Source organism: Cajanus cajan, chromosome 1, assembly GCF_000230855.2.
Source record: "Cajanus cajan strain Asha chromosome 1, NIPB_CcT2T_4, whole genome shotgun sequence".
Taxonomy (NCBI): Eukaryota; Viridiplantae; Streptophyta; class Magnoliopsida; order Fabales; family Fabaceae; genus Cajanus; species Cajanus cajan.
Window position 1 is genome coordinate 32879793 of NC_138517.1, and position 72089 is coordinate 32951881.

At 34.2% G+C, this 72089-nt stretch overlaps 4 protein-coding genes and 1 pseudogene across 10 annotated transcripts; 2 read left to right on the forward strand and 3 right to left on the reverse strand.

Annotated features, from left to right (window-relative positions):
- Positions 1-11836: 11836 nt before the first annotated feature.
- On the reverse strand, positions 11837-13294 carry LOC145949405 (uncharacterized). The gene is made up of 3 exons (XM_083059354.1): positions 12982-13294; positions 12647-12909; positions 11837-12573 (listed from the first exon to the last, which is right to left on the reverse strand). Exons 1-3 carry the CDS (start codon positions 13003-13005, stop codon positions 12393-12395), a joined length of 468 nt encoding a protein of 155 aa, XP_082915480.1. The 5' UTR covers positions 13006-13294; the 3' UTR covers positions 11837-12392.
- Positions 13292-14687, reverse strand: LOC145949404 (uncharacterized). Its single transcript, XM_083059350.1, has 3 exons — positions 14025-14687; positions 13706-13942; positions 13292-13623 (listed from the first exon to the last, which is right to left on the reverse strand). The coding sequence occupies exons 1-3, from the start codon at positions 14196-14198 to the stop codon at positions 13300-13302; spliced, it is 735 nt and encodes a 244-aa protein (XP_082915476.1). The 5' UTR covers positions 14199-14687; the 3' UTR covers positions 13292-13299.
- A 12141-nt stretch (positions 14688-26828) lies between these two features.
- Positions 26829-29701, reverse strand: LOC145954260 (protein FAR1-RELATED SEQUENCE 5-like). Its single transcript, XM_083068170.1, has 6 exons — positions 28378-29701; positions 28035-28279; positions 27896-27940; positions 27707-27782; positions 27396-27547; positions 26829-26900 (listed from the first exon to the last, which is right to left on the reverse strand). Exons 1-6 carry the CDS (start codon positions 29699-29701, stop codon positions 26829-26831), a joined length of 1914 nt encoding a protein of 637 aa, XP_082924296.1.
- Positions 29702-30823: 1122 nt separating this feature from the next.
- On the forward strand, positions 30824-31608 carry LOC109799259 (peroxidase 52 pseudogene; annotated as a pseudogene).
- A 5478-nt stretch (positions 31609-37086) lies between these two features.
- On the forward strand, positions 37087-51399 carry LOC109798446 (calcium-transporting ATPase 8, plasma membrane-type). 7 transcript variants are annotated; one of them, XM_083059358.1, is made up of 30 exons: positions 37087-37219; positions 37443-37530; positions 38189-38402; positions 38488-38619; positions 38735-38824; positions 40062-40131; positions 40354-40424; positions 40528-40611; positions 40704-40781; positions 40859-40930; positions 41978-42061; positions 42140-42222; positions 42313-42421; positions 42546-42601; positions 42999-43041; positions 43125-43208; positions 43521-43655; positions 43739-43807; positions 43903-44001; positions 44148-44258; positions 44823-44993; positions 45358-45522; positions 45643-45759; positions 46017-46115; positions 46318-46455; positions 46539-46639; positions 48085-48241; positions 48428-48562; positions 50216-50278; positions 51138-51399. In XM_083059358.1, exons 3-30 carry the CDS (start codon positions 38256-38258, stop codon positions 51228-51230), a joined length of 2856 nt encoding a protein of 951 aa, XP_082915484.1. In that variant the 5' UTR covers positions 37087-37219; positions 37443-37530; positions 38189-38255; the 3' UTR covers positions 51231-51399. The 7 variants fall into 7 exon arrangements, 3 of the variants coding, with proteins under 3 accessions (XP_082915484.1, XP_082915486.1, XP_020214335.2); XR_014427626.1 differs by lacking the exon at positions 50216-50278 and having other exon boundaries at positions 48418-48562; XR_002239785.3 differs by lacking the exons at positions 50216-50278; positions 51138-51399 and adding an exon at positions 49294-49634 and having other exon boundaries at positions 48418-48562.
- The last annotated feature ends 20690 nt before the right edge of the window (positions 51400-72089 follow it).

Here is a 72089-nt window from a genome sequence, read left to right on the forward strand (position 1 = left end):
TTTTAAATTTTTGTATAAATTCTTAAAATGATTGTTACTCTGTTCAATAACTCATGTTCTATATCAAATTTTAATGATCCAACCATTCAATTTAAAGTTATTAATACATAAATCAAGTCAACAAATGTTTTAAAAAACTTGAAAATCATTTGATATTTCATTTTATTATTTCAAATCAATGTATAAAATAATATTGATTATCCATCAATTTGAATTGATGCAATGAAGTATCAAATGATTTTCAAATTTTAAAATATTTATAGACTTGATGTATACATTAAGAACTTTAAATTGAATATTTGAATTATTAAAATTTGATATAAAACATGAGTTATTGAACAAACTAAGTCTAAAATAAACTTATTCCTCTCTCTATATATATAAGGAATCAAATGACTCCAAGAGTAACTCTTGCTTAAGTTACTCCACCTAATAATATTGTGTATATTTAACTTCAAAGATCCAATCGGTAAATTAAAAATTCTTAATATATAAAAAATTTACAAAATTTTGAAAATTATATAATATTTCGTTATATACATTCAAATTAACGTATCAAATACTTTTATGATTATTCATCCATTTGAATTAACGAAATAAAATATTAAATAATTTTAAAAATTTGTGACATTAAACATATATTATAGAGTAATTTAAAAAAGAGTTACTTTTACATTCATTTAATTTCTCTCCATATATAAATAAGTATAAATATTTTATATTATTATTCTAAATTACTATCATATTTTATTACATTATTTATGTAATAAATTTTTTTATTAAATTTAACGCGTAAAGGCGGCACCATGATCCACATAAATTTTATTTAGTCAATGGTCAATACTCTAAAATTTACGGAGCAAAAAAGTCTTCAAAACCACCGAAAGAACATTGGGAGCAAATTTTGTCAAACCAAATTACTATGAATTCAGTTAACCCAAATTCAGAAGCAATTAAAAGATAACACATGACATTGGTCAATCTCCACTTTTTCAATTAAAATATAAATGAGACAAGTTCACACTAATTCTCAAGTTAAAGTGTTGTCATACTTTCGTATTTTTTTTCTTCTTCTTTTTCTAAATGCTTTCCCATTATATCCTCTACTAGTATAAGATGAAATTATATTATATAGATTCACTTATAATTTTAATCTATTAAATTTAGAGTAATTATATTTTTGTCATTCAAATTTAAAATTTAGATTTTTTGTCTATGTATTTTTTTAAAAAAATATTTTTTAGTTCTTATATATATTTTTATGATCTCAAACTTAAAACATATATTTTTAGTCTTCAAAATAAAAAAATTATGATTTTAGTCTCTTAAATTTAAAATTTGTCATTTTAGTCCATATAATTTTAAAAATATTATTTTAGTCTCTCATGGTCACTAGTAACACAATTTATAGCGACAAATTAATATAATTTTGTAGTATTAGTAATAACATAATTAACAGAAATAGAATAAGACAATTTTGTAGTATTAATTGGTCTAATGTGATGATCTCATTACCAATGACACTAGTAAAAGAATTATCTATGATATATTAACTAATGACATTTGAGGAGAAGGACAAAAATAATATATTTTGGGGGTTAGAAACACATATTTTAAATTTGATGACTAAAAAGATATATGCAGGTGTAACACTTATCATATTTGACGCCTCAACAGCTCCACTTCATACACTTCACATAGTGACACTTAACACAACTCCTTATTAATTAGAACTTTTCACTAGTCAGAACCCTCTATGAGTAGTCTTTTTTGAGATGTTCTACTTTTAGGATCAACATCTAACCCCCACAAATCAATACAAGACTTTTTAACGTGTTCCACTCCATGACTATTCACACAATAACACTTCATATTACTCCTCTTTGATCAAAATCCTTCATTGGTTTGAACCCTTTGTGTGTAACACCCCAAATTTTTCTACTAATACTACGAATAATTATTATTTATTTTTGTATTTATGAAGATTATTTCCTTATAATTATTTTGATTAATTAAATGGGTTTGATTGAATTTTTAAAGGTTTTTAATGATAATCATTTATGAAAATTATTTTATAATATTATTAATTATGATATTTTGTTATAATTATTATTTGAAGAAAATCATGTTTTAAATTGTATTGATATTTTATTTTAATTTGATATTTTATTTTAATTTGATATATATATATATGCTATTTATTTATTTATTATTTTGTAATTCAGGATTTTTATAGCCCCGGAACGGGCTGTTCCACTTTGGGAACGGACCGTTCCAACTCGAGCATCCATGGGTAAAACTTCAACTCAGAACGGGCTGTTCCACTTTGGGAACCGGCCATTCCGGATGTGATTTTAAAGAACAAATTATTGACCCAGAATGACTGTTCTGGTTTTGGAACGGGCCGTTCTGGGAGAGGCTTTTCTACATGTTTTTGTGCCCAGAACGGGCCGTTCCATATTCGGAACGGGCCGTTCTAGCCAAATTCTGATGCCTATAGATGCGTTCCGGCACTCCAGAAAAACGCATTTTTTCACTTTTGACCCTTTTTCTTCTATACTTTTTGGAGACCAAGGGGAACCCGGAGGAGGAGATCCTGCTTCAGTTTCAACCCCTGTTTATCGAGGTAAGGGGGGAGTGAGAAACCTCGCTCTAGGTGTGGGATTGTATGCTGGATAGTGGGATTGGCCCCCAATCCTGTGTTTGTTGCATGTCATATTTTTCTTGTATGTTCCAATTACTTAATTAATATGCGTGTATGAATAGAAACTTCTTTTAGGCTATGATTGTGGAATTTGGTGCTCCTATGGGTTCCTACGGGAAACCCTAAGGGAGTGCATTGGTGCTTGTATGAGTAAATTAATTGCGATAATAATTATATACGTGAATTATCTTATTTTAAATGTTTATTGCATAAATTAGAACGCTCTATGAGTTTTTGAGAGAAACCTATGAGCAGCAGGCAAAATAGGAATATTTCTGTTTTGCCTTCTGTCTATTCTGTTATATTCCCTATTAAAAGAGATGTGTGAATATGTGTTTAATTTTGAAAATAAACAAGTTTTGATATGAATTATAATGCTTTGTGAATTCCTGTGGGAACCCTATGAGAAACAGTCATATTTCTAATATTTTTTGTTTTACCTTCTGATTGCTCTATTGTATTCCTTGTTGTACGAGATGTATGAATATATGTTTACTTTTGCAAATAGATGATTTCTGATATGAATAAAAGTGCTCTGTGAAAATTGTGAATACGATGTGATAATGCGAATGTGATGATGAAATGTAACGAGGAGATGTGATGATGAGATGTGTTGAGACATGATAATGTGATATGGGAATGAGACATGAGAATGTGATATGAGAATGCATAGAGTCTTGATTGACATGCATCATTTGCATAAATGTTTTAAGGGTACAATATGGAATACACCGCTAGAGAAGGCCCCCTAGTGTAAAAGCTTTGGGGATTAGTCCTTGGGGATAGCTCAGTTTGGAAGTCCCAGTCTCGCCCATTGTGTGCATGGGATGTATCTTGCGCGGCTTAGCTATCCCGACGAGACTCTGGTAGTATATCCTTCTAGTGAGAGTGCGCAGAAGGTGTGACCCGGCATGTACTCCTAGACTACTCTTCTTGTATTGCTAGCGGCAATATGCCATGTGATGTTTTACTGGTGCCACATGCATGATAATAATAGTCTGTGTCCATGCATGTGCATTCTTATTATTAAATGATGATAAATTACTATTTGTATGACTTGGATGATTGGATAAGCTATTGCTGTTGATTGATCTATGAGGTAATTGTATTGTTTGTGTTTGGCTATCCGGTGTGCGTTCCTACACCGTGAGCCAGAGTGAGATGTTTCTCACTCCCTTCTTTTGTGTTGTTTCTCTTCTTTGATATACAGGAGACCATTAGCAGCATGAGGCTGAGGATGTGGACGATGGAGCTTAGGCTTCTATGTGGGATTTTGCTCTGATAGGACATGTGACATCGGGACATAGATAGAATTAGAATATGACATTGTTTATGATTTATTCAAGTATATATTTTGGAAAATTCAATTTTTATTCTTTGTAATTTTATTTGCTATTTGGATTAAGGACATGAATGTGAATTATCTACTCACATGATTATTGGAATTGTCATTTCATTTTTAAATATTTTTTTTATCCAATAAGATATTTCTTTTTATTATTATATATATATGTTGGGGTAGAGGTTGTCACATTAAGTGGTATGAGAGCAGGTCGATCCAATCGACCGTGTGTGTTTTCTGCTTATCACGACTCTGTTGTGTACTATGACTGTTCTTGTTTGTTGTGTAGTATGATGATGTTTTGCTTTGATGATGATGATGTTCTTCTTGTGTTGATATTATTGAGTTTGATATTGTTATTTTGTAATTAGAGTAATGATAGTCATGATAGTGTTAGCTAATACTATTATGACCGTTCTTCTTTATTCTTATGATTGCTTATTTGTTTGATACTTCTTGCTTACGTAAGAAGTAGTGGTTGAGTGATATCGCTTGTTATGTGCGAGTAGTGGTAGACGAGATATTGTGCTAATATTATAGGAACTATTGAGGCCTTAGCTTTGGGTAAGACATCGATTTTTTTTTAGTGTATTAAGAGTTTACGATTGGTGGAATTTTTGAAAGCTATAGTTGTAGCGATTGAATCCAAGGATGATGTATGTTGAGAATTGGAGTTTTGGTATTCTTAAGGAGAGATTGAAGTGTTGATGATTTCTAGAGTTTGATGGTTGTATGTTGACCTTTTATGGTTTAGGTAGCATGTGAATTTTATTTTCTAAGCCTTTTGTACTGAATATGTGAGTTGTTTTGGTTTAGGATTGTAGTGGAAAGCTTGAATATGAAGTTCAGGTGTGAGTTTGGAAGGGTTGAGGTATTTTTGTGGGCTTAAATATATTGATATTCTATTGCTGTTTGGTGTAGAGGATATTTTCGATGCAGTTTTGTTGTGCCAGTATGAGTACCATATTGACAGATTTAGATTTTATGGTCTTCACAAAAGTTGTAGCCTTGGACGTTATCTTTTCAATGGAACTGAAATCAGGTAAAACGGAGGTCTATAACTCTAGTTATAGCTACTTTGGTGATCAAAGGTCTAGCTGCAAGAGCTGAATATATCGGCTGCGGTTTTTGAAATTCTTAGCTAAGAAGATGATCTTTTTAGAATCTTATGTCTTCATAGGAGTTGTAGCTTATTCTCTTAGATTTCTTTTGGGATAGGATTGAGATCATTTGGATGAGTATAAATCTCTAAGTATCATTTTCTTTTATCGTTGTTGAAGGGATATGTATGGTGTCATGATATTTTTGAATCATTAGGCAATGCAAGGATAAGAATTGATTTTGTTAAGATGTTTTGGGGTGTTTTCATATGGATTGAGAGGTTGTTTAAGGTTGTATGATGCTATGTGGTAAAGGTTGTTCATGTACTTGCTTATGGATGGTATATATGAAGGTTTAAAGTAGATATTCTAATATGATTTAATATGCATGTATGTTGATATGTGGATAGATGACCTTAGGGATCAATTGGTGAATGTCGTGTGGTTAGTGAGACTGATCTTAGGGTGTGATATGATCATATTGTAGTTGAGGGTGGAGATATATCCAAGACGGTTGTATGTTAAGTTATCTAAGTATTGATAGCAAACTTAGGAGAAGTGAAAGAGATTCTTCTCCACGGATTTGCTTAGGCCGGATCTTCTTCAAAGGAGACTTGATTCTTCACTTATGAACACTTTGCCAGCTACGAACTCAAGATGAACTCAACCTAAACTAGGAAGGAAGCATCCAAGCTCAAGCATCAATGGAGAGCACACTTCAAAGAGGAGGATTCTAAGGTGGAATCCTAAGGTTTTGAAGATGAACTCTAGGGGACTTTTGAGAGAGGAAACTCGACCAAAGGCTCACAAATTTCTATTATGATCAAAAGTAGTACAAAATAGGAGAGGAGGAAGTATATATACATCCGGAATTGGCTTGCACTTGGCGCCAATGTGCTAGTCCTAGTGGCGCCAAGTTTTTGAATTCAAATTTGAATTTGAATTCAAAAACTTAACTCACACTTCTAATGACCGGTCACATGGTGTTAAGTGCACATTTGGGTTGAATTTAATTAGCATTTAGGGTTGAATTTGTGTCACACTTGTTCAGCCAAAGTGGCGCAAACAATGTGACTTCAAATTCAACTTAAATGCAAGTTAAATTTAACCTAATGTTGCCTAATTCTCAATCTTAATAATTCCTCCTTAAAACCTAATCTAATGACCAAAATACAATGGTCTAATGAATACAATGAAAAGGAAAAATTACAAGAATGAAAATGAGCCCAATATTGGGTACCAAAAGCCCAAAGGCCCATGAAGCCCAAAACTAAGCCCAACAAGCCTAAACCTAAACTATGGTCAAAATACAAGACCAATTTCAAGTAAGTCCCTATACTAATAAAAGACAATAAAAACATGGTGTTCATTCATTCAAAGCCCAAGTGAGAAGCACCCTAGGCCCACCAAGCCCATTGGGCCCACTAAGCTCTAAAGTAGTCAAATCTTCAAGTAACCTCCTGGCCATAGCTCTAGTGGTTGGGCCTTTAGCCCATGCTCTTCCATTATTCCCTCCCTCTTGAGAAGGATTCGACCTCGAATCTGAAAACTCCTCTTCATCATCACTAGCACCTACAAATGGTTTAAGATCACTGACATTAAAAGTGGTGCTGACCCCATAATCAGAGGGTAAATCAAGTCTATAAGCGTTATCATTGATACGCTGTAAGACCTGAAAGGGACCATCTCCTCTAGGACTGAGTTTGGACTTCCTTTGATTTGGAAAACATTCTTTTCTTAAATGAAGCCAAACCCAATCACCTTCCTCGAAGATCATAGACTTCTTGCCTCTATTCCCTTGTTTTGCATATTTCTCATTTTGATTTTGAATATGAGTTTTAATCCTTTCATGAAGTTTCTTAACAAAATCAGCCTTTGAAGCCCCTTCCTTATGAATGAAATGTTCAACATTAGGAAGAGGTATCAAATCTAAAGGGGTTAAAGGATTAAACCCATACACAGCCTCAAAAGGAGAAATATTGGTAGTTTTGTGAACTACCCTATTGTAGGCAAATTCAATGTGGGGTAAAAACTCATCCCAAGATTTGTGATTACCCTTTAGGACTGCTCTAAGCATAGTAGACAGAGATCGATTCACTACTTCAGTTTGGCCATCTGTTTGAGGATGACAAGTAGTTGAAAAGAGAAGTTTGGTTCCTAGCCTTGACCACAAGACACGCCAAAAGTGGCTTAGGAACTTTGTATCTCTATCTGAAACTATAGTCTTAGGAAGCCCATGAAGTTTAACCACATCTCTAAAGAAGAGTTTTGCAATGTTGCTTGCATCATCTACTTTGTGGCATGGAATAAAATGAGCCATTTTACTAAAACGGTCCACTACCACAAAAATAGAATCCATTCCCCTTTGGATTCTAGGCAACCCTAGCACAAAATCCATGCTAATATCAACCCAAGGAGAAGAAGCAACAGGCAAAGGTGTGTATGTACCATGAGGCATTACTTTAGACTTAGCTTGTAAACAAGCTAAACATCTAAAACAATGCCTTTGGACATCTTTTCGCATATGGGGCCAATAAAATTTTTCTTTTAACAAACTAAGGGTTTTATCAACACCAAAGTGCCCCATAAGCCCACCTTCATGACTTTCTTTAATTAATAGTTTCCTAATGGATCCTTGGGGTATACATAACCTTCCTTCTTTGTACAAATACCCCTCAACCATATAGAAACCATCAAAAGCTTTTTGTTGACATTTTTTATAATTATCACCAAACTCAAGATCTTCCTCATACAATTCCTTAATATTATCAAATCCAAGAATTTGAGTACCTAGAGACACAAGCAAAGTATGTCTTCTAGATAAAGCATCGGCTACAACATTTGATTTGCCTTTCTTGAATTTAATGATATATGGAAATTGTTCAAGGAACTCTAACCATTTGGCATGCCTCTTATTTAATTTACCTTGACCTCTTAAATACTTAAGTAACTCATGGTCACTATGAATGACAAACTCTTTGGACACAAGATAGTGTTCCCAAGTTTGTAAAGCTCTAACCAATGCATACAACTCCTTGTCATAGGTTGGATAATTGAGGGAGGCACCTTTTAGTTTTTCACTAAAATAGGCAATGGGGTGTCCTCCTTGCAATAACACAGCTCCTATGCCAACTCCTGATGCATCACATTCTAGCTCAAAAGTCTTTTCAAAATTTAGAAGAGCTAAAATAGGTGCATTAGTAAGTTGATCTTTAAGTAATTGAAATGCTTGGTCATGCTTTGAAGTCCAATTAAATAAAGTATCTTTTTTGACTAGCTCATTCAAGGGTGAAGCAATGCTAGAGAAGTTAGGCACAAATCTTCTATAAAAACTTGCTAATCCATGAAAACTCCTAACTTCACTAACATTTTTTGGCTTGGGCCACTCTTGAATGGCTTTGATTTTCTCGGGATCCACTTGAACCCCATTTTTGCTTACAATGAACCCTAGAAAAACCACATGATCCACACAAAAAGTACATTTTTCAAGATTTGCAAATAATTGGTTTTCCCTAAGGATCATCATAACTTTTCTAAGATGTCCTAAGTGATCATCTTGAGAACTACTATAGATTAATATATCATCAAAATAAACAACAACAAATTTTCCTATACACTCTCTTAAAACATGATTCATAAGCCTCATGAATGTACTTGGTGCATTAGTTAAATCAAAAGGCATAACTATCCATTCATACAATCCAAATTTGGTCTTAAAAGCAGTTTTCCACTCATCACCCTTTTTAATTCTTATTTGGTGATAACCACTTTTAAGATCAATTTTAGAAAATATAGAAGCACCATGAAATTCATCAAGCATATCATCAAGTCTAGGGATTGGGTGCCTGTACTTGATTGTGATATTGTTAATAGCCATACTATCACAACACATTCTCCATTTTCCATCTTTTTTGGGCACTAACAATACAGGCACAGCACAGGGACTCAAACTCTTTTGCACCCACCCTTTATCCAATAGTTCTTGAACTTGGTTTTCTATCTCCTTAGTTTCTTGGGGATTTGTCCTATAAGCTGGTCTATTGGGTAGACTAGCCCCAGGCACAAAATCAATTTGATGTTTTATACCCCTAAAAGGAGGAAGACCTTTTGGACCTTCACTAGGGAATATATCATCAAATTCTTTTAATAAATGAGAAACTTGAGGAGGTAGAAAACTAAGTTCAATGCTTAAATTATGACACTGAAGCATACTTCTACAAAGAAGAAGATAAGAAGGCTTTTCAACAATTAAGGTTTGTTTTAAAGTTTCTTGTTGAATTCCTTCTAAAGATTTCTCTTCCTTCTTCTTTGAAGACTCATGCTTCTTTTCCTTTTTGTTTTTTTTTAAATCAAGTTTTTTTTTTCTTCTTCTCTTTTTAATTTCATTTGTACTTGATCCTCTATCACTTGTGAAGGAGACAAAGGATGAAGTACAAATTTCTTTTCTTTGTGAGTGAAAGTGATTTCATTGGTAAGGCCATTATGCATGGTTTTCTTGTCAAATTGCCATAGCCTTCCCAACAAAATATGACAAGCCTTCATAGGAACTATGTCACAAACCACTTGATCTTCATAGTTACCAATAGAGAACTTGACTTTCACTTGATTATTAACATTAATGTCCCTATCTTCACTAATCCAATGAAGTTGATATGGTTTTGGATGAGGAATAATAGTAAGACCAAGCTTCTCCACCAACCTTGTACTACAACAATTACAACAAGACCCACTATCCACAATGAGAGAACAAACATTATCAAGAACTTTACACCTTGTGTGAAAAATGTTCTCTCTTTGTGAAAGATGAGACTCATGGGGTTGATTTCCTAGAAGCCTTCTAATCATGAGAAGTTGACCATCACAAGGATATGCACTTTCAATGGAATGGTCTCCCTCACTTGATTCACTGTCACTTGAAGTATTGGAACTAGATTCATCAACACTACTATAAATGTCTTGCCCCTTTAAAATCATCACCTTTTTAGTTGGGCATTGAGAGGCTATGTGTCCTCTCCCAAGACACTTAAAGCATTTGATGTCACTAGTTTTGCTACTAGAAGTAACAATATTTTTATTTTTCTCTTTTTCTTTTTCTTTGCCAAATTTCTTAGAGGTATCAAATTGACCCTCCCTCTTGTAGTCTTTCTTAACATAAGAGCTAGATTGAGTTTTATCTTTAAAAGAAGATTTTCTCAAATTTTGTTGTTCCACCCTTATACAAAGTTGGACCAAATCGTCAAGGTCCCTATAAGAGAGTAACTCAACTCTATCTCTTATGTCAAAATTAAGACCACTTAGAAATCTAGCAATGGTCAATCTTTCTTCTTCCCTTATCCCAGCCCTCATGAGATATAACTCCATTTTTTGCCTATACTCCTCAACACTCATACCCTTTTGTTGGAGTCTTTGGAGCTTATCCATAAGCTCCCTACTATAATAAGAAGGTATGTGCCTTCTTCTCATAGCACTCCTCAACTCATTCCAATAAGTGATGGGAGGATCATTGTGAAGTCTTCTCTCTCTTTCCAAGGATGTCCACCAATACATGGCTTGTCCTTGAAAAGCTAGGGTGGCTAAAGGAACTTTTCTTTCCTCACCTACTTGATGACAAGTGAAGATTTGCTCCACTTTCATCTCCCAATCTAAGTAGGTGTCCACATTATCTTTACCATGAAAGTAAGGGAGATCAACCCTTGATTCCCTCACTTTGTGTTCTTTGATGACTCTCCTAGGTGGGGGTTGATAGTAAGCATCCATTTGAATACTACCATCATTATTTTGACTTTGAGAATCATTGGAGCTCTTGGTTGAGCTCCTAGAAGAACCTTTTGGACTTTTATTTTTATTTAATCTTTTCAAAAAAATTTCTTCTCGTTGCTTAATCTTTTGAATCTCTTGTTCTAAAGCCATGATTTGTACTTCCTTTTCAAGTTTTTCTTTTTGTTTTTGAAGTATTTCATCATGCTTCCAAAGTTTTAGTACCTCAACCTCCTTGACAATTCTTTTAAAACTTTTAGGAGATTCAAAGTCACTACTACTTTGAGAATGTCACTAGTACACAAAGGGTGTTTTACGTCGTGTATTTTGACCATTTTACGTCGGAAAAGAGTCCGACGTTAATACGGGAGTCGTAAATTTACGTCGCCACTGGAAGACGACGTAAATTTACGTCGGGCAACTTTTCAGACCGACGTAAAAAGGGTCAAAATCGTGCCACAAATTTACGTCGGACGTGGCCTTGTCCGACGTAAATTTACGTCGGTCTTTGCCAGGCCCGACGTAAATTTACGTCGGACAACGCCATGTCCGACGTAAATTGTGGCAGTTTTTTTTTTAAAAACGTTTGTAAATTGATATACCCAACACCTGCATATAAATATAATCCAGAATACCAAATCTAAACCAGGCAGTCCAGAATAGAAATTCAAATTGTATTTCAAAATTGAATGACAAAAAGAAAATAATATATAAATCTTAAAAAACATAAATTATGACAATGTAAATCCTATTATCCTAAAAAAGCTATAAAACATGTTTGTCAATGCTATCTAAATAACTAACTATCAAACTATAAACATAATATCTAACTAACTAAACTTAGAAAAAAAGTTGCCCATTGTTCTCTTATCTTGAGCATCTCATCTTCGGGCAATAGAGATGGATCTTGAAAGACCTGAAAGGGTAATTTAAGTGTCATTAATATGCAATGTTAATTATTCTAAAGGTAAATATAGTTAAATAAATTTTGATATGAATTACCTGCGCCCAAGAATCAATAATACCCGCAGAAACTATGGCTTTCATCCAATACATGATGTAATAGCCACATTCAAACGAGTCTTGTTGCTTATTACACTAAAATGAGAAACAAATAACTATTAATTCCAAAGTCAATAAATTTAAATATTATTGACTGTATGAATTAATTTGCTAACCTTAGGGTATATGAAATGCAATGACTTTGATGATCTGGCTCTTCCACTTAATATATTAGCTCCAGACACGATTCTAATTAATTGAAATAAAAATAAATGTTAGCCAATATATATAATTACAGTGTTAAAACATAATGAAAAAATTTAGTTACCCATGTAATTGGCTTTTAATTTCCTGGCTTGGTTTTCGATGAAGTGAACAAAACCACACCACGGTATATTCCTTAGGAATGATTACCATTAACTGCCAATGAGACCTACATTGTATGACAAACAAATCAGTTAAAAAATTACCATGATTAAAAAATCAATTAAAAAACTAACCCGTCAATGTATGGAGCCATGTATATATGTCTTCTTGAGTCACTCATCCATGTTTGCATATATTGTTGGATCTGGACCTGAGTGTTTCCTGATTTTTGGATGGATTGAGGCTCAATAAATCCATATACTTCTGCTTGTGCTTGCTCCACACTCAATTTGTCCATGTACCTAACACAAATAATTATTATAAGTTAAATGTAATTATTGTAAATTTAGACTCATAAAAGAAAATATGACTTACATGGCCCACAACTGTATGATAGATATATTTAACATGGAGGTTCCCCCAACAATCTCTAATGCATCAGGCAGAGATATGTATAGTGGAACATCAGAGCTATCAACTCCAAAAACTCTAATGTCCCACTGCAATTGAATTGGTTGCTTCTTTAATCGTGGTAATTTGATTAGAAGCTTAGATATGGGATCATCCTCAGCTTCTGCGATATTAGCATCATGAACATGAGGTTCTCTCATGACCTCCTTACCACGATCGATAAAATCCTAAAGAAATAATGAAAATTAGTTAAACAATAATAGAATTATAAGAATCTAAAGGAGCAATAATATAATTACCTTTGCCCGTGCTGAAAGCGGCATGACCAAACATTTTGGCCAAGCTAAGAATGTGCCGGTTGCCTGCCCCACTAGTTGAACCTCTGTATTGGGCAAAGGCACTGGAGCAGCAGCATCTTGAACTTGGTCAACCACAACCCGTGTCCAGTCTGGCTGTAGAGGGACACCATGGATGGTTGAGCCACCCTCAAATACTCGGCCAATAGCCACTAACCGTGGGGGGTCATCCTCAACATATAACTCGCACTGGTTTGGTACATCAGTGTGAGCATGTTCCCCTGAGAAATTTGGAGCAGCACAACTCCCTTTAGTGCTGACTCAAACACCATCATGAGCAACTGCAGTCTGTTGCTGAGAACGAGCCAAAAGTTCAAACTTCTCTTCAAACTGTTTTTCAATATTCTTCAGTTTCTCTTCAAACTGCATCTCCAATCTCTGCTCCAATTTCTGTATAACCTCTTGACTGCAAGAGTCGACAGTGGTCCTCGATGATCGGCCACCAAAGAAATCTCGGTGGCTCCAAGAACCACCAACACCACGCACACGACCTCCGTGCTCTGGCTTTCCTATGGCCGTTGTGAGGATATCATTCCGACCATCGGAAACAAATGAGCCTTGGGTGCTCTGCTCAACTAAATCCTCCTGCAACAATAAGGAAGATTAAAAAATCTTATGAATTAAATGAGTTGAAATGAAGAGTCTTAATTTGTATATTTTTACTTACTATTTTATTAGCAACGACCCTTGCAGACTCAGAAGTCATTTGCCCATCTGGTTTTGTCCGGGCTGCTATCCACATCTCATGGCGGGGAGGTGACTCCACACGGTCAGCATCCTCAACCCCTGCTGCCTGTGCCCTAGCCTTCTTCATTTGCTTTTTTTTTCTTTCATATCCCCCTCTTGACAATAGATGGGGTGCATCATTCTTGGCTTGTCGTTCTTGGGCAGCTATTCTTTTAGCCTGCAATAATACAAAAAAAAATGAGATAAATTAAAATATACCTTAAGTATTTGTGTCAATGTAAAAGTTATCGATAACTAACCTGCCACGAAGGGTCCAATCGAGTGGCACAAAATTGCATCCACTCCTCATCAGTGATCTGGTACTTTAGACAGGGAGTCTCATTTTGGCGCTCTCCAAATACATACTCCCGTGTCAAGAAAGTCTTGAAGTCTCTCCACCTACTGGCAAGGGCAGATAACATCTTCCTCCTCATGCCCTCAGTGTTGGGAATGTCAAAATTTTGCTATGAAAATAACAACAAATAATAAATAATGTATTTAAGTTATATAATATTGAAAGGATGTGAAAGTATATACCTGAATATCCTGCCACATGAGGTTCTTGTCAACCTCCTGAACGTCATCCCATGATGGAATGATAATAGAAACATGTCGTCGAGCTAGGACTCCCAAATAGCTCTTAAACTTGGCAGCATTTGGGCCTGATGCCTTGCCAGAACGAGGATCCACCTCAACCGATGTCCTCTCCTTGGCAATGCGCCCAGCTGTCAACCCAGACAATCGAGTGACAGATCTACCTTCCCTCCTTCCACTGCCAGACCCAGAATCCTCCATAATCCTGAAAAAATTAAACTGTCATTATTAAAACAATGAATTAATTGAATAGACAAATAAAGTAAAAAAGATAATAACAATATAGCAACAAAATAACTAATAAAAAAACAAATAATACATAAACAGAAACCTATTAGGTCGGAATGTTTTCCCATATTCCTTCAGCATGATCACTTCGAATAGCATGTATTTCGTCCACTTCATTGTCCGCAATAGGACCAAATGATCTGCTTGAAAAAGACGGTGTCTCATGCATATCTAGAGACTCATCTTCGTGAGTTCCATGCATGGTTCTTCCTTCGAGGACCACTGACCATTTCTCATTACATGGATCATTTACATAAAAAATTTGTCTTGCTTGATATGCCATAATAAAAGGTTCATCCTTATAGCCGACCTTATTCAAATCAACCAAAGTAAACCCTAAATCATCTGTCCGCACACCTGTATTGCCATCAACCCATTTACACTTGAACACAGGCACTCTAAACGTAACATAATCAATTTCCCATATGTCTTCTATGACTCCGAAATAACTCATGGATGCTGTAATGGGATTTTTATCTTTTGAACTAGCAAAGTGCACAGCCTCAGCCTGAATTGTAACCCCACTATTTTGTACTCTACTTTTGTCATCTTCTGTTTTTGTATAGAAACAATATTTGTTAATGTCATACCCACCAAATGTAATGACATCATTGTTAGGCCCACGCGCGAGTCTCAAAAGTGTATCAGAAGCATTAACCTCACCATAAACCTTTTTCTTAAACCAAGCTAAAAAACTCTTGTTATGTTCATTCAATACCCATTTCTCAGTCATCCGAGGGTGTGCTATCTTGATTTCATCTATGTGTTCTGATATGTAAGGAATTACTTCATCAGTGTTGTTCAATATGTACAAATGTGCTTGGTCAACTTCTGTTCGACTCACAGTTCTAATCTTTAAACTTCGACTACCCTTACCAAATTGTTTCCCATCATGTCGAGTCTTGGGAATTCCTATTGGTTCTGATTTCGACATGTACCCAGAACAAAACTCAATGGCTTCTTCTGCAATGTACCTCTCCACAATAGAGGCTTCTGGGCGGTATTGATTCTTGACATATCCTTTTAAGATCTTCATATATCTCTCAACAGGGTACATCCATCTAAGATAAACCGGGCCACACAATCGAATCTCCCTAACCAAATGAACTATCAAATGCACCATGATATCAAAAAATGAAGGTGGAAAATACATTTCCAATTGACACAAGATTGTGATTGCTTCATTTTCTAACTCATCTAACTTTATAGGGTCAATTACTTTGTTGCAAATGGCATTGAAGAATAAACACAATCGAGTAATAGCAACTCTAACAGAAGATGGTAAAATGTTACGAATAGCCACAGGCAAAAGTTGTTGCATTAACACATGACAATCGTGAGACTTTAAACCAATTAACTTCAAATCTTGCATCGACACCAGACTCTTAACATTTGAGGAGTACCCTTGTGGAACTTTCACACTGCTTAAGCACTCACAAAAGCTTTTTTTTTCTTTCTTTGATAGAGTATGACAAGCTGGAGGCAAGTAAGTGCGTCTTCCAATAGACTGAGGATGCAACTCATAACGTATACCCATGTCCACCAAATCTTGTCGTGCTTTCACTCCATCTTTAGTCTTTCCTTTGATGTTTAGCAATGTCCCAATTACACTATCACAAACATTTTTCTCCACATGCATCACATCTATGCAGTGTCTAACATCTAACTTGCACCAGTAAGGAAGATTAAAGAATATTGATCGTTTCTTCCAGATATTTCTCTCAGTTGACTTCTTTTGCGTCTTTCCGAACACAATGTTAATGTTCTTCACCCGTTGATATACTTCTTCACCATTGCGCGGTGTCGAGGCAATTTCATCCTCTTGACTTCCATTGAATGCTTTCTTCAATCTACGGTATGGATGACTACGAACAAGAAACTTACGATGCCTAGTGTACGCAGTCTTTTGCCCATGTTTCAATTGGGTATAACTTGTGTTTTCTTCACATATAGGACATGCATAATGACCCTTCACACTATACCCACTCAGGTTACCATATGCTGGAAAATCATTTATTGTGCAAAATAACATTGCACGCATGGTAAATTTTTCTTCACGATATGCATCAAACACCTCCACTCCTGTGTCCCATAACATTTTCAAGTCATCAATCAATGGACTAAGATACACATCTATGTCATTTCCTGGTTGTCGGGGACCTGATATCATCATAGACAACATAATATATTTTCTCTTCATGCATAGCCAAGGAGGCAAATTATAAATGACCAACAAAACTGGCCATGAACTGTGTTTACTACTTAAGTTCCCATAAGGATTCATGCCATCTGTAGCTAAACCAATTCTCAAGTTTCTTGACTCTGCACCAAATTCTGGAAATGTTTCATCAATCCTCTTCCATTGCGGAGAATCAGCTGGATGTCGAAGAAAGTTGTCACATTTTCTACCATTTTCATGCCATGTTAGGTTTTTTGCATCTTCTTTAATGGCAAACAATCTTTTAAACCTAGGTATTATTGGCAAATACCATAAGACCTTAGCAGGGGGACCCTCTATTTCTTCCTCACCATTACTTCCATCAGTTTTCTTTTTGAACCGCGACAATCCACATGTGGGACACACTTTCAGTGTAGCAAAATCATTTGTATATAATATGCAATCATTAGGGCACGCGTGTATCTTCTTATACTCCAAACCCATTGGACATAGTATCTTTTTTGCCTCATAGTTGCGATTAGGTAACGTGTTATCTTCTGGAAGCATCTCCTTCAATAACTCCAACAATTCTGTGAAACTTTTATCAGTCCAACCATTTCTTGCTTTTAAACTAAACAATTTTAAAGTTGCTGATAATCTTGTAAACATACTGCATCCTGGGTATAATGGTTGCTCAAAATCAGACTTTAAGGTATCATACACATGTGCTCTTTCAAAATTTTCTTCACCAACATCACGTATCATCTCTTCTAAGTTATCGTTCATCCCTTCAAAATTTTCAGTTGTTGACATTGTTGGAATGTCTAATATTTCTCCGTGCCATGTCCATACTGTATAACTCTTCACAATACCATATATAAACAGGTGATCACGTATTTCTCCAACTTCTTGACGTATCTGATTCAAACATCGAACACATGGACAATAATATGCCCCTTTGATGGGTTTCCCATTTTCTCTTGCAAATTGTAAGAACTCTTCAACTCCATTTCTGTACTCTTGACTAATGCGACTTGCATTCATCCAACTTCGATTCATTATCTATATATTAACACAAATTAACTATTGACTCAGTTATTCATAATTTTTTTAACCTAAACTACAACCCTAAAAAATCGATGGTAAACTAAAGGTCAATGCCTAAAAAAGTCTCTTCTTTAATGCATCTGGAACGGCCGTACTGAAACTAGAACGGGACGTTCCAGATCATCAAATTACAACAAAAAAAATTCCAGCAGAACGGGCCGTTCTCCATGCGGTACGACCCGTACTGCTTGCAGAACGGCCCGTTCTGCAAGGAGAACGGCCCGTTCTGCAAGGAGAACGGCCCGTTCTCCTTGCAGAACGGCCCGTTCCAGAGGAACAAATAGCAAAAAAAAACAAATAAATTACGGGGACAACAAACTAACCTCAAACGACCAACGTGCTAACACTTACAAACTTGGATACGTTGAATGTAGCCGTAAACGCAGAGGGAGACTCAAGTAATTCAGAGGATTTCGTATAAACTGTGAGCGCGGGAATGAAAATGGGACTTTGGGGGCAATATAGGAGAACTATTACGTCGGATAAGGCGTCGCCGACGTAAATTTACGTCGCCCTTGTTGAACTCCGACGTAAATTTACGTCGGATTTCGGTGGGACCGACGTAAATTTACGTCGGACTACAGGGAACCGACGTAAATTTACGTCGGAATAGTGGTACCCGACGTAAATTTACGTCGGATTGGAGGTACCCGACGTAAATTACCTAATTTACGTCGGTCTAACAGAGGTCCGACGTAAATTAGTCTCCACTTATTTACGAAACTGCCACCGCGTTTTTACAACGTCGGTGTTTGTGGTTTGCGACGTAAATTGGGTGACGTAAATACCCTTTTTTGCACTAGTGTGTTGACTCATGATTAAGCAATGAGATTTTATATGCTATGCAAAAAGTTATAAAATGTTTTTGAGATTTTCTAGGAATGAAAATAGCACTTGGAAATCTAAGTGTACAAGTTGCACTATCAAGGGAGGTGAGCTACAAAGAGCCACTTAATAACCAAGCCTTTTCAAGTGGAAATCACTAAACTCCTTTGTGGTACTTCCAATTCCCAAAACTTTTCACAAAAATTTTGAATGCTTTTTCACAATTTGTTTGTTTTTGAGACTAATCTAAACGTGAGCAAGTAAATCTACACAAGTATAGACGAATTTAAGCAACTAAGTAAACACAATTATAAGCAAGAAACTTAAAAGAAGCAAGATTAAGTAGCTAGTCGTATAACCCTAAGTGGAAGCTTGAAACATATGAAATTTCCAAGCCACTTCCACTAGTACTACACGTGAGAGGCTATCAAAGGATTTAGATATACCTGACCAGCTTCTTAATACTCCCTCCAAGCTTTACAAATTGGTTTAAAATACAAGAGATTTTGCAAAAATTTAAACTAGCCTAGAAAGCAAGTAAATGGTAGCTTTAGTGACCAAACTAGTGACGGATTGTTGTGAAAATTTTCCAACACTTAAACAAGTGTGTAATCCGCCACTAATCCTTCAATATGATGCTACTGGACCTGTAAAAGAAACACAACAAAGAGGTTAATGGTGGCTGCCTCACAAGGTGAAAGGAAAGGTCACTCAAGTGAAGGAAGTTTAGGAGAAGTTTTGGTCACTAAATTAGGTCAAATTTCTAGGTTTTAGTGTCCAAACTTTTCCTACTCTTTGTTGAGCAATGCTTGATCCTTGAGCAAGGATTTAAGGCCACTTCCAGCACAGGAAATTATTGAAATAAAACTAGACAAGCAACAAAGCACAATTTGGAAAGCTTAAACCAAAATTAAGAGTAATAGGTGTTTATGACAAGACTCAAAGAAGTTCAACAAGTAAAACTGGAAAATAAGACTCCAAAACGAAGCTAGCACTCAGTTAGAATGAATCCTAGATAGGTACTAGAGTAGATGAACAAAACAAAAAAAAATTGAAAGCAATTGGACAAGCATAGAACAAGTTATAGTCAAAACAATAACAAGGAATCAAGTGATTTTTCAGCTGGTACACCTCTCGGCTTTTTCCTTTTAAATTGTCTTCTCTATATTTTTTTTTATTCTTTCTTTTTCCAGTATCAAGTTAAGAGTCCAGAGAGTATATTTGCCTTTTGTTTCAAATTTTTATATGATTCCAAGCTGTAGAAAATGAGAATACAAATCAGCCAAAAATTAGGTCAAATTTCAAGTGAAAATGAGAAACTAGTGCACTAGTTTTAGGTTTTGGTTTGGATTCTTTTTGAACTATTTTTCTTTTCAACTTTTTAGGTCTTTAAGGCTCTGTTTTAAACTCTGTTTTCCAGCCTCTTAATCATCATTTTTTTTTAAATTGAATCCATAAGAAGAGTGCACTAGAAGTAGGATTACACTTGAAATTTTGAGTCACAAAATGTTTAGAAGATTTTCAATGGAATGTGATTTGAAAACTTAATAACACAATGGAAACCTAACTCTAAAGAAACTCACTAGAACTAATAGCAAGTTATGAACACAATAAGGTAAAAGAAAAAGCACATATAGGAGGCAAGAACAATGAGCAAACCGAGAGCAACAAATTGATGCACAAGACACAAAGAAAATTAGGTCAACATGCTATTCAAGGAATTTGAAGACATGTAAGGACTACACAAACACACTAAGACAAAACATGGATTAAAAACCAAAATCTAGATGCAATGCATGCAGTCCAATCACGGACACATATTAGGAATGAAGAGACTCAAAATTAAAATAAAAAAAAACAAGCACAAGCTAATAGGTCCTAACAAGTTGATTGAAGGAGAAATTCAAAAACAATCAACCAATAGATCTATGGAATAAAATGTGAATTAAAACATATAGATCCGAAGAGAAACTCAATCAAGACAATGAGATATACAAGAACACAAGCACGGACACAAAACAAGATGAAGAACTTATCTCCTTGAAGACCTTGCTCTTGATACCAAAATTGATAGCAAACTTAGGAGAAGTGAAAGAGATTCTTCTCCACGGATTTGCTTAGGCCAGATCTTCTTCGAAGGAGACTTGATTCTTCACTTATGAACACTTTGCCAGCTACGAACTCAAGATGAACTCAACCTAAACTAGGAAGGAAGCATCCAAGCTCAAGCATCAATGGAGAGCACACTTCAAAGAGGAGGATTCTAAGGTGGAATCCTAAGGTTTTGAAGATGAACTCTAGGGGACTTTTGAGAGAGGAAACTCGGCCAAAGGCTCACAAATTTCTATTATGATCAAAAGTAGTACAAAATAGGAGAGGAGGAAGTATATATACATCCGGAATTGGCTTGCACTTGGCACCAATGTGCTAGTCCTAGTGGCGCCAAGTTTTTGAATTCAAATTTGAATTTGAATTCAAAAACTTAACTCACACTTCTAATGACCGGTCACATGGTGTTAAGTGCACATTTGGGTTGAATTTAATTAGCATTTAGGGTTGAATTTGTGTCACACTTGTTCAGCCAAAGTGGCGCAAACAATGTGACTTCAAATTCAACTTAAATGCAAGTTAAATTTAACCTAATGTTGCCTAATTCTCAATCTTAATAATTCCTCCTTAAAACCTAATCTAATGACCAAAATACAATGGTCTAATGAATACAATAAAAAGGAAAAATTACAAGAATGAAAATGAGCCCAATATTGGGTACCAAAAGCCCAAAGGCCCATGAAGCCCAAAACTAGGCCCAACAAGCCTAAACCTAAACTATGGTCAAAATACAAGACCAATTTCAAGTAAGTCCCTATACTAATAAAAGACAATAAAAACATGGTGCTCATTCATTCAAAGCCCAAGTGAGAAGCACCCTAGGCCCACCAAGCCCATTGGGCCCACTAAGCTCTGAAGCAGTCAAATCTTCAAGTAACCTCCTGGCCATAGCTCTAGTGGTTGGGCCTTTAGCCCATGCTCTTCCATCAAGTATTACTGTTTTATTTTATTTTATTTTATTTTTTTTATTGTATGAGGTAAGTTTTCTAGTTCCTGTAAATTCCAGTTAAGGTAAACATGGATGTCTCAGGTAGAAGTTATTTTTAAGTGGGGAGATATCTAAGCCAGTTAGTGAGGATAAGAGTTTTATGAGGTTAGCTTATTATTATTGGAGATTTATTGAAGGAATTTATAAGATAGCATTGCCCTAAACTACATTCACTAAGAGGAGTATTATCTTTATGTGGGATAGTAAGTATGAGAGTAGTTCCAACTCTTAAGGCAAGATTGACTAGTGTTAATATTATTGGATTTTAGTAAGCCTTTTGTGGTATATAGTAGTACTTATAAGATGAATTTGGATGCATTGTTGACGCAAGGAGGAAAGGTAGTAGCTTATGTTTCTAAGCAATTGAAAATTCATGAGAGGAACTACCTTATCTATGAGTTAGTGGTTATGATATTACATTAAGATTTGGAGACATTACCTATATGATTCTAAGCTTGAGGTATTTAGCGATTGTTAGAGTCTTAAATATCTTTTGACCAAAGGAGATAGTTAGAATTTCTTAAGGACTAGGATTTTAATCTCAATTGTTATCTAGGTAAAGGCAATATGGTGACAGATTCCTTGAGTAGGATGATCTTTCATCTATCATTTTGATGATTTAAAGGTTAAATTTGATTGAAGAGTTTAGAGATTTAAGCTTGATTTGTGAGCTTACCCTTAGAAGCATTGAATTGAGTATGTCGAAGGTGACTAGTGAATTAATGGATGAGATTAGAGGAGCCTAAGAGTTAAATCTTTTCTTAGTGAACCAAGTGGAGAGAATTGGTAAAGGTATAGATAGCCCTTTTCGAGTGGAAGTTGATGGTGTTTTGTGGTTTCAGGATAGAATCTATGTGCCTAATAATCCCGAATTAAGAAAGATGATCTTAGAAGAAGGCAATAAGAGTACTCTTAGTATTCACTTCGGAGCTATTAGATGGATTAGGACCTTAGGAAGATGTATGAGAGTGGCGTAGCAGAAGCGTGGTGATCTAAGGAGAAGAGAGGAGTAGAGGAAGTTGTGGACTTGTGTGTAGTATTCCAAAAGTCTAAGGTGGAACATTAGAAAGTCTAAGGCAGCAGACATATCTATTTTTATTTGCTACAGGTAATTTCGGGGACGAAATTTTTAAATGGAGGGGAGAGTTGTAACACCCCAAATTTTTCTACTAATACTACGAATAATTATTATTTATTTTTGTATTTATGAAGATTATTTCCTTATAATTATTTTGATTAATTAAATGGGTTTGATTAAATTTTTAAAGGTTTTTAATGATAATCATTTATGAAAATTATTTTATAATATTATTAATTATGATATTTTTTTATAATTATTATTTGAAGAAAATCATGTTTTAAATTGTATTGATATTTTATTTTAATTTGATATATATATATATATATATGCTATTTATTTATTTATTATTTTGTAATTCTGGATTTTTATAGCCCCGGAACGGGCCGTTCCACTTTGGGAACGGATCGTTCCAACTCGAGCATGCATGGGTAAAACTTTAACCAAGAACGGGCTGTTTCACTTTGGGAACGGGCCGTTCCGGATGTGGTTTTAAAGAACAAATTATTGACCCAAAACGGGCCGTTTTAGTTTTGGAACGGACCGTTCTGGGAGAGGCTTTTCTACATGTTTTATGTGCCCAGAACGGGCCGTTCCGGATTCAGACGGGCCGTTCTGGCCAAATTCTGATGCCTATAAATGCGTTCCGGCACTCTAGAAAAACGCATTTATTCACTTTTGACCCTTTTTCTTCTACACTTTCTGGAGACCAAGGGGAACCCGGAGGAGGAGATCCTGCTTCAGTTTCAACTCCTGTTTATCGAGGTAAGCAGGGAGTGAGAAACCTTGTTCTGGGTGTGGGATTGTATGCTGGGTAGTGGGATTGGCCCCCAATCCTGTGTTTGTTGTATGTCATATTTTTCTTGTATGTTCCAATTACTTAATTAATATGCGTGTATGAATAAAAACTTCGTTTAGGCTATGATTGTGGAATTTGGTGCTCCTATAAGTTCCTACGGGAAACCCTAAGGGAGTGCATTGGTGCTTGTATGCGTAAATTAATTGTGATAATAATTATATACGTGAATTGTCTTATTTTAAATGTTTATTGCATAAATTAGAACGCTCTATGGGTTCTTGAGAGAACCCTATGAGCAGCAGGCAAAATAGGAATATTTCTGTTTTGTCTTTTGTCTATTCTGTTATATTCCCTATTAAAAGAGATGTGTGAATACATGTTTAATTTTGAAAATAAACAAGTTTTGATATGAATTAGAGTGCTTTGTGAGTTCCTGTGGGAACCCTATGAGAAACAGTCATATTTCTAATATTTTTTGTTTTACCTTCTGATTGTTCTGTTGTATTCCTTGTTGTACGAGAAGTATGAATATATGTTTACTTTCGCAAATAGATGATTTCTAATATGAATAAAAGTGCTCTGTGAAAATTGTGAATATAATGTGATAATGCGAATGTGATGATGAAATGTAACTAAGAGATGTGATGATGAGATGTGTTGAGACATGATAATGTGATATGGGAATGAGACATGAGAATGTGATATGAGAATGCATAGAGTCTTGATTGACATGCATCATTTGCATAAATGTTTTAAGGGTACAATATGGAATACACCGCCAGAGAAGGCCCCCTAGTATAAAAGCTTTGGGGATTAGTCCTTGGGGATAGCTCGGTTTGGAAGTCCCAGTCTCGCCCATTGTGTACATGGGATGTATCTTGCGCGACTTAGCTATCCCGACGAGACTCTGGTAGTATATCCTTCTAGTGAGAGTGCGCAGAAGGTGTGACCCGGCATGTACTCCTAGACTACTCTTCGTGTATTGTTAGCGGCAATATGCCATGTGATGTTTTACTTGTGCCACATGCATGATAATATGTAGTCAGTGTCCATGCATGTGCATTCTTATTATTAAATGATGATAAATTACTATTTGTATGACTTGGATGATTGGATAAGCTATTGTTATTGATTGATCTTTGAGGTAACTGTATTGTTTGTGTTTGGCTATCCGGTGTGCGTTCCTACACCGTGAGCCATAGTGAGATATTTCTCACTCCCTTCTTTTGTGTTGTTTCTCATGTTTGATATACAGGAGACCATTAGCAGCATGAGGCTGAGGATGTGGACGATGGAGCTTAGGCTTCTATGTGGGATTTTGCTCTGATAGGACATGTGACATCGGGACATAGATAGAATTAGAAGATGACATTGTTTATGATTTATTAAAGTATATATTTTGGAAAATTCAATTTTTATTCTTTGTAATTTTATTTGCTATTTGGATTAAGGACATGAATGTGAATTATCTACTCACATGATTATTGGAATTGTCATTTCATTTTTAAATATTTTTTTATCCAATAAGATATTTCTTTTTATTATTATATATATATATGTTGGGGTAGAGGTTCTCACATTGTGTGTAATCCTTTTTGAGATGTTCGTTCACTTTTAGGATCATCGATTGATCCCACAAACCAATACAAGATTTTTCAACATGCTTTGTCCTCACACACACATTTTTCAAGAAATCTTCTAAAAAATCATCCATCCCTAAATTATTTCAAGCAAAACACGCTTAATTGTGGAGTTCTTATGTTATGGGCTATCGAAAAGTAGATGCATCTTATTAGTATAAGTAATACAAATTAATTCCTTTAAGCAATTCTCAATTGCACAGTCTTAAAATTGTACATATCACTAGATTCCTCTCATTCTGATGTGTTCGAGCTGTTACAAGCTTACTAGCTTCCGCTTGGTTGATCCTCGAACAACACCATACTTTTAGAGAGAACTAGGCTCTGATATCATTTGTAAGACCTTTAGATTTGACATCTTAGTGGCTCAACTCTATGATACTTCACATGGTGACACTTCACACAACTCTTTGTTGGTTAAAACCCTCAATGGTTAGAATACTCCATGCGTAGCCCTTTCTGAGATGTTTGTCTGCTTAACTATGGAGTTCTTATGTGATGAGCTACCGAAAAGTAAATGCATCTTGTTCGTATAGGCTATATAAATTAATTCCTTTAAGCAATCGTCAACTGCATAGTCTCACAATTGTACAAATTGTTGGATTCCTCTCATTTTGGTGTGCCTAAGCTGTTACAAGGCCTTAATACTATTTGTAACACCCCTCAGATTTGACATCTTAGTGGTTCCACTTCACAACACTTCATACAACTTTTTGTTAGCCAAAATCCTTCAATGGTTAGAACCCTCCATGGATAGCCCTTTATGAGATGTATGTCCACTTAATTGTGGAGTTCTTATGTGAAAAGCTACCAAAAAGTATATGCATCTTGTTAGTATAGGTATTACAAATTAATTTCTTTAAGCAATCCTTAACTACACAATCTGACAATTGTACAAATTGTTGGATTTCTTTCATTTCGGTGCGTTTAAGTTGTTACAAGCCTACCAACTTCCGTTTGGTTTGTCCTCAAACCACACTACACTCTAAGAGAGAACTAGGCTCTGATACCATTTATGACACCCCTCAAATTTGACATCTCAATGGCTTCACTTCACAACACTTCACATGGTGATACTTCACACAACTCCTTATTGGTCAAAATCCTTCATTAGTTAGAACCCTTCGTGGGTAGCTCTTTCTAAAATGTATGTATGCTTTTGGTACATTACTACTCCTACTAGGTTGTGAACTAGGATGATTTGATTGGACCACCTGATTGCTTTGAGGAAACTGCACTCCAACACTCTGTAAAATGTACAAATCCAATGTTATGACTTAAGCTTTACTAGTGGCATTCAGAGGGCATATAATGAATAATATAATGACATCAAAATTAATAAATAGCCAAAGTAATTCCTTATACTAAAGTTAGTTCTTGTACATTTGGATATGACACTACTTTCTTATATGCACTAAGTAAATGACTTCCCAAAATTTTGATATGCAGTGTGTTTGGAAAGTCTTGAAAGGAATACATCAATCACTACCAGTTCCATTTGACATTTGGAGCTCTGTAGAACAGTTCAAGTTGTCGTTTATCATCGATCTCTGCCAATGTAGATGACAAAAATGGAAAATGAATATTAGAAGGTATAACTTTGGTGCTAGTAGTATAATACTTATGAATTTAATCTCATGCTCTTCCACCTAAAACATAAATATTACAATTTTAACACTATTATCAAAAAACTTATGGAGTGAAATGACAGCTTTACTACTTAAATACACTTCTACATTAGTAGTGAATAAAACTTACTCGTTTGACCATCATTTTTCATGACCTCTTGAAGTAACCCAAAATAAGATGTGTCATTATTATCAACTTGAAGTCCATGATAACAATGAAACAAAATGTTTTGAAGTGTAACATACAAATGATTCACACAAAAGAAACAAAGAAAAAGTCATCAAAGGTAAAATCTCATTAACAAATTAACAACCTGTTGTGCTTGTGATAAAATAGGAACTTGGGTATCATGGCGATAAAAAGGAACTTCGACAATGTTAGGTAAGTTTGATAGTCCTTGGCTTGAAGCAACATACCCATATGTTGGGAATTGTACTTGGGGTACCATAGCCTACATTGGGGGTACCATATGCTGCATTGGGGGTACCATAGGCTATATTGGGGGTACTATATGATGTACTATAGCCTGCATTGGGGGTACCATATGCTGCATTGGGGTTACCATATGCTGCATTGGGGTTAACATAAGTTGCACTTGCGACATAATAAGGTGACCTCCATTAGAACAAACAACGTGTTTCATTATACAATTTAGATAAAATTATTAATCATTGCTAAGACATGTACATATCCATTTCTCAACATGCACATTACCATAGTCATGTACTTACAGGAGATTTATGTTTCAAATTTTTTTCTTCCTTTTGCTTCTTACAACAATTGCTAGATTTCCCTTTCCCTTTCTATAGACAAATAATATGTTACTTACAACCAAAGATAAAAATAATGAAATTTGAAATAAAAATAAAACTTATTCTACTTTGTCAATATGGCTTTTAGGCTTAATTGAAATTACATGGTCCTGACCCTTGCTTTCACTTGATGTCATTATTTTTGTATCCTACAAAATCAAAGAAATTCATCTCATTTCTGACACAAATGAAACAAAAACTCAATTGAAATAAAATTATAATTATTGTTAACAAGAAGCTTACACTATCAGCTACAATGTTGGATTTAGGACATTCCGGTTGAGATAACTTATCATCATTCATACTCTTAGCATTTGTACCAACACGCACTGGACATGTCTTAACATTGTACTTTGTGCTAGTACAATTTGAACAATGTCTTGACCTCTTCATACCAATCTTACTCTTCTTTAGAGCACTTTTAGTCTTAACCACATTAGGATCACAAAAGTGCTTTCCTGATGGGTTTGGTGTGTCAACAGAATCCTCTAATTTCTCATACTTATGAGTTTTAATAGGTCATTCATTACCTCATTGTATAGTCCTTTCTTTTTTGAAGCTATTTTGCAAAACCTTGTACAAGCACCACAATAAGCCCCAAACTGAGCAAGCTCCATCACATCAGAATCTACTCCCTTGGATGAATCTGATGACACAAAATCAATCTTAGCCTTTTTAGTCCATCGTGTCAAAATGAGACTGTCTAGAATATGGTCCACATGCTCCTCTTTCATGGCACAAAAAATATGAGAACAAGGAATACCCCATGACTCAAAATGTCTACATTCACAATAAAATATTGACCTTGAAGTATCATAAACAACTGTCATTTCAACATTACAATGACAATACTTAGTCAATTTCAAAATCAATTGGTCCCCGTTTACTACTCTTCTAGTAACAATTAACGTACTAACCAATACAATTTGCTCTTTAACTTCCATAAAAGCCTCTGCAGTGTAGATTTTTGCAGTAGCCTTCTCAATCTCATAAAGAGATGTCGTCAATACAAGATCTGAATATAGAGACTTAAAGTCAGCCACCAGTTCATTGTTTCTATATTCTCTTAAAGCTTGTTCAAAATTATGTATAAATTCAAAAATGCTGCATTTTTTCCTAACATATGTCTTCATGATTGAATTAATAGCTTCACACTGAGAAGTAGTACGTATACGACCAAAAAATATATCACGAAAGTAAGCAGTGGCCCATGATGATCTATTCTCATATGTTTTGGAAACCCATTTGTTCCCCACAAGTCCATGCTTCTCAACCATGTTCATCCAAAAATCTTCAAATTCCTCCGGAGTGAAATCTGAATACATTGCTTTCTTGAAATCCATCAAGAAAAGAGAACTCTTAACATTTTCACATGCATTTTTATGCAAGTGCCAGGCACATAGTCGATGACATGAATATGGAAAAACATGTTTTATAGCCTCTCTCATTGCCCCATCCCCATCTGTCACAACTGTTTTGGGATGTTTGTTTCCCATTGCTTCTAAAAATGATTTTAAGACCCATTTATATGTGTCAATGGTTTCATATAACACCAAAGCACAACCAAATATGACGGTTTGTGAGTGATGATTACATCCAGAGAAAATTACAAAAAGATAGTTATACTTGTTTTTCCTATATGACGTGTCAAATGCAAGAACGTCACCGAAACATAAAAAATCAAATCTACTGCATCCATCTGCCCAAAAAAGTTGCTCCAATCTACCATCACTATTAGTTGCAAATTTTGCATATAACATGGGATCATTGTCGGCCTTCCCACGAAGATAACTTAAGGCAGCAGCAACATCTCTATCTTTAATCTCACCACACATTTGACTATCAAAATAGTTATATAAATATTTCTTGGTAAAATCAACACTAGCATATCCACCCTTTTGAGCCACCATTTACCCCATCATATGACAAGTTTTGGTTCCATATGAATGCAAGCTATCAACTTGAGCTTTATCTGCATCTTTCAATCACGGTAAGCTGGGAACAAGTGCACATATCTTGAAGGTGTTAATTCATGGTTATGGACCACTTCAAAACATGTCACTATCCATATTGATTTCTTTAAGTTGTAGTGTACACGAAGCCTAGCTTGGCATTCAACTCGTGTAATACGTCTATGATCTCTTTTCCTGTCTACCCTTTTGAAGTGCTTCTTATTTCTCAAACCTTGTCTATTACATACAAATTGCCGCATTATCACTTTTCCATTGACATTACGTTTCACTTCATCTTTTCTTACCACAAAACCACGACATTTTGCATATTTCTCATAAAATTCATATGCTTCCTATTCACTTCCAAACTCTAGCCCATATATGTCATTAGTCGTCAAGTCTGTAATTTGTTTAAATTCACCATCTCTTATGTTCATATTTGAATTCACATTTTGATCACACTGTATATAACGATACATACTATCACTTTCATCAGATTCTTTAGAAGAAACAGAATGCTTAACATCTCCATCATCACTTAAATTAACTGCTGACAAATCATCGAAGTTGTCCATCAAATGTAAAGTTTACCCTCTATTGTTTGAGAACTATTAGAAGCTATCACCTGTCAAAAACTCATAACTACTAGGTATTTAATGCATATAATATAATCAAATAGCAAAACAGAAACAAAAAAATAGATCAATATGGATAAGTTAATTTCACGTAATATACTAGGCAAAAACATAGACACACTTATAACCATAAAAAGTATACAATAACATTGATTTGGATTACAAATTAAAAGTCCATTACCCTTTTCATAACCTAGCACATGTTTATTCTTTTACCGTCAGGAATCCTATTCCTTTAATCATGGCCAAATAGAAAAGAAAAATGGCTTACATGGCATACCAATACCATCAGCTTTAACATGACAAGACTAGCATTATTTTTACTTTTACGTAAAAGCAACTCCAACGACCTGGAATAACTTAATTGACCAAATTTAGCCTACATTGTTTTATATAGAAGAGATGGCACTAATTATTTGGTTTTGTGTACTTTATGAAAGCATAGATGGCTTCTAACTACTTCCTCTTGTTTGTTCTTGTTGCTGCTACTTTACTTTCTAAAGCAAATGCTAAAAAGACGTTATTTTCGGACTTCTACTCTAGCAGCTGCCTGGAACTCTTGCCTATAGTGCAAAAAGTAGTTATAAAAGCCATTAAAAATGAAACTGGCGGAGGAGCTTCCTTACTCCAATTGCTTTTCCATGACTGCTTTGTAAATGTGAGTATATGCATTAATTTGTCTTATTTTAGTGATCTTCTATTTTTCTCAATTTGGCTTTACTTGACACAATGATCAAGGTTGTGATGCATCAATACTGTAGGATGATACAAGCAATTTCATAGGAGAGAAAATAACAACACTTAACAATAATTCAGCAAGGGGATTCAATGTCATCGATGACATTAAAGCCAAGGTGGAGAAAGCATGCCCAAGGGTAATATTCTTGCACTCGCTGCTCAAGACTCTGTTGTTTATGTAATAAACAATCCAAATAGTATTAATCTATGACACTTAAAAGGCTTAAATTTCAAAAGAGTTACATTTGTTTTGATGGGATTAATGCTTGTTGAAATTTACAGCTAGGGGGACCATTGTGGAAAGTAAGCTTGGGGAGAAGAGATTCTATCATAGCTAGCAGAGTTGATGCCAATAACTCCATTCCTTCACCCTTACTCAATCTAACCGCTCTCAAAAGGAGTTTCTCTAACTAGGGACTCTCTGTGAAGGGCTTGGTAGCTCTTTTAGGTACTAAGTACTACTCTCTCCATCTCAAAATCACTTGTGTTTAAGATTTTTACACCCAATTTAAGAATAATAATAAATATATTAATCTTTATATAATTTTATTCTCTTAATAAATATATTTTTTAATTGTGATGGTTAAATAATTTACTAGGAATAAATTAAAAAAAATACCATAAAGAATGTTTGAAACAATAAACAGACAGCTTAATATTGATGCTTATGACATTGCTGGTCGACAGTTGAAATGGATAAGACAAAAAATTGGCCTTGTTAACCAAGAACCAGTTCTATTTACTTGTAATGTCTGATGCATAGAATACTCCTAAGAACAAAGATCATTGATCCATAATTTATGTTTAGATTTTTTCTGTATAATTGTTACTGAAATCTTGAATGACAAACAGCTTGTAGTGACCTGAAGTGGGGATCTATAAATAATGTCTCAAACACCCTGATCATTATCATCCTGCTCGATTTATACTTTGTCCAAATCTATTTTCTAAGGACCAGTTTGATTCTCATTCAATAAATTATACTTTAATGCTAACAAACTACAAACTATTTAATTCATTTGAATGAATTCCATCATCATGGTTTTAGGCCACAAATCTGCTTAATCAGAGATCAACAACTACTGCCTTGAAATTGTGAATTGCACCTGCCTTAATTGGTTTTTGCTAAAACTATTGGTAATGATGTGAAGAAACTCGAGAAATGAGAGCTTTGCTAATGTATGAGAGTTTCCAATGTATGGTTGAAGTAGGGTCTTTTGTAGTGAAGGTAGCATAGTGTGAATCAATTTGTACTATGTAGGCAAAACCAGGGTATTTTCAGTGAGTAAGATGAAATCGTTGTTATTAAATTCGATCTTCATGTCAAAACCCTTCTTTTATAGAGGGTTTAGTAGTAATGCCCAAAGAAAAAATCTTGAGGGGATGCAAGGAAAGGGCTGAAGATGCAAAAGCAGTTTTTGAATGTAAATAGGAACCTAATAGTCTAATAACATGCAAAACAGAGTACAATAAGTACCTTAAAAAATGAAAGAAACATATTAAGAAACAATCAGAACTGAACAAGCACAAACAAATACTACTACATGAAAGAAAAATAGGAACATAAAGCATTATTATTCAGATACACCAACTAGAAACTCGATACGATAACTGTAGGGAGTATGCAAAAAACAAAAAAAAAAAGAGTAAAGGACCAACTTTATATCCATCCAAATTCCAAGGGAACTTTGTACGCACATCCAACTTTTATCCATAAATACTTTTTGGATACGGAAAGGCATCTAACAACAGGACAACTTCCATTCACCTCCTTATCTAATAAGATAATTATTCATGAATTAAAGAATGATCACCTATGACTCGGAGAGAGTGACTACCTCATATCCAAGGAGATGGTTCATCAATCAAGTTCAATTAAAAAGAAGGCATCTTATTCAAACACAAAAATACAACTATGGGTTACCCCCCAAAAATATCATTGCAAGGAAGTTGATGCTCAAACATACGAGGGACCCTAAAAGAAGGAAAAAAATCTTTTCAATAGTTGCAAATACCAACGGTTTAATTTTGACATTTATATAGAAGAAACATCATTTATTTGCAGTACCAATATCTAGTTAGCGCTCCTATGTTTCAAGTAAAGAACTACATGGTGGTGGTTGTTACCAACTTACCATATAACAAAGGCCTATATAAGTTATTAAGGTACACAAAACAAAACATATTCATAGCTTGAACTCAGTCCCCAAAAGACATGAACTCCCAAATCCCTTAAGACATGACCCAAAAAAAAAAGTTCAGTCTACATATTACAGGATAGTCCAGCCCAAATTCATATTTTAAGTCAAATGCATGTAAAATCTTCTGCAAAAAACTAAAACAAACATATTCACCAAGTAAATAAATTATTATTGAGCAAAAAATTATCATATGTAGCAATGAAGCCAAATTAGCTCTCAAAAACTGAATCCTGATAGACACATGGAAGTAGCTTTCTACTTTGTATGAGAAACAACATAGTTGATGGATAAAAGATCAAAATTCTCAATTCTTGAAATAATAATCATCTACACACATTGGGACAACAAAAGCATATAAATTTTGCCAATAAAAATATCAAAACAAACAAGCATCAAAAGGGAAAACAATAATCTCACAGAACGCCAATCTTGTTAAAGCACACCCAAATCATGTCATATACAACAATACCGCAGAATCACTCACAGCAACATCAAGCACCATCCATGAATATTCCCGGAATTGAATCCAATGTGAGTGAGATAACCGAAAAAAGAAGAAGAAGAAGGGAAAAACCAGGAAGCGGAGGGGAAAAACCAGGACAATGTTGCCTAAATCCAGTACTCAGAAATCCGGTAACGTTCTTGTTCTCGCTCGCTCGCGAAGGTACGTCCACAAATTCTATTCTCATTTTCCCGTATATCTTCACAAAGTGAGAAAGATGCAGAAAGATACGAAAAAAAAACCGTAAACTTCAGATAAGTTTTTTATTTACGTGGATTTTAAATAAATAAAAAATTAAAAATGAAAACAGAAGCGGACAGTGGGGTCAAGGGGGATGTCGTCACAGGCAAAGGCAACCTTGGACGGGTCATGGTCGACGATGGAGAGGAGGGAGTAGTGGAGGGCGGAGGGAGGAGCGACAAATGGCTGTGGCGAGGGAGTTGAAGAAGTAGGGGGAGGGGTTGAGGCGGAGGGGAGGGAAGTGGGTTTCGTCCATGAATTCAAGCTCGTCGAAGAGGTTGATGGCAGCGTCAACGGTAGAGAGGTCAATAGGGCAGGAGACGAGGTAGGGGCGGGGGAGAGGTGGGTGTAGAGAAGGAAAACCACCACGGTCAACGAAGACAAGGTTACTATGGTATAATTATAAAAAAAATTAATAAAAACTTAAAAATAAATAATATAAAAATTTAAATACAAAAAATTCTTATTTAAAGAACTGACATGACATTTAAATAATATATACATACACATCAGATACAGTACCATAATCCCTCATTTATTTATTAGAGATACACTAGCAACCCCCATATATTATACTTGCGAAAAGTGACAATCGTTTTCACTTTCTTGTGCCTAATTTAATCGATAATTATGCTATGTGGACTGAAAACTAAGGTGTAGTCTCAAATCTCAACCTCAATCAACGCGTTGTCCTCGTTGCTCCAATCACGTTGCATGTGGGACAACTGTCCCATAATAGAAGGAACACGAAAGCAACTCAGAAACAGAATAAATTGTTATTATTATATAAAGAAAAATAGAAACTGAAGAATTAACCAACCACGTTGCATTTGTACGCGGTTACGCAAATGTTAAGTACTCCTACAAGCAAAGTCCTCGTTCTTCTTAAAGCTAAATCGTGAAGCCAAATTAAAGATAGCTTAATGCTAGTAATAGCAATAATCAATGAAACGCTGCGTATTGTAGGCACGGAAGAGGAATATAGTTATTGCGCGAGGTGGTAATATTAATTAATCGATTATTAATGGAGTTTAATTCCTGGCGGTTTACTTTATTCCTTGTTTGGAAGGCAAAGCAGTGTGAAAAAACCGGGTAAGTCCTTGTTTGATCAAATCAAATATCAGGAGGGGCAAAAGCGGAATTAAGTATTGACCCGCTTTTTCGAACGCCGTAATAAACGTACAGTCCACGGGTAGTGTGAGGTTTCGTTTATATTTTCTAGAAAAGAAAAAAAATTCAAAACCCGCGTTGTTTTGTGTTGTGTTGAGTTGTGACTGAGCGGGAGAAAGTTTCTGGATATTAATCGTATGCCGGATGGTAATCGAGTAGGCCGTATACTCGAATACCCGACCCGACCAACCCGATCAAATTTGCTGAGAACATTGACTACTCACTACCTGAGCCGAATATGTCGATATGTTCGGCCAAGTTACGGATTTATGTTAAGACAATTAAGGAGATATTAATTTATATAATATGCCGGTTTAGTCTCCTAATTTCTTGAGGCACAGTCCTTAATCACGACTCAACAAGAATCACTATAAATAGGACCCTAAGGAGGTACGTAACTAACTTTCAACTACCGCATTTAATACGCTGAGCACTTACTTGAGCGTTGGAGTGTCTTTGCAAGCACCCCCTAATTTCGGACTACTCGAAAAGGAACGAGAAGGTCCTAGACCCAGGATCAGACCTGCAATAACCAGGATAAGTAAAGTGTGTATCCTAATATAGGAACAAATCGATTGTGCATTTGACCTGTGATTGAGTGAAAACAAAGTAAGGATAGTGCGTTTGAATTTTGAAAGATAAATGACACGGATGAAAATTACGTCACTAATGAGAAACTCGCGTTTGATCGAGAATCACGAAAGTGGAATACTCTGAACAGAAATTGAGTTTAGGAATGCTTAATTTAATTTTGATTTGGTTTGCTTATTGATCTATTTGGTTTGGTTGAGGGGAGTATTGAAGTAAAGTAGGTTTGGTCGGTGAGAGTAGAGGAGTTAGGTAGAGAGCGAAGCGATTGAAAATTATTAGTGTTTTAGAATGAACAAATCAATTAAAATATAAATGATAAGTGACCCAAATGAATATTTCAATAAATAAAGGACTACAATAAATCTAAAAAATAAGATAAATGATCAAAATTATAATTTAGTTTAAATTTTTAAATTTTTCATATTTTTATTGGGCTTGTGAATTGACCTGTTTATCCTCGTGTCAGACTCTAACTAGAAATTTTTGATTAATTATTTTGCTGATTTGATTTATATGACAGGTTTAAAATGCAACTTTTATGAACCAGCCCTTAAATGAGGTTGAATCAATCCATATACCCACTCTTAAAATTAAGTTGATGTGAAGAGGAATTAATTTTAAAATTTTAATAAAATATTTGTAGCTTAAGATAATAAATGACAAAAGTGCGTCTTTAATAATCATTAACTTATAATGACTTAAATATGTTTTTAATCTTTCAAATTTAGGGTCAATTAATTTTTAGTCTTTTAAATTTAAATTAATTTTTTTAGTCAAATAATTTTCAAAAATTTTGTTTTAACCTCTTAAATTACTAATAATAAATCTAAAAATAATATATTGAGAAAATTATATATTACATTTTATGCATTATCAACTAGATTTAATGTGATATTTTTTACTAGTAAAGACATAAATAGATACATTTTATATGATAATATTTAATAAACTTTTTAACAAATTTTGAATATAAGAATTAAAATAAATTTTTTTGAAATTAAAAAATTTAAAAAATCTTTTAAATTTATAGAACTAAAAAAATTTACTTAAATTTGAAAAATTAAAATTATATTTAAGCCATTTAAAAATTAATCATAACCTATTTTAACTATACAGAATTTGTATCACAACCACAATTGTGAATTTCCAAATCAATGACCACAGCGGTAATTTATTTTCTAAAAAGAACCAAATACTTTTTTCCATACACACTTTACGAGTGGTAAAAAGAAAAAAAAAAATTCCCTACTGAATATATTGCTCACTTTAACTCACTATATAAGTTAAGAATCAAGCTACAACTACCAGCCTATATACCTGCTATTCTTCTTCCATTTCATAGATATTTCTCTGCATCAGTATAATTCTTTGGCTGGTTTTCTACCAATATCAGATTCATGTATGTTCAAATTGCAATCAATCTTCAATTAGTTACATTTGGTGGATATATATCAATCTGCTGTTTGGTATTTGTTTTTAATCCGAATATATCTGATATATACATGATATTCAAAAGATGTTGGTTGCACAATTTGGATGTGTATGTTGAAAGATCAACAGATTGGTTTCTCAAGAGGATGAAACATCAATCTGATATGTTATCTCAATTTTTGGTGTCGTAGAAATACACGATTCGAAAGTATAAACTGCAGAACAGAAATTCGAATCATAAATCTCAAGGAAGGACAGTTGAAACATCCTTCTGCAAAGGTAGTATCTTAACCAATCTTTTTTATCCCAATAGTAGTTGTTTTGTGGTGATTCTAAAGGAAGAGTTAATGCAGCTATTAATAAAGGAATAAGTATGAGGTTGTTCTTTGAAATAGAAAAGTAAAAGTGTAAAATGTCCTTTCTTTTTTTTCCGGTGATGATTGCATAGTGGGTGAGCATTAGGCAATTTTTGGTGGTTAAAAAGAACAAAACATAAAAGAGGCCAAGTTTGAAATCTTTTTCTTTTTGAAACTACATGATGGTGCTAGTTCAAAGCTCTCTAATCCAGATCCAATCTGGATATAACAAAGTAATTAAAAGATGGGGCTAGTTCAAGCTCATCACTTTGTTTCATCACTTCAAGAGTTGATTATAAACAATTAATTCTCTAAGTAGGGCATCGATCTTCTCCCCCAACTTAAGGGGGAGTTTCAAAGGATAACAAAAGATAGTTTTCTGTTTAGTGCATATTTCAGTTATGTATTATTTTTAATCATTAAGATCAATTTTTTTATTCCAAAGAATTAGGATAACTTGCTTTAGAGTTTCATATGTTATTATCACAATCCTCCATCGAAGAGTTTCATCCTCTTCGAATAACTTGTTCTAGAGTTTCATCTGTTGTTCCTTCTACTCAAAGAGTGCATTGCTTAATAAGGTCCAAAGAAAGGAAGTTTTTCCCTCCTTCTGCCCTTCATGTATCCTCATTCCAGTTGATATGATAAATGGAGTATACGTACGAATGCTTTAAATTGTTAGAACCTATTAAACCTATTCCGATCCCCACTGGTGGTGAGTTTCCAATTGGACAAGAGCAACTTGCTTCAATTTCAAGGGAGCATGACACTGCTGCTCTGCAGCAATATGGAGGGGTATGTTTGTCAAAAATGATTTCTTAACTTGGCAATGGTATTCTTCAGTGTCAAATTTTCCAAGTTTCTTCTGAATCATTATCAGGTTGTAGGGCTATCGGATTTGTTGAAAACTAATTTAGAGAAGGGGGTTCATGGTGATGATGCTGACTTACTAAAGCGAAAGAATGCATTTGGTTCCAACAATTATCCTCGGAAGAAAGGAAGGGGTTTTTTGGTAAGTTACTTGGAGAGCTGGAGTCTTTAAATGCTTAATGATTATATGGTATAAGTTTCTTCTTCGTCATTGGGGGATATTGTAGTGACCTGGTTGTTTTTCATGCCTTTTACAGATGTTTATGTGGGATGCATGCAAGGATCTGACATTGGTTATTTTAATGATAGCTGCTGCGGCTTCATTGGCATTGGGGAAAAAATCTGAGGTGAGATTTTTTTTTTTTTGGGGGGGGGGGGGGGGGGGGTACCTAGTTGGGAGTGCTGTTAGTTATCATGTTTCATACTAACATACTAATTTCCAAAATTTTAGCATGTCTCATACTAATTTCCAAATTTTGCTCCGACCTTAACTAACATACTAATATTGCCCTTTTTCTCCTAGTAATTTAACCATTTGTCTAAAAATATCAATCTTCAAATCTTACACATTTCTTTGATTTGTGAATAGCGTATTTTATAGCAGGATTCTCTGTTTTAATCTCTCTCTCTATATATATATATATGTGTGCGTGTGTTTCTGTGTAATATATAATATAGCATACAGTGCAATGGTGAACCGTGTAGCTTTCAATGTTCTGGAACTATTTATATTCTAGGTTTCCATCCCATATACATGATTACATGAATATTTAGGTTGTTCTGATGTTTCTGAGCTGTGCATGGTATTATTTGAATGCATTCTATCCTGTGGAAGATCTTTCAATTTGAGTCTAGTTAGTTATTTATGGTTCTTGAACTTAATTTGATTTTACTTATGTTCAATTAAATAAAAAATCTAAGAGTCCCCAGTCTTGATGGCTTTATATATATATATATATATATATATATATATATATATATATATATTTTATAATGTATCTGTTTGAAGCTCTCTTTTGAATATTATCTTGTGTCATCAATTAATTTATTTGTTCTTTTGCCCTACTTATCCTCTCTGAGCATGTTTGGGAAAGATGTTTTCCCATAATTTCAGCTGTTTTTGAAAAAATTTGCAAACAAAAAATGTATGTTTTGGACAACAAATTAAATTTGTAAGCAACTTTTTTCCCCCTTAAAAAATAAGCTGTTTTCATGAATCTGAAAATTTAAAGCTTATGATTATAGTCCTATAACTTTTTTTCTTTCCTGAAACTAATTTACTACACAAAAGCTGATTTTTGTTGTATCCAATTGAAATTAAATATCAGTCATTTTTCAGTAAATGTACCCAACAAAAATTTATTCTGATTAGAATCGATTATAATAATAAACCATTGTACATATAATTGATTATTGATATAATCTAATTTGCATAGCTTTTCCAAGCACACCCTCTATGTTTTTTCCTTCTCTTTATAGTCTAGGATTAAGAGAATTATATTTTTGTGCATGTCAAGTTCATATGTTTTTTTTTTTAATTTTCTTTTCTCTCTCTCTTTTAGTTTGACAATAATTTTGTTGCAGGGTATTAATGAAGGATGGTATGATGGGGGAAGCATTGCTTTTGCAGTTATTCTTGTCATTGTTGTTACAGGTATTATATTGACTTTGTAAGTTTTTTAGTGCATAGTGTTTGTTTACTTGTTTTATGACTCTGTTTTGCAGTTTCCTCTTTGACAAGTCTTTGATGTAGCCTAAGTTCATGATCCATGCTTTCTAGTCTGTCTTTTAATGTAAAAGTTACTATAATAATGGTGTCTAGTAACTTCACCTTTGTAATGCCTGTTAACCTTTTTCCTTTCTCCCTGTTTTGTAGCTATAAGTGATTATAAGCAGTCTCTTCAGTTTCGAGACCTAAATGAAGAAAAGAGAAATATACACCTGGAGGTTTGCTTTGCTCAGTTAAACTTGATTGTTGAATTACAGTTTTCTTTAAATCAATTTTCTTGTCCTATCTCTAACCTTATATTTGGTGTGCATGCATGAAAAGGTAATTAGAGGTGGTAGAAGGGTTGAGATCTCTATATATAATATCGTTGTTGGGGATGTTATACCCCTTAATATTGGTAACCAGGTATTATGATCTTTTTCTATTATCTTTTTTTTGCTTATCATACTTGATGATTGCATTTACTCTGTTATTGAATTCTTTTTGGCTCTTTCTAGGTCCCTGCTGATGGAATTCTGATCACTGGTCACAGTCTTGCAATTGATGAATCAAGTATGACAGGGGAGAGCAAAATTGTAAGCATTTATCTCTATCTCCTTGGAAATTTGAATTATTATTATTTTTTTCCTGCAACATATTTTGTTTCTTGTAGGTCCATAAAGATTCTAAGGATCCTTTTCTGATGTCTGGATGTAAAGTTGCAGATGGAAGTGGCACTATGCTGGTAATTAATACTTCTTTTTGCTTTTCATTTTTGTAATTGTAGTCTGCCTTGATTATAATTTACAAATGAAGAGCTTTCAAAGGATAGTTGAGGTAGTAAATAACAACACGTTAATATTTACTTGGATGGAAGTATGGGTCGTAATTGTCCCAAGGTCTAATAAACTGTGCACTAATAGTGGAAGTGTTTCTTAATTGGATTTTATAGCATACTAGTGAAAAAAACACTCTGCGTTCTCTATTTTTAAAATAAAGTAATAAAAAAAAAAGATAATGGAGTAAGTGGTTACTTTAAAAGTGTGAGAGGTTTGAACTTTAAAGAGTGAAGTTCACGGTGAAATAAAAAATAGTGAGAGAGAAAGAATAGTTTAAAGGTAGTTTATAAAGGTAAAATAGTTTAAATAAGTGCACACCAAAAAGGGATAAAACAGTCTTAGTAGAAAAGAGGCCAAAAAGCAGTTGAGCGTCAATGTACTCCTTTTATCTATTGGTATAGATTATTCATTTTCTGGTTCTCTATTTAGGACCCCTTCAATTACTTGACAAGAATTACGGAATTCAGTAATTTAGTTTGTGGTATTAAATTTGCAAACAATTTCTAAATTTTCCAGAAATACCCATAAATTAATTGGGGCCGAATTCTCCACTTAGTGGTAGTTCATGATCTTCTCCTAGTTCTATCGTCATGAGAGATTCTAAAAAATTACTTTATTACATATATTGTGCATTGACTAGGAAAAAATAGAGTAATTAAGGGGATTTTTGTTAAATTTTTTTTTTTTAAATCTAAGACAGAATAGAGAGGGTCTTCTAAAAAGGGCCATTGGGAGTATGTTACATTCTTTATTTGTTTTGAAAAAGGTGTTGATTGTTTGCTTCTTGTGTGCATGCTATTCTTGAAGGGATTTTGTTTCTAGGTTGACTTTAGTTATTAAAATACATGATGCAGATAGAATTTGGAGTCAATAAAACAAGTTGACTTTTATTGAATTTCTTTCAATAATTCAATATTAATTCCACTTTTTTACTTGTTTATTTACTATCATAGGTCACGGGTGTTGGTATTAATACTGAATGGGGGCTTTTAATGGCTAGCATATCAGAAGATACTGGTGAAGAAACACCATTGCAGGTCCTTTTCTTAGTTGTGGTTTCTGAGTGAGTTTTTCTATTTCTTATTATTTATTCACATATGCAAGTTTCAATTTAGGTTCGCTTAAATGGTGTAGCTACTTTCATCGGCATTGTTGGACTCTCTGTTGCTGTTGTTGTCTTGATTGTGCTACTGGCCAGGTAACTTGTTATCATATGGTTTCCATCTATTTTTGTGGTTTAATGATTGACTATAGTCTTCATGCCTCTAAAGTGGAAATGTGTTAGCAGATATTTCTCTAGGCATACTAAAAACTCAGATGGGTCAGCTCAATTTACAGCAGGCAAGACTAAAGTCGGTGATGCTATTGATGGTGCAATTAAGATAGTAACTGTTGCGGTATGTGCCAGCAAGCATAAATACTAGATTACCAGAACATGCTTTGTGCAATTATTAAAGATGTGTATACATATTTATATTTGTGCAATATCTATTTAGTGATTATAACCTAATGAATATCTAGGTCACCATTGTAGTGGTTGCTGTACCCGAGGGGCTCCCATTAGCAGTTTCTTTGACGTAAGTTTGCTATTTTTGACCTGAACTTCCTAGTTTTATTCACTTGTTATTGCTATCAATAATTGATATGATTTAACAATGGTTACTTTGTGGATAAATGCCATTATTCTTGTATTTTGTTTTCACCAAACTTTCTTCCTTAATTTTTGTAATTAATTTATTTTACCAAAAATGCATATGAATCCCGCATAGGGTCCAATATAGAATCTATGAATGATGCATTGTGTTCCATTTTTTCATTATCACAAATATTTTAATTTCTCATTCTTAAATTATCTGTATCCATATTAGATTGTTAATGTGCCTTTTCATTTGTAAAATATTTACTTTTCCTCGTATTCTCTGTCTAATCTTATTTATTTGTACTTACACCCTTTTTCCATAAACTATTCTATAGGCTTGCCTACTCGATGAGAAAAATGATGGCAGATAAAGCTTTGGTATGACAATTGATGTTTGTACTTCTATTGGGTTTTGACATAAACACGTTTGGAGGTCTTTATTATCGCACGTTGAATTGTAGGTTAGGAGGCTTTCTGCGTGTGAGACCATGGGTTCTGCCACAACCATATGCAGTGATAAGACAGGCACATTGACTATGAATCAGGTTTACTTGTGGTGCTGTACTTGAAATGTTCAATTAAATAATAATTTTTATAACTAGTTACATCAACTTCTTGGAAGGCATTTCTAGTAATTGTTTCTTTTAATGGGATTTATTCGTGCTTTTAAATTTTATTTGATGTTAGAATCCTTTCAACTTTTTAAGATAAATTGGGAGTTCAAAAAGTCAACTAATATATCCAATGTGATATTCAATAAATATGGGATTTTAGGAAGTTCATTATTGTTGGCATTGTTTGGCATAGACAAAACAGATTTTCTTGATCTGTTAATTTTTGTAAATTGTATGAGACAGATGACTGTGGTTGAGGCTTATGCTGGGGGTATGAAAATTCATCCTCCTCATAAGTTGGAGTCCTATCCTCTGCTTCGCTCTCTGCTCATTGAAGGTGTCGCTCAGAACACTACTGGCAGTGTTTATGCACCTGAGGTACAAGGATATAAAAGAGAAAATGCACATGAGCATAAACTTAGGTGGTTCTACTAATTTTCTCTGATTTTTGTTCTCCACAGGATGCTAATGATGTCAAGGAGGTTTCTGGATCGCCAACAGAAAAGGCAATTTTACATTGGGGGTTAAAGGTATATTTTTGAAGTGCAGTCCTCGACCCTCCTTTCATTTTGGGCTAATATAATATATGTGCTTACAAGTTACAATTTATTATATCAAACCTTAGCTTGGGATGGATTTTACGGCTGCACGATCTGAATCGTCAATTATTCATGTTTTCCCATTCAATTCAGAGAAAAAACGAGGTGGAGTTGCTTTGCAAACGGTACAATCTTATTGGCATTTTACTCAATTATGCAGATATTTGATTCTATTTTAGACTAATTGAAACATTGCTAGGTAGCTAATATTTTTCTTAGACATATAATATATCTGTTTGACAGGGGATGCTGATTTTATGCCTATTTGCAGTCTGACTCTGATATCCATATACACTGGAAAGGTGCTGCTGAGATAGTCCTAGCCTGCTGTACTGGGTATATTGATGGAAATGACCAACTGGTGGAAATGGATGAGGAGAAGGTTTGATATGCCAAATATGTTACATATTAACATCAATTAAACACAGGCATTTTTTCTATTAGTTTATGTGCAGTTCTTTTTATGGGGTTAGGGATATCTTCTTCAAATTGGAAATCATTTCAAACCAGACCCCTTACACAACCGTTTTTTTCTGTCTCCTGTTCTTTTGTTGGATTCACTTGAGAATTGATTTGTTAATTGCTTGAGAGAATAGATCCCAGCCTGTTGACTTTTATTCACATCATTATATAAATGAATTTCTATATTTTGGGTGGATTAACTGTTTACTCAAAGTATCCAGAAATTTGTACTATACAAGCAATGAGATCTGAATATACCAAAGGAACTAGCCTATTTAATAAATAGGGAAATTGGGATATCGCAACTGATTATATCAATATGTGTTTCTTCACGAGTAGAGAATTTTAAAGTTGTTATATATATGTTACATACAATTCCAAAACAAAGCAAGCAAAATTAGTATATGAACTGCTAGGATGGCTCTTGTCCATTAAGATAAATGTCTTTTGAGAAGGGGCTGAGTAAAGTTTTACTGTCTTGCAGATGACATTTTTCAGAAAAGCTATTGAAGATATGGCTGCTGATAGTTTACGTTGTGTTGCCATTGCATATAGATCATATGAAAAGGAGAAGGTTCCAACTAATGAAGAACTACTTGCTCACTGGTCTTTACCAGAAGATGATCTTATTTTACTAGCTATTGTTGGTCTTAAGGTATGTATTTCTTTAGAAACCTGCCTATCATTTGTTTGGGAATTTTCTCTTTTGGGAGAATTAATTGTTTCAACTTATTCCAAAAGCTCTCAGGAATCTGAAAAAAAAAAAAAGATATTATTTTTGTTTCAAGATCTTTGCAAGGGCATTGTGCTTGCAGTACCCTTTTTTCATTGTGCTGACCCAATGTGTGTCGTTGCTTTTAATTTTGAGTTGATGCCTTTAAGATTTCAAAGACCAAGACTAGCTTTATTTGATTTCCTTTGATATCATGCAAATGTTTAAACTAAGATATGCAATAGGCTTTGCTAATGCCGTTTCAATTGATTTCAAGTTTTTTTGTGGTCTGGATTTCTAATAATAGGTGAGAATGGTCACTGGTGACAATGTGAAAACTGCAAAAGCAATTGCTGTGGAATGTGGAATACCATTTGCTGATGCTATGGAGCCAAACATCATTGAAGGAAAAACATTTCGTGGATTGTCAGATGCACAAAGAGATGAAATTGCTGAGAGGATTAGGATACCGGTAGAATCTAATTTCTCTCTTGACAGCTTTTTTTTCTGTATCTGTACTAAAACAAGTTGTGCTCTTTTAGTGGTATATTATTTGCAAATAGCATTTATTGTCAATACTGTGTAACAACAGGTCATGGGACGGTCATCTCCCAATGACAAACTATTGCTAGTACAATCATTGAGGAGGAAGGGTCATGTTGTGGTTGTAACCGGGGATGGGACAAATGATGCTCCTGCTCTTCATGAGGTTTGCATAGTATTTAAATTTTCTGAAGGCTTGTGTTTGTATTGTTGTATGTGCCTATGACAATAATGCATTGAATGTAATGGTACATTTTTTTTGATTATGTGACCGTTATGTCTATCTTATATTGTTGTAGAATCATGATATTTTGGTCATTTTATTTAATTACAAAGTTTTGAACTATCATTCCAATGGAGGAGTTTTTGAATTAATGTAGTGAACTTAGATTTTATTTTTTGCTTTTGGAATTTGGAATATAGGCGGATATAGGTCTTGCAATGGGTATTCAAGGTACAGAAGTTGCAAAAGAGAGCTCTGATATCATTATTTTGGATGACAATTTTTCTTCAGTTGTGAAGGTTAGTACTATGAGAAATCTTGATTTGTTCTTTCCAGTGATGTATGTTAACTCCTCTTGAAGGGCTGTTTTTTTGTCATTACTAGAAGTAAAAATGCACTTTTGAATACGGACAGTAAGATGAGAGGTTTATATAGAGCCGAGGTGCATTGAATAATTAAAGTGTAGCTGTTAATGGCAATTATGTTTCTCCACGATTGTAGGTTGTCAGATGGGGCAGGTCCGTGTATGCAAATATTCAGAAATTTATCCAGTTTCAGCTTACAGTAAATGTTGCCGCTCTTGTAATAAATGTTGTTGCTGCAGTTTCTTCTGGTGATGTCCCATTAAATGCAGTGCAGGTTGACTTTCTCTTTCTTTCTCTGGGTTATACCCACTTATTAAGTCGGGGTGACATAAAAAATATTTGTTGCTTTCTTTACAGCTTCTCTGGGTAAATCTTATCATGGATACTCTGGGAGCACTAGCCCTGGCAACCGAACCACCGACTGATCACCTCATGGATCGACCTCCAGTGGATCGAAGGTCAGATCTTTTATTTTGCTGATTATTACTGGGTACTTCAAGTCATGGCATTGTTTGATGTATGTTATTTACTGTTTACACCTTGGTTGGAAAATTGGGAAAAGTGTCAACACTGTTGGAAAGCCAATTCTTTTTCTGCTTTTTTTAATAGCAGAGAGATATTTAAAGAGTGAGGGCGACCCGGATGTGATATCCCTCGAGGAATACAAAAATTGAATAGTATAATCGATAATCATTTGAAATACAATCCACCTAGCTTAAGTCATGCAAAAACTCCTGCCTCTGAACCTTAACCTTACACCCCCCCACCCCCAAAAAAAAAAAAAAAAAAACAGAGTTGCCAATAGTCATTAAGCTGCTAATGAAAGCTGAAGTTCTGTAAGCATGCATGGAGTTGCAGGAAGCGTCTGTGAGTGATGGGCTATGAAGCCTTAGATACTTAGTACGACACAGATATGACATGAATCCGGGGATACAAAACTTTTTTTTTTTTTGAAATTAAGGATATGATATGTTATAGATACGTTAAAGAAAATAGAAAATTTTATATAAATATAAAATCTTGGTTAAAAAAAGAGAGAAATGTGTCTTTATAGAGTACGCAAATTAACTTTTAAAATGTTTTTTTCTTTAAAAATTTATAAATTAAAAATAAAAATTTAAAATATTAATGAATTGAACATTTGGGGTAAAAAAACATATCCAAACCGTATCACATGTTATAAAGCTGTATCCAACCATTGTGAGCCGCATTAGAGTCAATAGCCATGCTTGTACGTCAAGGCACGCATCCCTAAGACGGCGCAGCATGCAATGGTCACATCATCGAGGGACATGACTCTCGAGAGCATCTCACGTAATTGCCTGAACACACCCTTTGGCATTTCAAACCCCTTCGTCATCAATTCTTGGGCTAGGGAGGGCAGTGTACTGTACAGGGAATACCCTTTCGGCCAGTACGGAGGCTGAACATCCAATCGGCCTGGAAAGGGACTGAAAACCCTTTCGACCACAAGCATAACCGATAGACCACGATACACGACCAACAAGTCTAGTGAGGGACCGAACGTGTACTCGGCCAACGGGAAAGCCGAGCACCTATTCGACCAATAGGTAGGTCGAACACCTATTCGGCCAATAGGAAAGTTGAACACCTGCTTGGCCAATAAGAAAGCCAAACACCTATTTGGCCATGAATTTGAACGACAGGTCAGCATGCGATCATGGAAAACCCTTCTTACTAATCAATGATTAGAAATTAATCGAAGGACAATAATCTCCAATTACCCATATCCCAAGATAGAAGGCCCATCAGGCTCAAGCAGACCTAAACCTGTCATTATAAATACGTGGGTGATGGGACAGAAATATGTATAATTATCTAGTATAAAAGTCTTTATTGCTCTATACCGAATACTCACTTGAGCGTCAGAATGCCTTTGCAGGTACTCTCCCCACCCTTCGAGAACAGTATCCGCTCAATACCGAAGACTTAGAAAATCAAGAGAAAGTAATAACAGGACGAGTGTTTCTAAGCAGGAACATATGCTTTTCAAAGAACCTCTCGTAACAAACATTATGTGGAGGAATTTGCTGATACAGGTGAATTCTGTTTCTCATTTATTAGTACCCTTTTTATTATTGTAGTTTGCTTTGCACTGATTTTTCATCAGTTGGCTCACCCCCTAGCAGCCAACTACAGGATTTTGAAACTTCGTCATTCCAGTTATCATACAAATGTTGTATTTATTGCATCTAAATCATCAAATGATGTTTAGAATTTTTCAGGCAATGTTCCAAGTGTCTGTCTTGCTTGTACTCAATTTCCGAGGTAGAAGCATACTGGGTCTGAGCCATGACGAGAATGGCCATGCAATCAAAGTGAAAAACACTTTAATATTCAATGGATTTGTTCTCGGTCAAGTAAGTCTTCATGACCTGTTAATGTGAAATTTCAGATACCTTTACTTAGTGGCAGGACTATAAATTTCATTTTATATTAGCCCCATTTTCTGGTTTAAATTGGTTTTTGAGGGGGAGGATGGTAAATGTGTCGATTGATATGGGCTTCATTAAGAAAAATTTGCATGACGATCAAAATGTTATTTCAAATCAAATATTTAGACATATCAGAATTTTTTCAAGTAGAATAAATATTATGTTTATGGAAGAATATTTCCATCCTTGTATTCTATTGTAGTAGTCTGGCCGTGTATATAAACATTATGGGACTTTGGGCAAAATTTATGTTTGATTCCTTATTTAACATAACTTATCAATTTGTTCTTCTATCTGTTTTGAGTAGTAAAACTACTATTTCAGTTTGTGTGATAAATGATTATTTTATGTAACTAAAATTTACAATGAATACATATTTTTGATTATATAAATTATATTTTAGATTTATGATAAACAATTTATGTTGTTATACGATACTCATGCTTAGCTGAGAAACAAAAAAACATGCTTCGCATAAGAAAAAAAGAACTAGCATATCCCTTGAAACACACAAAATTATAGAGAAAGTTTTCTCGAACTAACACACATGTTTCCTCTATTTGGTACCTAAAAGGTGATAATAAACTTCCTTGATCTAATAAGAAATAACAATTTGATGAAAATACATTTAATGTTTACATTTATTGCACTAACAGACACTTCTCACAAAGAACGCAAAATGAAGAAAGACGAGGCAAGCCTATGAAAGTCACTCAAGGATTTGCAATAATCATCTTTGTGAAACTTCTATATAAAGAAGTTTGAAGATTCAGAAAATAAGAGATATACACATAAGAAGAGACTTACATAAGCACAATTGTATATTTCTTTCTTTCTATAAAAAGCTTTGTACATAATTGGTTGTATTACGTCTTGATAGTAAGACAAAAACCACTTTGTTATCTTAACTTTATGTTATTGCTTTGAGCTTAGAGAGACTTATTTGTAAAAGAATATTTGGTTGTTTAAAGTCTGGTGAGCCTTTATGTTTAAAGAATACTTGGGTATTTGCTTGAAGAGGCAAGTCAAAGAATACTTAGGTTGAGACAGAAGTGACTTGTTTAAAGAACGGGCCGCTCCGATTTGGAACGGGCCGTTCCAAATGTGGCTGTTGTGAGTAGAAACTCATGCAGAACGGGCCGTTCTAATTTTGGAACGAGTCATTCTAAATGTGAATTTTGGACATGAAGTATGAGTCTAAAACGGGCCGTTCCGGATTTAAAACGGGTCGTTCTGGCGACTATTGATGCTTATAAATAGAACGCTCTGTCACTCCAAAAATACATTTTTCACTTTTCACCTCTTTTTCTTCTACACTCTCTAAAGACCAAGGGAGAACCTAGAGGAGGGGTCTAGCAAGATCTAACTTTAGTTTCAGCTCCTGCTTATATAGGTAAGGGAGAGTGAGAAACCTCGTTTTGGGTGTGGGAATATCTGTTGGGTAGTGGGATTGGCCCTCAATCCTGTGTGTGTTGTATTTTTTTGTATGCTCATGTATGAGGGATTTTCTCCAATTGTATCTGTTTCGCCTATTATTTTCTTATATGTAATTAATTGTATGATTTGAGATCTCTATAGGTTCCTATAGGAAACCCTAAGGGGGAATCCATGGGGGATTGTAAGAGAAGATGGTTTGAAGAGGTAATTGTATGAGTTAATTGTATTGTTTTAAATGTTTATTGTATGGATTAGAGTGTTCCGTGGGTTCCTGTGGGAACCCTATGATAAACATGCAAAATATGAATGTTTTCTATTTTGCTTTTTGATTGTTCTGATGTATTCCTTGTTGAATGAGATGAATGAATATGTGTTTAATTTCGCAAATAGATGAGTTTTAATATGGATTAAAGTGCTCTGTGAGAATTGTGCATATAATGTGATAATGTGATAATGAGATATGATGATGAAATATGATGATGTGAATATGATGATGAAATGTGATGATGAAATGTGATGATAATAATGTGATATGAGAATGCAGAGTCTTGATTGACATGCATCATGTGCATAAATATTTTTAAGGGTACGATATGGAATACACCACTAGAGAATGCCCCCTAGTGTAAAAGCTTTGGGGATTAGTCCTTGGGGATAGTTTGGTTTTGAAGTTTCAGTCTCGCCCATTGTGTGCATGAGATGTATCTTGCGCGGCTTAGCTATCCCGACGAGACTCTGGTAGTATATCCTTCTAGTGAGAGTGTGCAAAGGGTGTGACCCGACATGTACTCCTAAATTACTCTTCGTGCATTACTAGCGGCAATATGTCATGTGATATGTTACTGGCGCCACATGCATGATAAAATGTAGTCCGTGTGCATTTTAATGTTATATGAAAAATTTATATGTCTTGGATGAGTGAGATGTGATATTGTTATTAATTTATCTATGTTATACATGTTTTGTTTGTTTGGTTATCTGTTGTATATTCCTACACTGTGAGCCAAGTAAGATGTTTCTCACTCCATTTTCTTTGTATTGCTTTCCTTTGACCGTTATACAGATGATTATCAGCATGAGGCTGAGGATGTTAGTGATAAAGCTTAGGCTTCTATATGGGTTTTGCTCTAATAGGACATGTGACATCAGGGCGTAGATATGATTAGATTAGCGTGTTATTTCTATTAAATTATTTTAAAAACTTTAGTTTTATTTCTTTGTAATTTTCGCTGATTATGTTATTTGTTTAAGTTATGGATATAGTGCTCTCTATCTGAACATATTTAGTATTTTTAATAATGAAGGATTACGATATTCTAATTTTATTATTTATGTGTTATGATAAGCGGGTAGAGGGTGTCACATTCATCATGTTTAGCTTTGTGTAAGCCCACACCTCATTCCTGTTTTGCTTCTTCAACACTGATTCGGGAACCAAAGCTTTCGCTGCCTCTTCGCCTATCCTTCATACAACAACAATCACATTAAATTAACCAAATCACATTAAATCACAAATTCAAGAGATTTCAATAATTTGCTTAAGATTTCATCATAAGAATGCAGAGAGAGAGAGAGAGACTCACTCGATGTTGTGCTGCTTACAACTGCGGAGGGTCAGTGAGGCCGTGAACCTCCATCTTTTATATATATAGGATTTTCTCTATCAGCTTGTTGGTATGTTTAGCTTTGTGGCCTTTTGTTTCTTCCGTGACTTATTGGGCCTTTTATCTTTCTAAACTATTGGGCCTTCCACCAATTATTATTTGGCTGATGATAAACACACCTCTACTCTCGTATAAACACACTCCCTTTTTAAAAAAATATATAAAATGTCTAAATTATCCTTTTAAAAAAAATAAAATTCCTAAATTTACACCTCCCTTCTCCGCACCCCCCTTCCCTGCACCCCACACTTCACACCCCTCTTCTTTCCAAAGCCTCTTTTCGCTCAATGTCATTAAGCAATATACTTTTACAGTCATTCTGAATAGAAAAAAGGACTAGCCCCACCATAACCAGCATACAAAAGGCTCTTTTACAATCATTAGCATTCCGAAGAGTATTTTTACAATCATTAGCATTCCGGAAAGAACTTTCCGTAATAGTAGCTTTAATATTATGGAAAGTACTTTCCGGAATTATGTAACAAAACATTTCCAGAAAATACTTTCCGGAATAAGAATTTAATATTCTGGAAAGTATTTTCCGGAACATTTTTATATAATTCCGGAAAGAACTTTCTGTAACAGTAGGAAGAAGAAGAAGAGGAGTACCAGAAAGAGAAAGAAGAGGGGTGTGCGAGGTGCAGGAAAAAAAAAGAAGAAGAGGAGTGCCAGAAAGAGAAAGAAGAGGGTGTGCAAGGTGCGGGAAAAAAAAAAAAGAAGAGGAGTACCAGAAAGAGAAAGAAGAGGGGTGTGCGAGGTGCGGGAAAAAAAAAAAAGAAGAAGAGGAGTGCCAGAAAGAGAAAGAAGAGGGGTGCGCAATGTCAGCAGGTGGTCTTGTAAGAGAAATACTCTTACTTGTTCTATGAAAAGAAACACTAGTACAAAAATGACTTTTAAAATCGAGGTTTTAAAATCAGTCATAAGGTAGCCATTTTAAAAGTGACGCGGTGGCCTGTATTACAACAGAACGGCCCCAGAATGGCCTGTACTGCTTTCAGTACGGCCTGTACTGCAAGCAGAACAGCCTGTACTACTTGCAGAACGGGCCGTACTGCTTGCAGCATGGGCCATTCTGAAAGCAGAACGGGTCGTTTTGCAAGCAAAACAGGTAGTTTTGCAAGCAGAATGGGTCGTTCTTCTTGCAGAACGGTCTGTTCTGGTGTCGTTCCAGACTAAAGTTTACATGCAGATACAGGATAAGGGGGGTGCGGGAAAGGGAGGTGCGGGAGGAGGGTGCGGGGAAGGGAGATGTAAATTTAGAAATTTCATTTTTTTAAAAGGGTAATTTAGACATTTTATATATTTTTTTAAAAAAGGGGTGTGTTTTTACGAGAGTGGAGGTGCGTTTATCATCTGCCTTATTATTTCCACTACTTTTTTCGCTTTAAATATATCACACATTTTTTTATAAAAAAAACATATATATATAACTGATGATAACCTCTTTTTAAGTTTTTTTTTTTTAGTAAAACCACTATTAAGTTTTAAATTATATTTTATTTTTATGTAAATAATACATACTTGATACAAAATTATTTTAAAATATTGATAACTTTTTAAAATATTAAAATTTAATTTAGAAATAAAATTAAGAATAATTAATTAAAAGAGACAAAAAAAATTGAGAATATTTTTAAAAATAATATCTTTAAATAAAAATAGCTTAAAATGATTATATTGAAAAAATAACTAATATTTTATCTAGTACAATACACATGCATATTTATTATATATAATATATAATTAAAATTCACAATAAACTATATATATATATATATATATATATATATATTATTTTTAAGATTTTTATAAATATACTTTATTTTACACCTATAAATAGACTTTTTAAACATATAAATTATATTTTAGAATATAAATATTTAATTCATAAAAACATTTTTATTTATTGATAATTTAGTTTAAAATATTAATATTTAATTCGTAAATGATTATGTCTGTGACATCCTATCATAGTCCGTACACTCAACGACTCATCAATTGACAATGAAAAATAATCATATCCCTAAGGATAACAACAACTATTGGATACTCAATAGTTATAATATACATGCATATTTACAACTAAAAGAAACAATATATATATATATATATATATATATATATATATATATATTTGTGTATGTGTATATATAACTATACAATAATCTAAATAACGAAAGTGTTGCCTTAGGTGCCAATTAAGCACATTTATACAATAGCTACCTAAGAGCAGCCTCCAAAAGACAACAACTCCATCATCCGTTTACAACATCTTAAACTTGTATTTACTCTACTCTCATATCAAACAACATGAAAACAAGTAAGGGTAAGCTAGAATTCAAAGATTCAATATTAACAATAAAAAATATGAGTAATAATCATATAATTTCATATTCAACTAAATTTAGCATCACAACACAATCAGTATTACCAATATTGCATATAGACAACACAACTAAATCAATATAGCATATGTTCAACCATCAACTAATGTATTGTTACGCATTTCAACTATGGAAATCTCTTGCAACACAAGTGAGTAATCTAAGTGGCGTGACTTTATCAAACCAACAACCCATACACCAACTAGATCAAAAGTCAAATAAGATATCAATCCCTACAACAAGGTTTCTTAGGTGTTGCCACTTAAATTAGGAAGTCTAGGATTCCTATCAAGGTAGAACAATTTGAGTATGAGCTTACCACAACATTAGCTAGCTTAATTAAGTCTCCTATGAGATTAGTCCAACAAATACCCGCCAAATATTATGCTCCTCTGATACTCAATTAGGGACTAAGTCCCTGATGTTGTATATTTTCTTAAGTTGATCACTTATAATTAGTATAGCTCAACTTGACTTCTATACTGTGATCACTTGTAGCCGGTATGCCTCGACTAGGCCCATGATAGTGCATAATTAATAAATATTTAAGTATATTATATTGGGCTTATGTGACATTTAGAAGTGTCTTAAATTGGTTGACATTTGTTTTGGTGGACTATTTTGGTTTCAATTTTAAATTTTAGTTAATTTTAGTCATTTCTATCCACTTTGACATATTGTCAAGCATAGGCCATATCTGAAGCTCCTGAACTTGGAATCGTAGTGTCCTTGGAAAGCTAAGATGAAGCTCTTCAGTTTCTTTTTTGAGATTTTCACCTAGTTCAGACATTTAAAGGTCTAAAAATTAATGCACCTCAACATTACGCCTCTACAATTCATTTTTTGTTTACTTTAGAAACTTATTGTACTAGTAGTCTAACATTGTTAATTAGTTGGTTAATGGGTTAAGGCTTGTAAATATTTTGATTAGGTTCACTATATTGTTTTATTAATAGGTGTTGAGACTTCTTATGTACACTTTCACTCATTTTTTATATTTTAAAGTTGTTTCTTGTACAAGTTTTTCTAAAAAAAATTTCTCTCTCTACATTTTCTACAAGATTTAACAATAGCAACTCGATGAAGAAGCATGGCTAATTTGTTCAATCAATTTGTGATTCCATGAAATGTGATAAAATTTGAGTTTCCGATCTAATTTTATCATACAAATTATCTTCATCTTTTTCTCCGTTCCAGATATAATTTTTTTTCATGATTATGAATTTTGTTTTAATTAGATCCATAACAAAATTGAAGATTAATTTTAGATATAATCTAAATTTAAATCTATACCTAAAATAACATAAATCACTTAAATTAGTCATTTACCATTCTTGTATTTCACAGGAATATTGAGCTTGCAATTGCGTTTCACATTTTTATGAAATTCATACATTTTAATTACATTTATGGTGATTTAGGTTGATTGAGTTCAAATTATATTTTGAACTGTGAAAATTTTATCATAAGGATTAAAACCTTAAATCAATACAATTTATGATTAAAATTTCTGTTTAATTCTTTGATTACATTCTTACTTGTTCAATTACTATTTAGAATTCATAAAATCCTCATTCTAACCTTGCATGATAATTGGGATCATATATATATATATGTCTTTGAGAAGAATTGCCTAGATTGTTTCTTATATTACAAATCTTAGGAAAAATCTAGTAATTTTTTTATAGTGATTCGACAACACTATCAGTTAACATATTGTATCAACTAATGTCCAAAAGGAGACTCAACTATCTTCTTCAAGGGTCAACTTTCTAAGAAGGGTTTTTCAACAAACTAGGCTTTCGAAGCACCACAATACAATATCCTCACAATGAGATATGTAACTTTTAAAACAACCTCTTCTTTAGTCCTGAGTTGATTAACACAACTTTCAAAACCATGCCTTAAGCACTATCAATGTCATCATCTCAACAACATGCAACATTATGCGTCATTTATATTCAACACAACAACTCAACTCAACTTTCAACTAGTCATTATTTATAAACATCATCCTAGATTAATGTATATAGCATGAACAACAACTATCGACATAAAACATTCAATAGATTAACTACCTTACTCAGGTTCACCATTTATGAAGTTAAACAAGTTTTTAAAAAACAACTAGCGCCTGATGCCACAGAGCCAGATGCCACAGAACCAGCGTCCAACACCAATGAGACAAGGGATCCTTTGCCTCGTCCAACACCAACAAACAATACAAGATTTCATTCCTACTCAACACAAGTAAATCATTTCCAACACAATTAACAACATGCAACAACTAACATGCTAGAATCACCCAAATCCCTTCAACATGCATCACCCATTCAAGCTTTTCCAACCATAATAATTTCAATCCAATTCATCAACTCGACCATAATTTAATGAGAAAATCAACAATATGCAACCTCAAGAATCATCAAATAATTGATCTAACTTCCTTTATCTCAAAATTGAAATGAATCAAGGAAGATAAGAAGAAGACTCCAAATAGCCACACCATGACCCCAAACAAATCAACAAGCTTGATTTTTGAGGTTCTATTGACCTAAATCAACAAACAACACAACAAGAATGGAGCTCTGGGGATGACTCACCCTCATAAGAGAAAGGTTAGGGAAGAAAAGAACTTACGAGCTAGAGCTCCTCTCTTTAAGCTTTTCTCTTTAACTTTCCGTAAGAAATGAACTTATGAAACTCACTTCTAAAGAAAAGTCTTATATACCCTGCTCCTACAGGTCCAACTTGACATTTGTTTAAAGATACTTCTAAACGACAAAAAACTCATAAGGTTCTTCATGACTCTAGAGTTCATTAGCACAAAATAACAATTAACAACAACAACATATAATAAATAAAAATCACAAATATTTTAAGACTGACAATGTTACAATGACAAATAAAAACCAAACTACCCTTACAAATTCTTTCATTGAAGAAAAATTCCTAAAAATATTATCGCAGAAGATAGTGATTCATGTTTAATATATAGGGGTTGATCTCTAAAATCAGAGTGTTGTTTAAGAGAATTATCCTGACAAGTGCCTCAATTACTTAAAAAAAATAATGAAATAGGTGATTAGTTAGATATTTACAAAATTAAAAATTGTGGAAGAGAGTGATTTGAAAATAGTTATAAAGATAAAATAGTCCAAAATATCATGCACACAAAAACAAGTTATCTTCTTTATATATTTTATTATAAATTTATATAAATAGGATTATTATTTATAATTTATTTTAAAATAATATTAAATTCAGTTTAAAAAATTGAAAATGATATATTTTTTCATTAGTAAATTAAAAGTACATACAATTAAAGATAAGAGGTTATTAAAAAAATGTCCTAAAACACTTCCGTTTAATAAAAATAGCTATAAATGCTCTTATTGAAGAAAAAAGCGTAAACACTCCCTAATGCAACATATCTATTCATGTTTAATAAATAGGAGTGGAGGAGTAAATTATATCTTGTTAGTGTAATAATCTTGTCTTACACCGTGTTGAATTTATAATTTATATTATTTAATTAAATATGTTTATAATAGTATATAAGAGGATACCTCTCTTTGGTCTCCACTTTGTTTTTAGACATTTATACCTTTTTATTTTATTCTAATCCCTATCCCATCAACATATCTCTTACATGTAAAATAAAATACACACACACACACACACACACACACATATATATATATATATATATATATATATATATATATATATATGAGAAGGGTTATAATTACACCGATATAACTTTTACCAAGTATTACACCGCTTACTAACTTTATATTAAATGTGAATTTTGTAAATCCAACCATTGGATTGAAAGTTCATATCACTTTATATGTATATCAAATTTTGTTAAAATTGAACAACAACTTGAAGGTAATCAAAGTGTTCATATTTTAGTATATTTTGAAATGAATATATTACGTCAATTTTGTTTTATAAGAATGAAGTATCAAATCATCTTAGATTAGTATAAAATTTTGTATATATGATCTAAGAGTAAAGAACTTGCAATCTAATGATTGAATTTACAAAATTCACATTTAATATAGAGTTATTGAACGGTGTAATACTCAGTAAAAGTTACACCGGTATTATATATATACATATATATATATACATACATACATATATATATATATATATATATTAAATGATAACAGTGTAATTATTACTAACTATTATATTACTCAATAACTTACAATTAAACTATTATTTTTAAAACTTATTATTAGATTGAAAATTTCTTACTCTCAAATTATATATACGAAATTTTATATTAATTTAAAATAATTTTATTACCTTATTCATATCAATTAAAATTGACATAATATAGATATTTTAAAATATATTAAAATATGAACAATTTAATTACCTTTAATTGTTGTCTAATTTTATCAAAATTTGATATACACATTTAAGATGATATAAAATTATAATTGAACGGTTATATCAACAAAATTTATTTTTTATATATAATTATTAAACAGTATAATAGTTCTAAAATTTACATGATGTAATTTGATTTATATAAATGATGTTGTATGATTATAGTTCATTATGCATTGATCTACGATGATGTATGATGATATTTCAAGTTGTTAAAGTTGTAAGTTGATAATTGATTAAAAATTGAGTGAATTAAAGGTGTTTGTTGTTTAAAGTTGATTTAAGTTGTTAGGTTGTTAGGGATATGGTGAAGATACATGTCGTAGTTGAGTTACATAAAAATTATAGGAGAGTAAAATTGGTTTAAAAATTAAAATATCTCATTGTGTATATTTAAGATGTGGTGCTCTCTAAGAGCCAAGTTAAAAACCCTTCAACAAGTAAGTTAGTTTCTGAATAAGTGATTTTTTTAAGTTGTCCCCTCTAGGTTTTATGTGGAATCTATATGAGGGTTATCGAATTATACGTGTATAAAAGCAACTGAGTAATATATGAAGTTGATGGGTAAAATCCTAAATTAATTGCTAAAAAAATGCATATTATTTGGTGAATAATTGGCGGGCTAATCCCATATGAGACTTAGATATGCATATTAAGTTCGTGGTAGACTCACACCTAAGTTGTTTTGTTTTATCCTGTCATTGATACTAGACTTTTCTAGTTTAAGTAAAAAAAACCTGAGAAATCAATTTAAGATGTATACATAACACTTTAAGAGACCCAGTATTGTTTAAACTTGACCTAGTTGTAATAAGTCAAACGTTGTGGATAGATAGGACTTAGCCACTTAGATTACTCATCTTTGTTATAAGAGATCTCCATAAGTTAATATGCGTAATGACAAATTAGTTGCTTAAAATTATTTATGTTGAGATTAAAGTTGCTTATGTTGAAAATGTTTTTCATGCTGTAAGTTATATTTGATGATTGAAAGTTGTGATTTAAGTTGTAAGTTGAGGTTATGTTTCAAATTGGAAGTTAACCAATTGTTTAAAGTTGTTAAGTTGTACATAAAATTTCATGTATTGAGAAAGTTATAAGTTGTTTAGTTGTTTATTAATTGAATATAATTTTTTATTCAATTGCCTTATTGATTTTCATTTGTTCAGTTGATTACCCTTAGTTGTTAAGTTTTGAGATAATATTGAAGTTGAATTATGCCTTTAAATTGAAAAACTAATCCATTACTTTAAGTTATTTATGTTGATAAAGGTGTTATTTCCTTACTAGATGTTGTTTTGTTTAATAAACTTACTAGTTATTTAAGTTATTTTTATTTTTTTTTTGTGGTAGAAACTAATGAAAATAAGACATAATTAATATGATAACTTGTTTACCTAGTAGAGGGTCATGCAATTAATGACCCAATCTCTATGACATCACTCTAATGTGACATATTTGTTATATAGACATTTAACTAATGATTAGAGATATTAAGTGTATAACTGTAAAGATTATGTAGATAATATATATATATATAACCCCCATAAGGGGATTGCTTTCAATTGGTTGTTTATTTTACCCTATACATGTATGAAATTACATAAATTACTGAGAACTAATACATGAGAAACCTGGAGTAGCTGAGTAATATATTCTTTTTTCCATTGCGTAGTACAATTACTTTACTAAATGTAATAATCTAAGGACATTACATTAGTTCACTATGGCCGGGAGCCCTAGAAACTTATAACTCGTTTGCCACTATATAAGAACTTGCTTACTTTTTCTGCATTCCTCGCCTACTCTTTTCAGCCTCTGTCTTATATCAGGCAAGCTCATCATAAGTTCTAAGGACCGAAAATACTGGACCAAGGTTTCGTAGCGTTATGATGTACAAGATCCTCTCAAGGAGGCGAGTACGGAGCATACTTGCTTCAAACATAATACTGAGATCATAATACTATCATAGTATCAAGGGTTTTCGAAAGAGAGAAAGAGGAGAGATTTAGAAATCCATGAGTAACGAAATACAAGAGGTTTTATTCTGAATTCAACTTGATTACAAACTGAGAGAGTGCCTCGTTATATAGACTCATAGGGGTTCTCAAGCAACCAACATTTTTTACACATGGGCCAATTCTTAATGGCTGACTAAAAGGTGAGTACAGGAAAGGATCCTCGTGAGGTGTGACTCATACAAATCGACGAACTAGTCTGACTAGGATGATAAGAACGAATAAAAAGAGGGACCCACATGGGTCTGATTCACACAAAATACAAACTAACGTACACAATTATTACACAACTGATGGCAGACATAATGCAAATGGCAGACAACACGTAAAGTAGATTCCTATCATTAGCCTCCTTTAATGATGGGCTCGTGACTAGGAGAGAGATTTGGATCTGATGCGTTTAAATCCGAATAGTTGTTCATCATCAATTCAGCATAGTAAAGATCTTCATCGTTTTCTCCTAAGTCATTAGCTATTTGGAACTGTTCATCAGGAACATAATATTCAGTCCTGCTCATGAAGGCTTTGATTCCTTGATGGCTTGACTGAGAAGGGATCAAACGGCTATGTGATGAGCTGGCTTCATCTTGGCTTTTCTGATGGATCCTTGTTTCCTTGAGATGGTTAACCAACTGAGTTCTGTAACTTTGATCTGGAGGATATGTCTCAAAGGTTCCCCAAAAATAAGTTTCATTTTTAGACCACAATTGTCCTGTTGGGTTTTGAAAATAAGGGCGACTAATGATGGCTATGGAGGTTAAAGACTCACATTGTTCTCTAGTCTTTCCTTTTTGATTTCTTTGAAAATCGAGAACCTTTTTTAACTCACGTCTCCACCAAGTCAGAGGTGAAAATCATTCTAATAAAGTCCAGAATAAATAATCAGCCTTATCTGGATTTATCAGAATATCATAAGCTGACTGTGTCCTTAGGGAAATTGGGATTGGATTTTGGATAGTTTTACACCATATGACCCAAAGGGTTGGTTCACACAAATCCCACCCAATTTCACAGAATAATTCAAATATTCCGGGATGTTCTTCTGTAGGATCAAACATGGATGGAGGAACTATTTTAAACCTTAAAGTTTCATGAAGATAATAAAAATAATGAGCTTTGGCAAATTGAATAATTTCTTCAGGACTTTTTGGTTCAAAGCCAGGAGGATATAGCTTTCTGGTTTTTGTTGTATCAGGTAAAGATTTTACCATGAAAATCAATGGAAAGCTATATGAGGAAGATATGACTAAAACTGGGTTTCGAGGTCTTGAGAGAAAATCAGGAATGAGGTTGTGTTCTCCTTTGATGTGTTTAACATTGAAATCATACCTGGAAAGCCAATCTTTCAATCGTAAGATCTGAGGTTCAGGTGGTAGTTTATTCTTGAAATCCAGTATTTTGGGAAATGAAGAATTATCCATCTGGACTTCAAAATGATGTCCTCGTAAGTGGAAATCAAACTTCTTGATTCCATTTTTTACTGCCAGTGCTTCCTTGTAGGTGGTGTGATAATGTTTTTCTGCTTCTTTGAATTGTCCACTAGCATGTCCACAACAGAATTTCTTTCCTTGTACTTCTTCAATGAAGACGACACCCCAGTAATGATCACTTGCATCTGTCTGGAGAATTCTTTTTCCACCCCCTGGGATTTTTAATGCAGGAGGATCCTGTGCGATCTTCTTTATTTCTTGGACAGCCTGGGTTTGTTCTTGTCCCCATGGAGGGGGATCTTTCTTCAACATTTTTTAAAGAGGACTGGTATATCTAGCAACTCTGGGAATAAAATCCCGAATGTAGTTTATGATTCCAAGAAATTGTTGAATCTGCTTGACAGTTATATTTTCTTCAGGAAAATTGAATAACTCTTCAGCAATATGAGGTTGAGGTTGATAAGTCCCTTGAGAGAACTTCATCCCCAAGAAATCAATTTCCTGTTGAGCTAACTGTATCTTCTTCTCTAAGAACATAATTCCATACAGATTTGCTCTTTCTAGGAATTGGTTCAAAGGCTTCTTGTGATTCTCCATATCTTTTGAGAACAAGAGGATATCATCGATGTAGATGATAGCATTGTCTAGGAGTGGTTCGAGTATCTTGGTTATTGCTCTTTGGAATAGCGAAGGTGCTACCTTCAAGCCGAAGGGCAAGACAGTCCACTGGTACTGTGCATTGGGTATGCAAAAATGATGGAAGAGCATGGGCTAAAGGCCCAACCACTAGAGCTATGGCTAGGAGGTTACTTGAAGATTTGACTGCTTTAGAGCTTAGTGGGCCCAATGGGCTTGGTGGGCCTAGGGTGCTTCTCACTTGGGCTTTGAATGAATGAACACCATGTTTTTATTGTCTTTTATTAGTATAGGGACTTACTTGAAATTGGTCTTGTATTTTGACCATAGTTTAGGTTTAGGCTTGTTGGGCCTAGTTTTGGGCTTCATGGGCCTTTGGGCTTTTGGTACCCAATATTGGGCTCATTTTCATTCTTGTAATTTTTCCTTTTCATTGTATTCATTAGACCATTGTATTTTGGTCATTAGATTAGGTTTTAAGGAGGAATTATTAAGATTGAGAATTAGGCAACATTAGGTTAAATTTAACTTGCATTTAAGTTGAATTTGAAGTCACATTGTTTGCGCCACTTTGGCTGAACAAGTGTGACACAAATTCAACCCTAAATGCTAATTAAATTCAACCCAAATGTGCACTTAACACCATGTGATCGGTCAATAGAAGTGTGAGTTAAGTTTTTGAATTCAAATTCAAATTTGAATTCAAAAACTTGGCGCCACTAGGACTAGCACATTGGCGCCAAGTGCAAGCCAATTCCGGATGTATATATACTTCCTCCTCTCCTATTTTGTACTACTTTTGATCATAATAGAAATTTGTGAGCCTTTGGCCGAGTTTCCTCTCTCAAAAGTCCCCTAGAGTTCATCTTCAAAACCTTAGGATTCCACCTTAGAATCCTCCTCTTTGAAGTGTGCTCTCCATTGATGCTTGAGCTTGGATGCTTCCTTCCTAGTTTAGGTTGAGTTCATCTTGAGTTCGTAGCTGGCAAAGTGTTCATAAGTGAAGAATCAAGTCTCCTTTGAAGAAGATCCGGCCTAAGCAAATCCGTGGAGAAGAATCTCTTTCACTTCTCCTAAGTTTGCTATCAATTTTGGTATCAAGAGCAAGGTCTTCAAGGAGATAAGTTCTTCATCTTGTTTTGTGTCCGTGCTTGTGTTCTTGTATATCTCATTGTCTTGATTGAGTTTCTCTTCGGATCTATATGTTTTAATTCACATTTTATTCCATAGATCCATTGGTTGATTGTTTTTGAATTTCTCCTTCAATCAACTTGTTAGGACCTATTAGCTTGTGCTTGTTTTTGATTTTAATTTTGAGTCTCTTCATTCCTAATATGTGTCCGTGGTTGGACTGCATGCATTGCATTTAGATTTTGGTTTTTAATCCATGTTTTTTCTTAGTGTGTTTGTGTAGTCCTTACATGTCTTCAAATTCCTTGAATAGCATGTTGACCTAATTTTCTTTGTGTCTTGTGCATCAATTTGTTGCTCTCGGTTTGCTCATTGTTCTTGCCTCCTATATGTGCTTTTTCTTTTACCTTATTGTGTTCATAACTTGCTATTAGTTCTAGTGAGTTTCTTTAGAGTTAGGTTTCCATTGTGTTATTAAGTTTTCAAATCACATTCCATTGAAAATCTTCTAAACATTTTGTGACTCAAAATTTCAAGTGTAATCCTACTTCTAGTGCACTCTTCTTATGGATTCAATTTAAAAAAAAAATGATGATTAAGAGGCTGGAAAACAGAGTTTAAAACAGAGCCTTAAAGACCTAAAAAGTTGAAAAGAAAAATAGTTCAAAAAGAATCCAAACCAAAACCTAAAAAAAAGTGCACTAGTTTCTCATTTTCACTTGAAATTTGACCTAATTTTTGGCTGATTTGTATTCTCATTTTCTACAGCTTGGAATCATATAAAAATTTGAAACAAAAGGCAAATATACTCTCTAGACTCTTAACTTGATACTGGAAAAAGAAAGAATAAAAAAAATATAGAGAAGACAATTTAAAAGGAAAAAGCAGAGAGGTGTACAAGCTGAAAAATCACTTGATTCCTTGTTATTGTTTTGACTATAACTTGTTCTATACTTGTCCAATTGTTTTCAAATTTTTTTTGTTTTGTTCTACTCTAGTACCTATCTAGGATTCATTCTAACTGAGTGCTAGCTTCGTTTTGGAGTCTTATTTTCCAGTTTTACTTGTTGAACTTCTTTGAGTCTTGTCATAAACACCTATTACTCTTAATTTTGGTATAAGCTTTCCAAATTGTGCTTTGTTGCTTGTCTAGTTTTCTTTCAATAATTTCCTGCGCTGGAAGTGGCCTTAAATCCTTGCTCAAGGATCAAGCATTGCTCAACAAAGAGTAGGAAAAGTTTGGACACTAAAACCTAGAAATTTGACCTAATTTAGTGACCAAAACTTCTCCTAAACCTCCTTCACTTGAGTGACCTTTCCTTTCACCTTGTGAGGCAGCCACCATTAACCTCTTTGTTGTGTTTCTTTTGCAGGTCTAGTAGCATCATATTGAAGGATTAGTGGCGGATTACACACTTGTTTAAGTGTTGGAAAATTTTCACAACAATCCGTCACTAGTTTGGTCACTAAAGCTACCATTTACTTGCTTTCTAGGCTAGTTTAAATTTTTGCAAAATCTCTTGTATTTTAAACCAATTTGTAAAGCTTGGAGGGAGTATTAAGAAGCTGGTCAGGTATATCTAAATCCTTTGATAGCCTCTCACGTGTAGTACTAGTGGAAGTGGCTTGGAAATTTCATATGTTTCAAGCTTCCACTTAGGGTTATACGACTAGCTACTTAATCTTGCTTCTTTTAAGTTTCTTGCTTATAATTGTGTTTACTTAGTTGCTTAAATTCGTCTAGACTTGTGTAGATTTACTTGCTCACGTTTAGATTAGTCTCAAAAACAAATAAATTGTGAAAAAACATTCAAAAATTTTGTGAAAAGTTTTGGGAATTGGAAGTACCACAAAGGAGTTTAGTGATTTCCACTTGAAAAGGCTTGGTTATTAAGTGGCTCTTTGTAGCTCACCTCCCTTGATAGTGCAACTTGTACACTTAGACTTCCAAGTGCTATTTTCATTCCTAGAAAATCTCAAAAACATTTTATAACTTTTTGCATAGCATATAAAATCTCATTGCTTAATCATGAGTCAACATTCTCAAAGTAGTAGTGACTTTGAATCTCCTAAAAGTTTTAAAAGAATTGTCAAGGAGGTTGAGGCACTAAAACTTTGGAAGCATGATGAAATACTTCAAAAACAAAAAGAAAAACTTGAAAAGGAAGTACAAATCATGGCTTTAGAACAAGAGATTCAAAAGATTAAGCAACGAGAAGAAAAACTTTTGAAAAGATTAAATAAAAATAAAAGTCCAAAAGGTTCTTCTAGGAGCTCAACCAAGAGCTCCAATGATTCTCAAAGTCAAAATAATGATGGTAGTATTCAAATGGATGCTTACTATCAACCCCCACCTAGGAGAGTCATCAAAGAACACAAAGTGAGGGAATCAAGGGTTGATCTCCCTTACTTTCATGGTAAAGATAATGTGGACACCTACTTAGATTGGGAGATGAAAGTGGAGCAAATCTTCACTTGTCATCAAGTAGGTGAGGAAAGAAAAGTTCCTTTAGCCACCCTAGCTTTTCAAGGACAAGCCATGTATTGGTGGACATCCTTGGAAAGAGAGAGAAGACTTCACAATGATCCTCCCATCACTTATTGGAATGAGTTGAGGAGTGCTATGAGAAGAAGGCACATACCTTCTTATTATAGTAGGGAGCTTATGGATAAGCTCCAAAGACTCCAACAAAAGGGTATGAGTATTGAGGAGTATAGGCAAAAAATGGAGTTATATCTCATGAGGGCTGGGATAAGGGAAGAAGAAAGATTGACCATTGCTAGATTTCTAAGTGGTCTTAATTTTGACATAAGAGATAGAGTTGAGTTACTCCCTTATAGGGACCTTGATGATTTGGTCCAACTTTGTATAAGGGTGGAACAACAAAATTTGAGAAAATCTTCTTTTAAAGATAAAACTCAATCTAGCTCTTATGTTAAGAAAGACTACAAGAGGGAGGGTCAATTTGATACCTCTAAGAAATTTGGCAAAGAAAAAGAAAAAGAAAAAGAGAAAAATAAAAATATTGTTACTTCTAGTAGCAAAACTAGTGACATCAAATGCTTTAAGTGTCTTGGGAGAGGACACATAGCCTCTCAATGCCCAACTAAAAAGGTGATGATTTTAAAGGGGCAAGACATTTATAGTAGTGTTGATGAATCTAGTTCCAATACTTCAAGTGACAGTGAATCAAGTGAGGGAGACCATTCCATTGAAAGTGCATATCCTTGTGATGGTCAACTTCTCATGATTAGAAGGCTTCTAGGAAATCAACCCCATGAGTCTCATCTTTCACAAAGAGAGAACATTTTTCACACAAGGTGTAAAGTTCTTGATAATGTTTGTTCTCTCATTGTAGATAGTGGGTCTTGTTGTAATTGTTGTAGTACAAGGTTGGTGGAGAAGCTTGGTCTTACTATTATTCCCCATCCAAAACCATATCAACTTCATTGGATTAATGAAGATGGGGACATTAATGTTAATAATCAAGTGAAAGTCAAGTTCTCTATTGGTAACTATGAAGATCAAGTGGTTTGTGACATAGTTCCTATGGAGGCTTGTCATATTTTGTTGGGAAGGCCATGGCAATTTGACAAGAAAACCATGCATAATGGCCTTACCAATGAAATCACTTTCACTCACAAAGAAAAGAAATTTGTACTTCATCCTTTGTCTCCTTCACAAGTGATAGAGGATCAAGTACAAATGAAATTAAAAAGAGAAGAAGAAAAAAAAAACTTGATTAAAAAAAAAACAAAAAGGAAAAGAAGCATGAGTCTTCAAAGAAGAAGGAAGAGAAATCTTTAGAAGGAATTCAACAAGAAACTTTAAAACAAACCTTAATTGTTGAAAAGCCTTCTTATCTTCTTCTTTGTAGAAGTATGCTTCAGTGTCATAATTTAAGCATTGAACTTAGTTCTCTACCTCCTCAAGTTTCTCATTTATTAAAAGAATTTGATGATATATTCCCTAGTGAAGGTCCAAAAGGTCTTCCTCCTTTTAGGGGTATAGAACATCAAATTGATTTTGTGCCTGGGGCTAGTCTACCTAATAGACCAGCTTATAGGACAAATCCCCAAGAAACTAAGGAGATAGAAAACCAAGTTCAAGAACTATTGGATAAAGGGTGGGTGCAAAAGAGTTTGAGTCCCTGTGCTGTGCCTGTATTGTTAGTGCCCAAAAAAGATGGAAAATGGAGAATGTGTTGTGATAGTAGGGCTATTAACAATATCACAATCAAGTACAGGCACCCAATCCCTAGACTTGATGATATGCTTGATGAATTACATGGTGCTTCTATATTTTCTAAAATTGATCTTAAAAGTGGTTATCACCAAATAAGAATTAAAAAGGGTGATGAGTGGAAAACTGCTTTTAAGACCAAATTTGGATTGTATGAATGGATAGTTATGCCTTTTGGTTTAACTAATGCACCAAGTACATTCATGAGGCTTATGAATCATGTTTTAAGAGAGTGTATAGGAAAATTTGTTGTTGTTTATTTTGATGATATATTAATCTATAGTAGTTCTCAAGATGATCACTTAGGACATCTTAGAAAAGTTATGATGATCCTTAGGGAAAACCAATTATTTGCAAATCTTGAAAAATGTACTTTTTGTGTGGATCATGTGGTTTTTCTAGGGTTCATTGTAAGCAAAAATGGGGTTCAAGTGGATCCCGAGAAAATCAAAGCCATTCAAGAGTGGCCCAAGCCAAAAAATGTTAGTGAAGTTAGGAGTTTTCATGGATTAGCAAGTTTTTATAGAAGATTTGTGCCTAACTTCTCTAGCATTGCTTCACCCTTGAATGAGCTAGTCAAAAAAGATACTTTATTTAATTGGACTTCAAAGCATGACCAAGCATTTCAATTACTTAAAGATCAACTTACTAATGCACCTATTTTAGCTCTTCCAAATTTTGAAAAGACTTTTGAGCTAGAATGTGATGCATCAGGAGTTGGCATAGGAGCTGTGTTATTGCAAGGAGGACACCCCATTGCCTATTTTAGTGAAAAACTAAAAGGTGCCTCCCTCAATTATCCAACCTATGACAATGAGTTGTATGCATTGGTTAGAGCTTTACAAACTTGGAAACACTATCTTGTGTCCAAAGAGTTTGTCATTCATAGTGACCATGAGTCACTTAAGTATTTAAGAGGTCAAGGTAAATTAAATAAGAGGCATGCCAAATGGTTAGAGTTCCTTGAACAATTTCCATATATCATTAAATTCAAGAAAGGCAAATCAAATGTTGTAGCCGATGTTTTATCTAGAAGACATACTTTGCTTGTGTCTCTAGGTACTCAAATTCTTGGATTTGATAATATTAAGGAATTGTATGAGGAAGATCTTGAGTTTGGTGATAATTATAAAAAATGTCAACAAAAAGCTTTTGATGGTTTCTATATGGTTGAGGGGTATTTGTACAAAGAAGGAAGGTTATGTATACCCCAAGGATCCATTAGGAAACTATTAATTAAAGAAAGTCATGAAGGTGGGCTTATGGGGCACTTTGGTGTTGATAAAACCCTTAGTTTGTTAAAAGAAAAATTTTATTGGCCCCATATGCGAAAAGATGTCCAAAGGCATTGTTTTAGATGTTTAGCTTGTTTACAAGCTAAGTCTAAAGTAATGCCTCATGGTACATACACACCTTTGCCTGTTGCTTCTTCTCCTTGGGTTGATATTAGCATGGATTTTGTGCTAGGGTTGCCTAGAACCCAAAGGGGAATGGATTCTATTTTTGTGGTAGTGGACCGTTTTAGTAAAATGGCTCATTTTATTCCATGCCACAAAGTAGATGATGCAAGCAACATTGCAAAACTCTTCTTTAGAGATGTGGTTAAACTTCATGGGCTTCCTAAGACTATAGTTTCAGATAGAGATACAAAGTTCCTAAGCCACTTTTGGCGTGTCTTGTGGTCAAGGCTAGGAACCAAACTTCTCTTTTCAACTACTTGTCATCCTCAAACAGATGGCCAAACTGAAGTAGTGAATCGATCTCTGTCTACTATGCTTAGAGCAGTCCTAAAGGGTAATCACAAATCTTGGGATGAGTTTTTACCCCACATTGAATTTGCCTACAATAGGGTAGTTCACAAAACTACCAATATTTCTCCTTTTGAGACTGTGTATGGGTTTAATCCTTTAACCCCTTTAGATTTGATACCTCTTCCTAATGTTGAACATTTCATTCATAAGGAAGGGGCTTCAAAGGCTGATTTTGTTAAGAAACTTCATGAAAGGATTAAAACTCATATTCAAAATCAAAATGAGAAATATGCAAAACAAGGGAATAAAGGCAAGAAGTCTATGATCTTCGAGGAAGGTGATTGGGTTTGGCTTCATTTAAGAAAAGAACGTTTTCCAAATCAAAGGAAGTCCAAACTCAGTCCTAGAGGAGATGGTCCCTTTCAAGTCTTACAGCGTATCAATGATAACGCTTATAGACTTGATTTACCCTCTGATTATGGGGTCAGCACCACTTTTAATGTCAGTGATCTTAAACCATTTGTAGGTGCTAGTGATGATGAAGAGGAGTTTTTAGATTCGAGGTCGAATCCTTCTCAAGAGGGAGGGAATGATGGAAGAGCATGGGCTAAAGGCCCAACCACTAGAGCTATGGCCAGGAGGTTACTTGAAGATTTGACTGCTTCAGAGCTTAGTGGGCCCAATGGGCTTGGTGGGCCTAGGGTGCTTCTCACTTGGGCTTTGAATGAATGAACACCATGTTTTTATTGTCTTTTATTAGTATAGGGACTTACTTGAAATTGGTCTTGTATTTTGACCATAGTTTAGGTTTAGGCTTGTTGGGCCTAGTTTTGGGCTTCATGGGCCTTTGGGCTTTTGGTACCCAATATTGGGCTCATTTTCATTCTTGTAATTTTTCCTTTTCATTGTATTCATTAGACCATTGTATTTTGGTCATTAGATTAGGTTTTAAGGAGGAATTATTAAGATTGAGAATTAGGCAACATTAGGTTAAATTTAACTTGCATTTAAGTTGAATTTGAAGTCACATTGTTTGCGCCACTTTGGCTGAACAAGTGTGACACAAATTCAACCCTAAATGCTAATTAAATTCAACCCAAATGTGCACTTAACACCATGTGATCGGTCATTAGAAGTGTGAGTTAAGTTTTTGAATTCAAATTCAAATTTGAATTCAAAAACTTGGCGCCACTAGGACTAGCACATTGGCGCCAAGTGCAAGCCAATTCCGGATGTATATATACTTCTTCCTCTCCTATTTTGTACTACTTTTGATCATAATAGAAATTTGTGAGCCTTTGGCCGAGTTTCCTCTCTCAAAAGTCCCCTAGAGTTCATCTTCAAAACCTTAGGATTCCACCTTAGAATCCTCCTCTTTGAAGTGTGCTCTCCATTGATGCTTGAGCTTGGATGCTTCCTTCCTAGTTTAGGTTGAGTTCATCTTGAGTTCGTAGCTGGCAAAGTGTTCATAAGTGAAGAATCAAGTCTCCTTTGAAGAAGATCCGGCCTAAGCAAATCCGTGGAGAAGAATCTCTTTCACTTCTCCTAAGTTTGCTATCAAAAAAGCTGTCTTGTGTCTTTCACTAGGTTCAAATCCTAACTGCCAGAATCCAAATTTGAGATCAAATTTGAAGAAGATGTTGGATTCCTTTAGCAAGATAGGCAAAGAAGATGTTTTTGGAAGAGGAAACTTATCATCCCTCAGGAAATGATTGAGGGGTTTGTAGTCAATGACTAATCTCTTTTTTCCTCTGAGTCTTTTTGATCTTTTTTCTACATAAAAAGTTTGACATGCCCAGTTTGATTCTGTATGCTCTATGAGACCTTGTTTGAGCAATTCTTGACATTCTTGTCGGGCTAGCTTAAGATCAGATGGAGACATGCCTGGATGGGATGCTTTTGTGGGATTTACATCCTCATTTAGCTTGAATGGCAATTGTATGAAGAAATCAGGGTTTTTCCAGAAAGGATTTGGATGAGTGAAATCCTCATGATTATCAGAACATAAAGATTTTAATTGTTTCTTGATTTCTTCTAACTCTGGTGGAACTTCTGAGAGAGAATATAACTTGTTGGTTGGCACAAAGGGCTTAAATTCTCCTTTGAATCTGAGTTCATTTGGATGGATCAATAGTCTGTGTGCTAGACTGAATACATCCATTCCTATCAGAATATCCTTGTTGGGTAACTGAGTTCCAACGACTTTAGACCAAATTATGCAGTCTTTGAAGAGTCGGATACCTACTGGTGCTCGAGAAATGACCTCTGTTTTGAAGGTTTTCCCATCAGTGGCTATGAAGTATGTAGTCTCTTTTTTCCAGAAATGGGATGGCAGGATTTCTGGATTCATC

Excerpts from the sequence above, each read along its gene's own strand:
- LOC145949404 (XM_083059350.1), bottom strand. The coding sequence starts at position 14,198 with ATGAGGAGGAAGATGTTATCTGCCCTTGCCAGTAGGTGGAGAGACTTC. Across the intron at positions 13,943-14,024 it reads GATTGGACCCTTCGTGGCAG|GCTAAAAGAATAGCTGCCCA; the intron begins GTTAGTTATCGA and ends GTATTATTGCAG. Across the intron at positions 13,624-13,705 it reads GGGTCGTTGCTAATAAAATA|GAGGATTTAGTTGAGCAGAG; the intron begins GTAAGTAAAAAT and ends TTATTGTTGCAG.
- LOC145954260 (XM_083068170.1), bottom strand. The coding sequence starts at position 29,701 with ATGGTGGCTCAAAAGGGTGGATATGCTAGTGTTGATTTTACCAAGAAA. Across the intron at positions 27,941-28,034 it reads CCAACATTGTAGCTGATAGT|GATACAAAAATAATGACATC; the intron begins GTAAGCTTCTTG and ends TTGATTTTGTAG. Across the intron at positions 26,901-27,395 it reads GTACAATTCCCAACATATGG|AGATCGATGATAAACGACAA; the intron begins GTATGTTGCTTC and ends CTACATTGGCAG.
- LOC109798446 (XM_083059358.1), top strand. The coding sequence starts at position 38,256 with ATGGAGTATACGTACGAATGCTTTAAATTGTTAGAACCTATTAAACCT. Across the intron at positions 42,602-42,998 it reads CCATTAGCAGTTTCTTTGAC|GCTTGCCTACTCGATGAGAA; the intron begins GTAAGTTTGCTA and ends ACTATTCTATAG. Across the intron at positions 45,760-46,016 it reads ATGCTCCTGCTCTTCATGAG|GCGGATATAGGTCTTGCAAT; the intron begins GTTTGCATAGTA and ends TTTGGAATATAG.
- LOC145949405 (XM_083059354.1), bottom strand. The coding sequence starts at position 13,005 with ATGCCGCTTTCAGCACGGGCAAAG. Across the intron at positions 12,910-12,981 it reads CGCTTTCAGCACGGGCAAAG|GATTTTATCGATCGTGGTAA; the intron begins GTAATTATATTA and ends TTATTTCTTTAG. Across the intron at positions 12,574-12,646 it reads ATCATACAGTTGTGGGCCAT|GTACATGGACAAATTGAGTG; the intron begins GTAAGTCATATT and ends TATTTGTGTTAG.